The 69,628-nt window shown below is 35.9% G+C and overlaps 3 protein-coding genes and 1 non-coding gene across 4 annotated transcripts; 3 read left to right on the top strand and 1 right to left on the bottom strand.

Annotated features, from left to right (window-relative positions):
* Window positions 1–28,200: 28,200 nt before the first annotated feature.
* On the top strand, window positions 28,201–40,582 carry LOC145597457 (developmentally-regulated G-protein 3). The gene is made up of 10 exons (XM_081653633.1): window positions 28,201–28,358; window positions 28,733–28,786; window positions 31,867–32,040; window positions 32,397–32,468; window positions 33,719–33,778; window positions 37,976–38,085; window positions 38,517–38,816; window positions 39,343–39,534; window positions 40,253–40,304; window positions 40,401–40,582. Exons 1-10 carry the CDS (start codon window positions 28,317–28,319, stop codon window positions 40,449–40,451), a joined length of 1,107 nt encoding a protein of 368 aa, XP_081509759.1. The 5' UTR covers window positions 28,201–28,316; the 3' UTR covers window positions 40,452–40,582.
* An 817-nt stretch (window positions 40,583–41,399) lies between these two features.
* On the top strand, window positions 41,400–46,390 carry LOC145598299 (uncharacterized). The gene is made up of 2 exons (XM_081654637.1): window positions 41,400–41,688; window positions 45,903–46,390. Exons 1-2 carry the CDS (start codon window positions 41,451–41,453, stop codon window positions 46,160–46,162), a joined length of 498 nt encoding a protein of 165 aa, XP_081510763.1. The 5' UTR covers window positions 41,400–41,450; the 3' UTR covers window positions 46,163–46,390.
* LOC145599984 (small nucleolar RNA snoR137) lies at window positions 42,224–42,384 on the top strand. The gene has a single exon (XR_014104224.1). It is a non-coding gene; the product is annotated as a small nucleolar RNA snoR137 (small nucleolar RNA).
* Window positions 46,391–51,386: 4,996 nt separating the features above from the next.
* LOC145596924 (uncharacterized) lies at window positions 51,387–57,419 on the bottom strand. Its single transcript, XM_081653117.1, has 4 exons — window positions 54,865–57,419; window positions 54,501–54,783; window positions 52,726–54,453; window positions 51,387–52,634 (listed from the first exon to the last, which is right to left on the bottom strand). Exons 1-4 carry the CDS (start codon window positions 57,417–57,419, stop codon window positions 51,387–51,389), a joined length of 5,814 nt encoding a protein of 1,937 aa, XP_081509243.1.
* Between the last annotated feature and the right edge of the window lie 12,209 nt (window positions 57,420–69,628).

Here is a 69,628-nt window from a genome sequence, read left to right as displayed (position 1 = left end):
TCCTGTTGTTTTAAGCGACAGTCCAGTTCTTTTGCTCGAGTCATCACGACGAGTTTAATTAACAGTCTACTAATCGGATTAATCAGTTTGTTAATGGTTCAAACCATGTTTAAGTCTTTAATTGAGTTTAGACACTTAAAGTCCCATAGTCATACACTAGTAGTCAAAACATGTCACTTACATACACATAAAGCACACACATAACATGTTTGTCACATTATGACCATGTCTAGAGAGTCTTGAATGCGTGTTTTCCGTCATTTTTTTTAGGGGGGTAAGTCCGATATTAATCCTCCAATTTTTAAATTTAAAATATATACCCCATTTTTTTCACTTTTTCTTTTAAATCTTTTAAACATAAAGTCAAGTCAATTAGAGTCAAATATTAAAACAAATATGGTTTAAATTACAGCGCGTGGTCAAGAAAGGAAGGGCGTTTAATCAAAGACAACACTTTTGTTCAAGTTTTACTTTTCGACAAACCAGTCGGTAGGAAAAGGAAAGCTAAGAAGGCAATGGCTAGTCAAGAAGAACTTAATGAAGTCAAGGGACAGGTAGCCAACTTGGCTGAAATGTTGCAAAACCTATCGCTGCAAATAAGTAACCCTGAAAAACAAAAACAAATGGACCTAATCCAGGAAAGCTTGGGCAAATTGTCCAGCGACTTTAGATTTCAAGAGATTAGCTCCCAAGGGGTCTCGGTGGATAAGGACCTTCTTCCACAAAAGTTCAATCCCAATGACATCCCTAAGTTCAAGGCCATGGATAACCCCTATTTTCATTTAAGAGCTTTTGAAACTGTAATGAGTATTAAGGGGATAGATAGAAAGGCATTTCATTCTGTATTTTCACTATCCTTAGAAGCTGTATGTCAACAGTGGTACTTTTCACTTGATAAAGAAAAGACTTCTAGTTGGGAATCTATTGTGAGCGCTTTCATTGAAAGATATAAATGCAATATACAAGTTGAAACCGATCATAGAGAATTAGAAATGCTGAAACAAAAAGAAAACGAGGGTTTTACCTCCTTCTTTAATAAATGGAGGGAAACCACTGCAAAAATGGTTGAAGTGCCTAGTGAAAAGGAATCTGTCAGGATGTTCATTAAAAACCTCCAAGAAAAATATTCTAAGCATCTCAAATATCAAAGCAACTTAAATACTTTCAAAGCGGTATATGACATTGGAATTAACATTGAAGATGACCTTGCTAAACAGAAAATTGCTAATAACAACTCGAGTAGTGGCTGGAAAAATAAGAAGAACGACAGTCCTTCTTCATCCAAATCTACCCACTCAAATAATGTTAGCACTTTTCCTCTTAATGAAGTATTGGCAATGAATAATAATCAAGGACAAAAGAAACCATTTAGGAAGAATTATACTCCTATTGGCATGAGTTATGACACCGCATTTGATCGTTTACATGCAAAAGGTCTTATAACTCCTATTGGACCATTTGGGGACCCACCTGTCGAAAGGAGAACCGCTAGCTGGAACCCAAATGAACATTGCAAATATCACCAAGGTAGGGGTCATCCTACAGAGAATTGTTGGAGATTAAAGGAAGCCATTCAAGATTTGATTGATAGTAACAAGCTCCCATTACCTCCTGCAAGTAAGAAGCCAAATATCAATACTGCACCGCTATCGGATTCTTTGGCTATTTCCGACGAAGAAAACCAAGAGGATCCATCTAGCCTCATAGAGCCTATCGAGACCATTGAAGAAGAAATCTTCGAAGATGCTCTCGAATTCTCCGGTCAGGAACCCGCAACTAAGCAAGAAGTATTGGCATTGACATTAATACTTTCGGAGTTAAAAGAATTAATCTCACAAACCTTCGAGGCCATAAAAGAGAAAAATGAGTTGCTTAAAAATAAACCTCCTCTTAAGCAAAAGAAATCATTTTCTCTCCAAGTAATTGACACTCTAAAAAAGAACAATAGGAAATATACTCCAATTGGGACATCATACACAAACATGTTCAAAATGCTCTTCGAAAACGGAAAAGTTCAACCTCTCGAACCAAGACCATTTGAATCACTGAAAAGGACAGACAAATATTATTGTGCATATCATCAAGCAGGAGGACATACAATAGAGCAATGCTTCAAGTTTAAGGACTTGGTTCAACGTTTGATTGATGAGAAAAAGTTAGTTCGACTTCCACAAGATGCCATGATTAATGGAGTATGGGACAGTGACGATGAGGATGTGTACCTTAAAGACATTGAAGAAACTCCTTTATCAACAATATACCCAGTAAGTGACATTTGGGACGAGGAGGATTCACCCATAGATGTCCTCACTAGGTCCGGAAGAATACAACCTCCCATTTCAACACAACCCATACCTTCTATTCAGCAAATTCCCGTGCCTATTATAGAAGACAACGATGTTGTCAAACAGCTAAAAAAGACTAAAGTAGAAATGAATGTATGGAAACTTTTAGCCACATCTCGAGAACATAGAGTCGCAGTCATGGATGCACTGGCTAAGGTAGGCATAGATTCGGACACCACTCCTGAGGGACTTGCAAACTTCCTCACGAGCGATCTCCCAAGTCCAATTAATTTGGTCACTTTTTCGGATAAAGATCTACCACCGGAAGGTGACAAACACAATAAAGCTCTAAACCTCACAGTCATATGCAAAAGAATGAATGTCCCTATGACTCTTGTGGATAACGGTTCAGCAATTAATGTGTGCCCACTTAGAACCGCAAGAATGTTGGGAATAAGAGATGAGGATTTATCCCCGTCAACCCAAGGAATAAGAGCCTATGATAATTCACGTCGCCAAACGTTAGGGACGATCACTATGAATGTAACTGCAGGCGCAATTGAACATGCTACTACATTTCAAGTAGTAGATATCAAGGCATCTTTTAACTTGCTATTAGGACGCCCTTGGCTTCATGATTTAAAGGCCGTCCCCTCGTCTCTCCATCAACAAGTAAAGGCTATAGTTGGAGGCGTTCCAATAACCATTGATGCTTCATCTATGAGGATTAAAACAGTAGAAAATCCACTAATTAATGTGGAACACGGCGAAAACGATGAAGATTTGTGGGGCTTTAGCGAAGAGGTCTCCTTAATAGAGGAAGATGAAAGGACCCCTCTTCATTATGACCTCCACTCAAACATGATAACAAATGCTATCCTAAGAAAACAAGGACACTTTCCTGGAATGACTCTAGGAAAGAAGAAAGGAGTAGCTAAACACATGGGCTTACCTGGCCTCCCTAAATTGGATACTTTTGGACTTGGTTTTGAACCAACCCGCGAAGACCTTAAACGAGCCCAGGAAAAATCAAAAGCACGAAGAAATGCCCGTATACAAAAAAAGGAAATACCCATGGATCAATATCCTCTCACTTTAAACGGGCAATTTATAAGAGAAGGAGAGGATTACCCTTGTCACGAATTTCCTGAACCTTTTGTTGTAAATGGTATAAGGCAGCCTGGATTCGAAATCTTTTTGGATTGTTGTTTCCTAGACGAGATCCCAGCCCCAACATATAAGGAAAAAGCACCCCCTTGTTTCGACTTTAATGTCATGGGACTCCTCTTTGGAAGGGAAAAGAACGAATCAAGATATGCGGAAGATGATTCTTCACTCATCCAAGCAGTTCTCCAAAGCGAAATTTCGATCCCTCCGAACTTATCACTCCAATAGAAGATCAAGAGCGTGGATGGCGCAAGACAGTGAAGATAGTTACTATAAATGGAAAGAAAATTTCAATAACTACAGGGCAAGGACCAATATTCGAAGAGTCGTCTGAGTCAGAGTCTTCCCTCGTCGAGTCTTCTAAGTCTTTAGTTGTAGCACCCTCACCTTATTTTTCTAATCCTAGGATAGTTAGCAATCAAGTCCCCACGGACATCTCTTTATTTGATGTAATGATTTCTGAGTTCAATAATATGTCTTCTTCCCCTTATTTCTCTTGTTTTTCTTTATCTAAAGATGACGAGCATTGCTTAACTAATGATGAAAATGACAAAGAAATAATTAAAGCAATGGAAACACTTGAAAATAAGACACGAATAATTGAGGATACAGAAACGGTTGATATCTCAAAAGATTCAACCATTAAAAGAGAAGTTAAAATCGGACTGACACTAAACAAAGAAGAAAGAACCGATTTAATTAATCTACTTAAAGAATTTATCGATGTATTTGCTTGGTCATACGAAGATATGCCAGGCATTAATAGAGAAATAGCTCAACACACTATACCATTAATTCCAGGAATGAAACCTGTAAAACAAAAGTTACGTCGAATGAAACCCGACGTGGCCCTTAAAATAAAAGAAGAAGTACAAAAACAAATAACTGCAGGTTTCATCCGGGTATCCAAATACCCCGAATGGGTCGCCAATGTTGTCCCGGTTCCGAAAAAAGATGGTAGAGTTCGAATGTGTGTCGACTATCGAGATTTAAATAAGGCAAGTCCAAAGGACGACTTCCCTTTGCCACACATCGATATTTTGGTAGATAACACGGCAAATCATGCACTTCTCTCATTTATGGATAGATACGCAGGATACAATCAAATCCTCATGGCCGAAGAAGATATGGAGAAAACAACATTTATAACGCCTTGGGGTACTTATTGCTATACGGTAATGCCATTTGGGTTAAAAAACGCGGGTGCTACTTACCAACGAGCAGCAACTGCCTTACTTCATGATATGATGCATAAAGAAGTGGAGGTCTATGTGGATGACATGATTGTAAAATCAAAAGACCGCCAAGGACATCCAACAGCCTTAAAGAAATTCTTTGAAAGATTAAGAAAATACAACATGAGGTTAAACCCCTCTAAATGTGCTTTTGGAGTTACCTCAGGGAAACTCTTGGGTTATGTCATAAGCTCTAGAGGAATAGAGATAGATCCCACCAAAATTAAAGCAATCATGTCCATGCCACCGCCCAAAACCGAAAAGCAAATTTGAGGATTTATTGGCCGGTTGCAATACATAAGTAGGTTCATATCCAAGTTAACCACGATATGCGAACCAATATTCAAAAAGCTTAAGAAAAATGTACCAATCATATGGGATGATGAGTGTCAAAAAGCCTTTGAGAAGATCAAAGCCTATCTTGCGAATCCTCCCGTACTAGCCCCAGCACTCCCCGGAATACCCTTAAGACTATACTTAACCGTCACAAAAGAAACAATGGGAGCTATGCTCGCACAAGAGGTAGAAAGCAAAGAAAAGGCTATTTACTACTTAAGTAAAAAAATGCTCGAATATGAAACACGCTACACACCATTGGAAAAGCTGTGCCTCGCATTGGTATGGGCCACAACTAAATTGAGACATTACATGCTCGTGCATACCGTTTACGTAGTCTCACGGATGGATCCCCTAAAATATCTATTCGAAAGATCTACACTTAATGGACGAATCTCAAGATGGATAGTGAATTTGGCCCAATTTGACATAAGGTTTATGCCTCAAAAAGAAATTAACGGATCAGTGGTCTCGGATTTTCTAGCAGATTTCCCAATAGAAGATTCAACACCCTTAGAAGAGAATGAATCCCCGGACGAAAATTTAATGATGACAGAGGATGATACATGGACTCTATATTTTGATGGAGCCTCAAACCAAAAGGGGTGCGGCGTAGGAGTCTTATTAGTGTCACCTAAGGAAGAACATGTCCCTATATCCATCAAATTAGATTTCGACGTCACCAACAACGCAGCTGAATATGAAGCATGCGTGGTAGGCCTCGAAACCGCTTTAGCCCTAGGTGTAAAGAAACTCCGGATATTCGGAGATTCATCCCTAATTATTAATCAAATCTCCAAAAGATGGAAGGTTAGGAGTGAAAGTTTAGCTCCTTATCAAACATATCTGGAAACTCTCACCGATCAATTGGAAAAAGTAGAATACACTTACCTACCTAGAGAGGAAAACCAATTCGCCGACGCCTTGGCAAGGCTAGCCTCAATGGTTAGAATACCTAAGGAAATTGAGCAAATGCCTTTAACCATAGAAAAAAGGCATAACCAGCATACATTCAGGCCATAGAAGACGACGAAGTAATTCAAGAAGAAGAACCAGAGGAGGAACCATGGTTCGTAGATATATTGAATTATGTCACCAAAGGAGAATATCCTCCTCATGCTGACAAAAGAGCGAAAAGAGCATTAAGACTCTTAGCTTCCCAGTTTGTACTCATAGGAAATGAACTACACAAAAGGGTACCTAAGGGACGAGCTCTATTATGTGTAGGCAAAAAAGATGCTCAAAGGGCTATGAGAATAATCCATGAGGTTATATGCGGAACACATGTTAACGGCAAAATGCTAGTCCAAAAGATAATGCGAGAAGGATATTACTGGACTACCATGAATAAAGATTGTCATCAATATGTAAAAAGATGCTCAAAATGTCAAATTTATGCAAATTTGCAACATATCCCACCATCTCTTCTCTACACCTACACTTCATCATGGCCTTTCTCTACATGGGGAATAGACATAATTGGAAAGATTACACCTCCCGGAACAGGAGGCCATGAATACATCTTGGTTGCAATAGATTACTTCACAAAGTGGGTGGAAGCACAGTCATATGCTAAACTCACCGCCAAGCATGTAGCACTCTTTATCAAAAGAAACATAATTTGTCGATACGGAGTCCCACATGAAATGATAAGTGACAATGGAACTCATTTTCAAGCAGAATGTGAAGAATTGCTACAAAAGTATGGTATTCAACATCACCATTCTTCCCCGTATAGACCTCAAGCAAATGGAGCAGTTGAGGCCGCTAATAAGAATTTGAAAACGATCATTGAGAAAATGACGGAAAATTATAAAGATTGGCCTGACAAACTTCACTTCGCATTGTGGGGTTATCGCACGTCAATCCGAACATCAACAGGAAATACGCCATTCAACTTGGTATATGGAATGGATGCCGTACAACCTGTAGAGTTAGAAATACCTTCTTTACGCATTGCGTTAGAAAGTAAACTCGATGAAGTTGAGTGGACTAGAGCACGATATGAAGAGCTAATCCTACTCGATGAAAAACGACTAGAAACTCTACATCATACTCAATGTTATCAAACCCGCATGGCTAGACATTTCAACAAAAAGGTCAAGACTAGAAATATCAAGGTTGGGGACTTGGTATTAAAAGCATTAAGGAAAAATGTCTTAGATCCAAGAGGCAAATTTAGGCCTAATTGGTCTGGACCATATATTGTTAAAACAATCCTGTCAGGAGGCGCGGCTAAATTAACTGATATGGATGGCAATGAATTTTCAAACATGACAAACCTTGACCAACTTAAAAAATATTACCCATAAGTACTTGAGTAAAATACTCAAGAGAGCTACGTTTGGCCTGATTCCTTAAGCAAAGGATACGTAGGCAACCCAGACAGGGTGCGACCGCTTTAATTTCTTCAGATTCGGTATCTCCGAAGTAAAAAACTCATGCCTGCAAAATTTCAAAACTGGCGCCAGACGATAGTCTCTGTCGCCAGACGACAATTTTGTCGCCAGGCGACAGAGCCCAATCGTCAGCGACAGTGCATCAGATAGCAGCGCCAGTCTTCTGCGAGTGTCTAGACCAGTTTCGCATGTTCTGGAAATTTATTCGACTTTCGTACTCGAATTAATTCTCCGAAAAATAAATGTTGTAATTGTTTTCATTGCTCTAATTAAAAGTTAATTAAAATAAAAGCTGAAATTTTATTGATTAATAAAGAAAGGACATTATTGATAAAATAAAAGCTGAAAAATTAACTAAAACAAATTAATTTTGTCTAATAAATCAAAAGAAAAGCAATGTTCTAATCTTTTTTCTCCTTCTTCATTCTTTTCCAATTTGTGTCTTCATTCTCTTCCTCTTGATCCATAACCTTCGCTAGAAGACAACTGTTAGAAGATCTACACGCTATTTTAGTATAGATAGTTTCTCCTTCCGCTAGGACTCCATGTTTCTTCTCTACCCAAGCTTCCTTCTTAGTAGAGTCGACTTTTCTTTTTCCTTGATTCTTCTTGGCACTCTTCTTTCTAGGCATAATAGGAGTCTTGAACTCAATTCTTTCCCCTAGGCGTTCCTTAGCAGGGATCTTCTTGTCACCTAGACGATACTTCACATTGGTCTTTTCAATTGTAACTTGAGGTTTTTGGAATCTTCCATCAAGCCATTGCTTCACTTTATTTGACAAGCAAGGTGGCTCCTTATGGGTAATCACCTCCCATAAGGGCCTACCACTCCAGTATCCATCAAAGCGCTCAATCTCTTGTGACACAGGAAATTCATAAGGACGGCGAAGATCTCCTGTAGGGATGGTTTGTGCGAGACCATATTGTCTCATGACTCTACACGGAAAGTAAAAGGTTAGTCTCGACAAGCTCGGGAGACGACAATATGCTTGGTTACTACAACCAATCATCGCCTCAATCCTCCACCAAGGAACAATCCAGTTTATGGTAAAGTCACCGGCAGCGAACATCTTGCTCCACTCATGGCGACCGATTTTCAAAAATCGTTTCTTTCGGCGGACTATGCAATTTGGAACATATGTGTGAATATCATCGGAAGGATTAATAAGCTTCAGCCTCTCCATGAGCCATATCTGCAAATATGTATTTAAATTAACATTACAGTGTAAAAATAATATTCTTTAGTTCTTGATAAATTAATAATAATATTATTTTATACCTGTAATAAAACTGGAGAACCTCTTAAAGGTGCCCTTGAGTCCTTTCTTAGTGCATCTAACCACAGCATAGTCTCTCCAATAATTAATGGCATTGGATTTCTCCCAGATTTAACTTGTTCTATAACAGATATAATTATCGATTGCCCCTCATTATCTTTGCCACTCACTAAGAGCAATTGGTTAAATAAACAATAAAGGAAAGCCCTTCTTTTATAGACACGGAAATCAGGATTGGGATTATCATAAAAATAATGTGCAAATTCTGTCAAATTAACTATGTTACCATGCACTATGTGTTTCAAAGCCGTCCCCCTCAAATCAAAAAAGTGTTCGAAATCTTTGTAGTAATATTCATTGATTCTAGGCATTACCGCAAGGTCTGTGGAATAATAACCTATGATGGCCCCAAATTCTTCCGGTAAAGGACATATTTCATCATGAAAAAATCTAAAACAATGAGTATCAATATTCCAATAGTCTATGGCAGAATATATAAAGTCAATATCAAGACTCATCCCCTTGACTCCAAACATACCCCCCATATGAGACAGATCTAATGCTTTTTTATCTTTAGCAGTCAAGTGACGACACCATTCATCCATGTACCCACAAAAGGTTCTTTTAGCTAAAGGCATGATTACTAGTTAATTAACTATTTAATAAGCTGGTTAAATTATGCAGTAAACGGATGATTCGGGGGCTATTTATAACTTTTTCTGCACGACAGACTTCAATTCCTGTAGGAAACAGGAAAGCGCGTCTGTCGCCAGGCGACAAAATTGTCGCGTGGCGACAGAGCCTGTCGCGTGGCGACAGGATGGATTACGCGGCACCAGTTGTTTCCTTAGTAGCGTCACCTATTGCGCGTAGGAAACCGTGTTTTTACGTATTTGATTTCGACTTTGACTTGGCTTATTGTTCTATTCCTCTTCTCATACCCTCAATATTATGATTTTTATTATTTTTATTTTTATTATTATTATTATTATTACTCTTATTATTATTATTCTTATTATTATTATTATTATATTAAAGCCTAATTTATTTTTACACTTTCCTTCATTTTCTTTTTTCTTTTTTTTTGGGGAGAGAGTCGGTACCCTCCATTAATATTAAAAATGACGGAAAAATTTTGCGCAAAAATTACACTTTCTCACACACTTACATGCACGACACATTGGTTATACAATAATAAATCAGGCAAATAGAATGTTAATAAATAATAAAATGCATATATATATACAAGTGTCTGGCACACGAGTCATATAAATACAATAGACAAAGTCCTACAAAAGTCAAACATAAAACAAACACAGGTACAACTATGGCGCTGGAGGTCGCAAGTCGCGAGGGATGCCGAATGTATCGAAAAATGTCCTACTCCGTGGAGTATGTCCATCATCGCCCCCTGAACCACTAGGCGGCGCGAACTGCAGCTCAGGACCAGGCCATCTAACCTCACCCTGAAACCCGACGGAAAGAGGCTGGGGCTGCAAAGGCTGCTGCGACGACGAGCCAAACTCGTATGTCCCACCACCCATCCCACCTCGAACGGTCGGTCCGGTCGGAATCTCCTCGGGTGATGACGCCGAATCCTCTACAGCGGCGGCCTCAGAACGACCACCTCGACCACCAGAAGTAGTCCGGCGACGCCTCGAGTCAGACCTAGTAGTCTCCCTCCTAGGCTCGGGCCTCGATCGAGTGCGTGGAGAAGGAATAGGCTGCCCCTGCAAAAGTAAATCAAAGTTAGCAAATGCAACGAAAATAAAGCCAAAAGCAGTAAAAGTAAAAGTAATACCTCCTCAGCGTCGCTGCTACGACAGGTAGCACGGTTCCGCAACCTCACAAGCTGGCTGCGAAAGGCGTCAATGCACCTGGCCATAGCCTTCACCACCTCACGAGAGAACTGCCAAAATAGCCAAAGTCAATAACAATTATAAAGCCCAACATAAGGATGGTATATAACAAGAAAAACTACTTACTCGAGACTGGTGACGAGGAATAGACCGCTCCACAAACTGCTCTCCCGTTGGAGCTGGCGGAATAAGCTCCTCGATCGGTCCATACGTACCCTGGTAGCGTATAGACATCCTCGGAGGGATGAACTCCCTAGGACCAGCCTGCTAAAAGTAAAAGTTAGAAAGATACTTGGGGGCTACCTAAGAAAGATAAACTAAACGAATAAAAGCATACCGCTGCCTCCTCTGAAGGGACAGGAGCCGGCGCTAGCAACGGTAGCAGGTCCTCCTCATAGTTCTGCTCAAGGAGAATGTGTGATCTCCAGGGAGTACCTCGCGAAGGCCCACCAGCACGATCCCGCTGCAAGGCATCATGGAACATATGCCGAGGTGGAGGAGCGGGAACAACGAAAGTATCCGAGGAGTGTTGGATGGCCACCCTCTCCCCTAGGTAGACCACCGCGCCATATGTCCCCAGAAAGTAACGACGCTCAGCCGTATACTGCGCCGCCAGCGCAGGGATAGGAAAAGCAGCCCAAGGTTGATATACCGGGCTAGGCTCCTGAAACATCACTAAGTAAGATACTAACGCTAAAAGGTGATAAAAGAGAAAGTAAGAATTTAAAGAAAAACCTACCGTGAGGATCATCTCTCGAAGGCGTAACACCTCCGGCGGACCTCTGCGGCCTCCCCAACTAGCAGCAATGGGGAGCACGCGAGGAGAAGGCCTCGCAGGCGCAAGAGAAGGGAAGTACTCGTAGAACCAAACCTATACAGAAAGTGAGAATCAGTAAAAATGGTGCTTCTAAAGCTAGAGTTAAAACCTCAAAAGGAAAGGAGATATACCTCTACGACCCTCCAGAAACTGGAAAGGGCTATCTCTCCAGACAAGGCCTTGTGACGACAAGAACGCCGCAAGCCCAGTAAAAAATCAGCATAGGCCATGCTGGCCCAGTCATATGTCCCGACCAACTGGAGGTCGCGAACGGCGGACAGGTAGTATAGAAGTACCCTACTACCTCGATCGGGGGAAAATGTCCCTGATAGCAGAATCAGCACAAAGATGCGCACCCGCTGCTCTCGGGTAGTCGCATCATCCTCGAAAGCCGCAGCCAACGTGCCGCGACGGATACATCGGGAACTCAGCTGTCCCGACTGAGCCTCAGCCTGGGCCCAAATAACGATCGGCCCCAATAACTCCAAAACCTCCGGCGAGTAAACGGTAACGCCAGCATCGAAAGGTAGAGGAGTAGACTGGAACTCTAGCCCCGTAATGAGACTAAAGTCAGCTGGAGTGACTGTCATCTCACCCCAGGGAAAGTGAAAAGTGTTAGTGGTGTCCCAAAAGAACTCCACCAAAGCTCGGACGACGAGGTTACCCCCATCGTATGAAAACATGGCCCGAGTGGCCTGCAGTAGAGGAGTCAACCCACATGACTCCCAAAGACGACGAAGCCCCTCATCGCGGCAGATAAAGTTGTCGTACAGGGAGATGATGGTGGAGTTACCCGAGCCATGGCTACGGGTCCTCCCACTCGCTAGACCTCGTCGGATTCTCTCCGACAGATGATGAACTGGCGCGTGAAATAGAGTGCGCTCGTCCCAATCAAGCATGACACCCAGCCCGGAAGTAGAAGGTACGTCCTCGCCCTCGCTGGTGGGCTCGTCCTCTCGATGCGTGTCCCTCGACTGAGAACCGGAACCACGTCGTCTAGCCATGCTAAATTATGTAAAAGTAATTAAGTTGAAGGTTCTACAGTATCTAAAGTTCGCCTAAGCCGCGTGATACTATGTTAAAAAAAAACAGAGTACGTAGTACTAAAACAGAGCAAAATCTCAAACAAGCATGGAAGCGTGTTTCTTTGAGCAAATAAATAATTTCTTGCAAACATATGATGAATATTGTGACAAATTGTACAAATAAAAGCAGTCAAAATGCAAAGAACGACTCCCATTGTTCTTCACGACCTCAAGAGGTCCTACAATGGTGAATTGTTCGTTTCTTCACCAAATTGAGTCAAACAAGTCTCAAAATACTCCCAAAGTAATATACAAGCATAATTAAACAAATTCAAGGCATAAAATTCAACGAGCAAAGCAAATTAAGCAAAATGAGTTTCGAATTTTTCGGAAAATTCGCGAATTATAACGCGTAATTCATCAAAAACCGAGTAGAGTTTGAGCAAAACTTACATAGATCGAGAAAATAGATGAGAAAAGCTTCGATTTGCAACAAGTTTGAGCGAATTTGGTTGAGAAATGAGCAAGAACGAGTAATTTGAAGTTTTTCGCGAAGTTTGTGAAGCAGAGCAGCGAAATGAGAAAGAAGAAGAAGACGGGTTTAAAACCCCGATTCTGTCACCAAACGACAGAATTGTCGCGAGGCGACAGACTCTGTCGCACGGCGACAGATGCAAAAGCTCGCGACAGGCACTTCTGGTCAGCGCAGGAGCGGCGACAGAGTGCTGGGCTCTTCCTTATGATTTTGTGGGTCCATTTTGGTAATTTGGGTTCCTTGGTACGCCAGTTAGCCCCTTTGAGCAATTGACATGGTTTAGTCAGCTTGATCAAAATGCACTGAGTGATCGATTTGATGAAGATCGTCTCACTTAACTTAAAGCGCCTAAGTACTGGCTCATAATAAGGCACCGAAATAATGGTTCAAAGCACCGAAATATAGGTTCAACAAATAAGGCACCGAAATATTGGTTCAACAGGCACCGAAATAATGGTTCAATAGATGCACCAAAGTAATGGTTTACAAAGGCAAAAGCACCAAAGTACTGGCACAAATATATAAAAACAATGATAAATAATGATATTAAGGGTCAATAGGTAAAGTGATTCTTTGGCAATGTCTCAACATAGAGAGGTATTGTTTAGCGGCGAAGTACGGTCGTGACGAGGTAGTGTCACAAATGGTGGAGATGGCGAAGCAAGGCCACCTTCGGCGGTCCCTCAAGGTAAAGAAGAGATTGTCTATAGCGGCGACATACTGCTGTGGCGACATACTGCTGTGGCGACATATTGCCACACCCAGGAGATGACGACATACAGTTGTTTTCGACGATGTTCCCGAAGTACTGTGGAGGATTGTTACCAAGAATATTGAAGGCGACGACATATGGTTATCTTCAAGGATGGCGTTCACGAAATATTGTGGAGGTTGTCACAAACAACATAAGAAGCAACAACAAGACGGTTACTTTCAGAGACGTGTGCTTGACGGTGCAAGATACGCGTTTCTTAACTCTTTTATCTGTTTAACTAATGATTAGTTTTGCAGCTATCGGCGTTATAAGAATGATTTGGAATCGCAGAACATTTTGAATCATTCTCCGTCCCTATCGATACTTTGACTCTCGTTTTTCGAAACATAAGTTTCTCCAAACTCAGTCAAAGTGGGGGCTTTTGTAGACACCCATTTGTGTCTCCCCAAAACCAAACCCAGTGATGAATGCCTTGCGCGTTGTGTTATTATCGAATTAGGTGCAAGTGGTTCGAAAGTCGAGTGTTGCGGTTTAGTTTTAATTAAATTCTTTTCTCTCTGTTTTTGAAAATGACCTTATTTATTTGAAAACGTCCATTTCAGTTTATTTTGGTCCATGATAAGGGTCCAATAATGGTGTAGATGGATGGGGCTCGAAAAGACCTTTCCAACGATATATTATAAGCCCAATTCCGATGAATATTGAGGAAGTTATGGCCAAAATACTAAACTGGGCCCAATATTAATTGTTATTCCTAAAATTGTTAGGATTAATTATAGTTTTCTAGAAGTTTCTAGAAAGTTCCTTTTAATTCTAATATTGTTAGATTTAATAATTAATTATTTTTAAAAGATTTTTATTTGGAATAAAATATGGTTTTATTATCTTAAAAATATATTTTATCTTCTGTACGGATTCCGTAGATCAAGTTGATTAAAGATCGGATTCCGCGTGAAGAAAAATGCGCTAATACAGGCTGTCGCCGCGCGACAGACCCTGTCGCGTCGCGACAGAGTCAATTCCTGGCGACAGCGTGGAGTTTTATTCCTTATCAAATTCTATGTTTTTCCGGATTATTTTCATTATAAATAGCGTCCGAATCCCTGTTTTAAAAATCATCTACCAACATCATTCATCCACTTTTCATTCACAATCATCAACTCTTTCTTAATTCTCTATTCCCTCTCAAGAATTACTTAATTCTTTTCTCTTCCTCTCTCTTTCTAAACAACCTTTTTTCAAATACAATATTCCGCATTCACAAGATCTTGAATGCTTTTAATGTTTTTAATGCTTTCTAATATCATGTTTAGGGTGCCTTTGTCCTTCCTAATATCATGTTAGTACCATGTTAGGTTTAAAGCTTTGATCTTTATTGTTTAGTGACATGCTAGGATTGGTTATTAATTTTGTTAGTATCATGCCTAGAATCTTGCTATTATTATTGAGCTTTATTATGCCTTATCATGCTATTATTGTTATCATGTTTATTGTTTATTATTATGTTGCTTGATTATATTTTGTTATTGCTTGATCACACCTTTTATGATTGTTAAAGGGAATTTGTACTTGAAATCACGCTTAATAAGATAATTAATAATTTGGTTTAGGCTAAAGTGATTTTAATTCAAGTGATCGCCAATAATAGTTTATTTGTGCATTAATATTCAACCAACATAGATTAAACAGGGTAGGATCAATATAATGTTTGTATGTTATTCGAAAAGCGCACATGAATACGAACAGAACAAAGTAGAGGCCTATTTTATAGGGCGGGTCCTTTCTTTTGTAGATTGGATTCGTACCCTCATCCCCGGACCCTGTTTGGTTCAAGACCTTATGGAGTAGTTGACGGTCCTTTGGATTGTCTTTTGGGTTTACAAGTTCCTAAAACTTGTTGGCGACTCTTTTTTCTCTTTGTCTTTCCCTTTGGAACGCCACCGTACTTTAGTGTATGATCACAGTGGGGTTCAAGTTTGGGGTTATCGTAATGCTTGAAATATTCCCTACAACAACGTAACTGAACCTTTTCTTTTACATTTTGCCACTATTTTGGTGAGTTAATATAGTTCATATCATATGGTGAAAGGAATGCATTTGACTGAGTACTTATATAGTCGTATGTTTAGTTGTTCTTTGGGAAAAAAAAGGGAAAATACTCTTACAAAATAAAGAAAAAAAATGACAACCATAATTGTGGTTTAGTGCCTTGATTAGGTAAGAGCCCATCATGAATGACCAAGGTGTGAGTTGACATTGGTAACCAAGCATAATTAATTCATATTTTTGGGATGGTTCTGATTATATTCCATTAGTTCATAATAGAAAAATCTTTTTTTTATCCAATTTGTTCTTTTTTTTTGTTCATTGGAGTTTTATCATTATATGCACGTTTGTTGACCTTGTTTGTTCTTATTTGATTTTGCTTCACATGATTTTTTTTTTGCAAAAATCTTTTGCTTTTGCAATTAGGGATTCATTCATAAAATATTGGTCCCCTGAAGTCTTTCTCATATGGTTTAAGGATCAATGCAAACCAAATGCCACATGAATGGCTAAGAGTAACTATGAAATGGTCAACTCTGATGTCCTTGGTTGATTTTGAAATAAGGGCTATCGGATAAATCTCACTTTTTTTTAAGGGGGGGGGGGGGTGGTGGTGGAGGGGGTGGAGGTAATAAGATCAGAAGCTTTGGTGAATAGTCCTTTCAGTTTTGATGGAAAAGTTGGATTTATGTCTAATGTTATTCTTTGAGAAGATTTCCCTTGCCAATTGTTATTTACTACTTATTATAATAATGTTTTTTGTGCAGGTTTGTTGTTCTGGACATGGAAAGAAAGGTGCACTTTGCGTTATTTAGCACTCAATTTGGCCTAAAACAATTAATGAGGTGTGTTCTGATAGATTTATATGGTATTTACTATTTGTGCTTTCCTATCTATGCTGGCCCTTTTTTAGAAGCAGGAAACTAATAATTTATTAACCATGTCATCATGATTACTAAATTATAGGGTTATTAGATGGTCATACAATTAAATGAGTTGGGTTAATCATAGTAATATCTTTTCTAGGAACACTGCCTTAGTATCCCAAACTAATATTATTAGACTTTAGTTTTTAGAACAACAACATGATCCATAGCTGAGGTGTGAGGTAAGTATTAATTAAAATTTTAAATAAAAAATATTTGATTTTGAAGGCTTTGCTCGTATTGTGTTACTATTCTAATTTCTTTGTATCATGGTGCAATTTTTATTTTTTTGTGTTTATTGGCAGTTTGTTGGGAGCCATTAGGCAAAGAAGAGTGCAAGAGGCAATGACAAAGCGCGACGGAGATAGTTCGACATAAATACTTGATTGTGTCGACTTTTTTATCAGATCTTTAAACCCTTAAATGTAATATTGGTTTTATTAATAAGTATATAGTCTTATGTTAGAGAAATGAGATATTGTTGTAAAACTTTGTTCACCTAGATTTTTCAATTTTGACTCAAATGTTAGAAATAGTGACATTTGTTTATTCACCATTAGTAGTATTCTAAGTTTGTTTAAGCTCTTTTTGCTTATTAAACATTCAATATATGTTATTCGTTAACAAATGTGGTTTTGTGACAATAATGGAAATGTTAGCTAATTTGTAGCATTTTTAGAATAAAACGTTTACCCTTATAGTAAAATCGTGTTGCATTCACAAGTAAATGTTTTTTTTTAGGTAAATGTTGATATAACCATAGTTATGATAGATGAAGTGGAAGGAGGAGAGAGAGAGGAAAAAAGGGAAGGAGTAGGAGGAGAGAGAGGGGGGAAAGAGGGAGGGAGTGGGAGGAGAAAGAGAGTGAGATGGATCGAGAGAGAGAGAGAGAGAGAGAGAGAGAGAGAGAGAGAGAGAGAGAGAGAGAAGGGTCCAGATAGAGAGAGATAAGGGTCAGAAGAGAAAGAAATAAAGCAATTAAGAGAAAGAGGGGCATAGAGAGAGGGATAGAAAGTGAGATGAGTCGGGAAAGAAAGAGAGAGAGGGAGGCTTACCAAACCGTTCAAATTATACAACAGTGGATAGGAAGGAGAAAAAAGGAACATTAAAAAAAAAAGTTAGTGACTATCATACAAATAATATCCCCTAATCATTACGTTAATACCACTCCAAACTACGAAATACGATTAAAGCATGAATCTTACATATCTTACCGTCGAGGGGGGGGGGGGGAAGGCACGTAGCGCGTGCTAAAAAGTAAAGTTATTCCCTCCAATCGTATCATCTAAAAATCGTACATAATTTAATTTAACCAGCAAATAAACTTTAGTACATACACATATGATATTTCTCATTCATTTTATACACTCCGTATCAGTTACAAACTCTAACAATTATAATTTTCAATAGAAGAACCACTCGAAAATTTTCTACTTTTAATAGTCTAACAAATAGATATACAATTCTTTTATATATTTTACATTTAATCCATTTTACATAACTTAGCCTCTAATATTGCATTTCCTTATTACTAATCCTTATTATCACAATCATTTAAAATAAATCTCTTCGAAAATTATTTAGGTACTCAATAAGAAACCATATTATGTTGTGAAATAATATCTAAAACAATAGTATACTTTTTGAAAAATCATTAAATTCTAACAAATTCTAGATAACTTCACTTATAACAATTGTTTTTCCATACATATATCTCCATAGAAACTTTATCACTATTCCTTGTTAGTACTTACAAATTCTTGTATCCTTTCTATTACAAAACCCGAATACAACCACGAATATTACAATAACCGAACACAACTACGAATTTTACTTATCTTATAAGCTTTATCACTACCCCTTCTAACAACTTATAAATTAAAACGTCTCTATAACTACGCAACCTAAACCATATCACGAAAACCTCAAAAAAGAAACAATTTCACGAATCATACTTATCTTGCCGTCGAGTGAGCCAAAGTATATAATGTAGGAGATTATAGGTACTAAATGCGGAAATAACATGAATCATATTCACATAGCACCAAACCAAAGATCTCATGGATAACACATAAAGAAGTAAGAATTATACCTTTGAAGCGTGATTCCACGGTGATCGAGCAAGAACAATAGGGAAGATAAAGAACCTCAAACGTGATTCCTCTACTTGGTCCACGGGCACAGATTAAGACCTCCACTAATGCTAGTTAGTCGCGAAAGAACCCTTCTATCGACCTTCTACGGAGATGAACGAACGATCAACTAGCCAAGAACCACCGCGCAACACCACGTGGGCCACTAGGGGTGGCCGGCCGTGGGTGAGAGGGGAGAGAGAGAGGCGTGCGTGTGAGAGAGAGGGGTGAGGGCTTTTGGATGTTGGTTGCTTAGATTCACAATTTACTGTATGTTAATTGTGACTTAATTAATCAACCCTAGGCATGACTATTATTTATAGATCATATCTCTAAATAATAGTCCAAGTCCAAAGCCAAGCCCAATTCCTAATCCCACTCAAACTACACTTAGCCCAATCATATTTATGACTAATTAATTGCTCATGAGGCCCATTAATAGGCCTCTAACTTGCTTAACCCATTACCCTTGTGTGTGACCAATATAAGATCCATTCTAAAGGGCTTTGGGCTATTTGACTAGCCCAAAGATCATCTCTCATAGTCTAGCAACAAAGGATGATGCCCCAATAGAATGAACTTATTATCTCCATAATAGTGATCCTTGATATATCTAGTAATTGCACTTATCGAAGACACAATTCCTTCAATCTCCCACTTGTCTGAGACAAGTGCGCAATATTCAAATTCCTTAAGTCATTTTGTGTCGATTTGATAATATGATTGCATCTTATGTAATCATTATTAATCTACAAATCATTTCTTGAAATCTGAGTTAGAATTACAAAACAAATGGTTACTATGTAACACATTTGAGCACGGCCATGCATTTTCTAAATTCTCCCTCTTCAAGAGGCCAAAACAAGACACACTCCTAAATAAATAGGAAGACTCTATCCAATCTTGTGGCAACCAAAGCTCCCACTCAACTTCTGAAATAACCAGGAAACACCCTTTATAATCTCCAGTTACGGGAAGACGTTTGAATGTACCACAGTTATGACATCCATTGAATGAGGTCAATGTTCCACTCATGTCAAAGGAATCCACTAATATATCCGGAAGCTCTATACTTGAACTTCAAAGTAGGTCTATAGTTCGATCATGCATCATTCATGCATATCCATGTGATTGACCGAGCATCACTACGCTCCTATAGCCCATGAAACTGCGCTATCCAATCAATCTTAACATGCTAGTCCAGTTTAAGAAATCATTTATGTCCACTTTAATGATTCCGAACTAGGATTTTAAATAATGTATGAATTTTGTTCACCTGTGGGGTTTCATTTAGTGAGCCCAACAATTCATAATTATTTTGGACATTTTATTTAATATTGAAACCACAATTAAATAAGAGAAATGATAATTTCTGATTAAACATAATTCTGCAAATGAATGTATTACACATGTAATTTATTTTCTCAAAAACAAATAACAACTTCTAATTACATCATTCGCTTCAATCCAGTTGCACTAGTATGCTTCTCATGCTTAGGCATTGGAAGGGGTTTAGTAAGCGGATTAGTGATGTTCTCATCCGTGTGAATTTTGCTCATCTTGACATCTCCTCTGTCAACGATCTCTCGAATGAGGTGAAACTTCCTCTCTATATGTTTGGATTTGAAGTGTGACCTAGCTTCCTTCGATTGAGCAATGGCTCCATTATTGTCACAGTATACCTCGATTCCCTTTTGAGCACTTGGTACGATATCCAGCTCAGTTAGGAACTTCTTTATCCAAACTGCTTCCTTAGCTGCTTCAACAGCAGCCAAATACTCTGATTCTGTCGTAGAGTCTGCGACAGTGCTTTGCTTCGAACTTTTCCAGCTCACTGCTCCTCCATTCAGACAGAAAATGTATCCAGATTGAGATATGAAGTCATCCCTGTCTGTTTGGAAACTCGCATCCGTATAACCTTTGACAACCAACTCATCTTCGCCACCATACACTAGAAACATTCCTTTCGTCCTTCTCAAGTACTTAAGGATGTTCTTGGCAGCTGTCCAGTGTGCTTCACCTGGATTTGCTTGAAACCTGCTGCACATGCTTAGAGCATATGCAACATCCGGCCTTGTACAAATCATGGCATACATAATCGATCCTATTGTAGAAGCATAAGGAATGATAGCCATACGTCTCATCTCATCTGGCATAACCGGGCATTGAGATTTACTGAGCGTAATGCCATGGGACATGGGGAGAAAACCTCTCTTGGAGTTTATCATCTCAAACCTGTCAAGAACCTTATCAATATAAGTCTCTTGACTTAGTCCAATCATCCTTCGAGACCTGTCTCTATGGATCTTGATTCCCAAAATGTACTCGGCTTCACCTAAGTCTTTCATGGAAAAACAACTCTTCAACCATTCCTTGACTGACTCAAGCATTAATATGTCATTTCCCATGAGAAGTATGTCATCCACATACAAGACTAAGAAAACTACGCTGCTCCCACTAGACTTCTTGTATACACAAGGTTCCTCTTCGCTTTTGACAAAATCAAACCTTTTGATCGCTTCATCAAAACGAAGATTCCAACTCCTGGATGCCTGCTTCAATCCATAAATGGATTTCTCAAGCTTGCATACCTTTCTAGGATTTTCTGGATCTTCAAAACCCTTAGGTTGTGTCATGTACACTTCCTCCATCAAAAACCCATTCAAGAAGGCGGTTTTGACATCCATCTGCCAAATTTCGTAATCGAAAAATGCGGCAATCGCTAGAAGAATCCGAATGGACTTAAGCATTGCTACTGGGAAAAAGGTTTCATCATAGTCAATACCATGAATCTGTCTGTACCCTTTTGCAACCAGTCTTGCTTTATGGATGTAGGAATTTCCATCCTTGTCTGTTTTAATCTTGTAGACCCATTTGCAACCAATGGGTTTTACCCCATTAGGCAAGTCTACTAGGGTCCACACTTTGTTTTCAGACATCGATTCCATTTCGGATTTCATGGCCTCAAGCCATTTATTTGAGTTGGGGCTCACCAAAGCTTGCTTGTAGGTTGTGGGTTCCTCATTCTCCAATAGGAAGATTTCAGAATCCTCAGTTATCAGAACCTCAACAAACTGTTAGTTTCTGATTCCTGGCAGACCTACGTGGGGTAGGAGCAACAGTAGAAATTTTCTCTCCAACTCCTTGAAGATTTTCGCATGAATTAGATTCAAGTGGGACGATAGGAGTCTCGCTAGTGGAATTAGCTTGCTCCGACGCATGATTAATTGTCTCATGCGCATTCGCCTCTGACGTGGTGTTATCCACATCCATTTGTTGCTCGTCTCGAATTTCTTCGAGAACCACTTTACTCCCACTTGGCTTTCTAGATAGAAATTCCTTTTCTAGAAAGACACCATCGCGAGCAACAAACACTTTGTTATCTTCGCGATTGTAGAAGTAATACCCTTTTGTTTCTTTGGGATAGCCCACAAAGAAACACTTGTCTGATTTAGGGTGTAGTTTATCGCCTTGTAAACGTTTTACATAGGCTTCATATCCCCAAATCTTAAGAAAAGACAACTTTGGAGCTCTTCCATTCCACATCTCATATGGAGTCTTTTCTACTGCTTTGGATGGGCTTCTGTTTAGTATTCTGGCAGCTGCTCCTAATGCATATCCCCAAAAATATATGTGAAGATCAGTAAAGCTCATCATGGACCTAACCATATCTAGTAGAGTCCTATTTCTCCTTTCTGACACTCCATTTAATTGAGGTGTCCCTGGAGGGGTTAATTGTGAAAGTATTCCACAATTAATCAGATGTTCATCAAATTTTTGGGTTAAATATTCGCCACCACGATCAAATCGTAATGCCTTAATTGTTTCCCAAGCTGGTTTTGTACTTCATTCTGGAATTCTTTGAACTTTTCAAAGGCTTCCGACTTGTTCTTCATTAAGTAAATGTAACCAAATCTACTTAAATCATCAGTAAAAGTAATGAAGTAACTAAACCCACCCCTAGCTTTTGAACTCATTGGTCCACACACATCTGTATGTATGAGTCCCAAAAGGTTACTAGCTCTTTCACCTATACCCGTAAAGGGTGACTTAGTCATTTTCCCAAGCAAGCATGACTCACAGTTTTCAAATGATTCATAATCAAAAGAAGAAAGGAGTCCATCCTTATGTAATTTCTGGACGCGCTTTTGGTTAATATGTTCAAGCCTACAATGCCATAGGTAAGTTGGGTTTGAACCATCTGTTTTCTGCTTTTTATGATCTATGTTGTAGACATGAGTTGCATATTCTAAGACATACAAGCCATTGATTAACTTAGCATTAGCATATAACATGTTTTCTTTCGAAATAAAACAACGCTTGTCTCTTATTTCAAATGAAAATCCTTCAGTATCTAAAACTGGAACTGAAATAATGTTTTTAGTAATGCTGGGTACGAAATAACAGTTATTAAGTACTAAAATAAGTCCAGAAGGAAGTCTCAAATGATAACTCCCAATAGCAAGCGCAACAACTTTTGCTCCATTTCCTACTCGAAGTGTTACTTCCCCTGGATCTAGCTTCCTACTTCCTTTCAAGCCCTGCACGTCATTAACAATATGAGCACCACAACCGGTATCGAATACCCAAGTGGAAGATGAAGTAAGATTAATCTCTACAACAAAAACATCAAGTAACTCCTTACCTTCTGTTTTCACTGGTGTGTAATGGGGACACCCTGGTGTATGGACTTGCCATCCACCACAAAAGAAGCACTGGCAATCTCTCCTTATCAGGTACTCTTCTGCATGGTTAAGTAAGATGTTGATCAAATTTGCTGATGATCCCTCATCATTATGAGAAAGTCTTACTATATCAAAACCATCATGGAGCGAGAACAAGATAATTTCACGCGTGGAGTCATCATCGATCGGTTTCCCAAGGATATCCATTTGATTGATCATATCAATCAATTCATTGACATGGTTCCTCACTGACTGACCAGGTAAGAGTTTCTTTGCCATTATCTTACCATGAATCTTGTAAGTCTCATACCTTAAACTGTCAGCCTAGGAATAGTAAATCTGAGAGATCAAGTTAACGACCTCTCTTACATTTGGATCGTTGCTTCCTCCACTACCCAATGCCCCCATGCCACCTCTACAGATAACACGAAGACATTGATACAAGTTGGTCACCTCATACCGTCTGAACCTATTATACCAACAGTTTGGAATAGATTCCAGTATTAGGTACTTGACCCTTTGTGCATCCGAAACTAATTTCGCATGCCTTTCAGGATCCTGACCAAGAGCACACTTGTTCCAATGGGTACATACAGAGGAGCTTCAAGCTTGTGGCTTGTGAGAACATTTCTCAATTCGTCCTCCCATTGCCTGTAGTTTCTGAGATTTAGCCTTAAATTGAGTTTCATTGGTAAATCTGTGTTGTCATATAAGTTATTCATCTACAAACAAAAACAAAACGAGGCAAAATTCAATAATTATGTTTAACAAATTTAAAGTACCACAAGCAATATTAGTATTTATTGGTAACTTTAAAGCATTTTATTCAATTTTAAATTGATCCCTATTGAATAAAATGATTCCAAGATCCTTTATTTGTGCAATAATTAACCGGACTGAGGCCCTGCCATCAACCATTACATTTTCAAGGTGAGTAAACTCTTTACTGATTACAACTCTTGTAATTCTTGGTTGAATAATTAACCATCACATGTTTAATTATTACCCTTAGCTTCAAGGTTCTAAACTGATCTTTAGGTAACCTTGTTGAATATAACCAATTAAAAGTGTAGAACGTGATCTACCCCCACTTCCCCAAGATATATTATGACGCTCTGCTGAGGCCGACCCATCATAAACGATCGAAGGTTTCGTCGGGTTTTTAATTGGAAAAGCTGCATCAATATTACTGGGATCTAGATTTATTATGTTGTGATTATTTAGTGAACTCTAGCGCATCATCAAGCAACATAAATAAACCTAAACATGCATAATCTACTAATGCAATAAAACATGACATAGTATGGCCCCTTAATCCTAAGAAAACTAATAAAGCAAAATGCTCCCACTTGAACCTTCATGGATCTCATCCATCTTGCTCCATTGGGCCTTCACTTCATTGGCTTTTGGATCAACTACAACCTGTAATTTTATTCTATTCTATCTACTACTTAAATAAAATAAAATAAATTACAAAAATACTTAACGGTACGCATACCGTATTTAGATTACAAAAATACATCACGATGCGCAGATCGTATTTAGAATCTATGGGCCATACTAGTTTATATATAGCAATAAACAATATCATATATTATAAAGTGCCATATAATAAATCACTCATCATGCTTTCCTAAACTATAACATCAAATGATCATAATAAAGGAAACATGGCTTTAAATATCTCATATTTTAATTAATTTCTGTAATTAGATAATATCACATATTATTCATGACCAATCATAAAATATCATATAATTTAGTTTAGGTATGAGATAGAATCAAATCATATTTGAATTATGGAAGATAAATCATATTTATTTTCCATGATTATCCTAACTAATTTAGGAAATTCTATCCTAATTACTAACCAATCACATATTTTAAATCAATTATTATCCATAAATAATTATGGGATAATCACATTATTTAATCAATCATTATCTAAATAGAATCTTTTGCTCCATAATTATCCAAACTTAACAAAAAATAACAACTTTAATTTTGTTAATTATCTTTTCAAAATTAAAACTTATCTTTTTAAAATTTGAAATCTGATTTTATCAAAAATAAAATAAAATAAAAACTTTTTTTTTTCGAAAACTGCGTCAGCCACCGTGGTGTGGCCAGCCGAAGCCAGCCACGGTGGTCGTACACCTTGCGGTGTACGCTGCCCCTGTAGCGACGCAAGGACAGCAGCAGCAGCACACGCAACGGGGTGGTGCACTGTTGCGCTGCCCCTTGCGATCCGATCCTAGCCCCGCCCCTCCCTCCTGGACCACCAGCAGCAGCACCGCCGTGGCAGCGCCACCCAGCCGCGGTGGCTGCTGCTGTAATTTTCTATTTATTTTTTTTTGATTTTTAATTAAATAAAACAAAAAACAGATTTTTGTAAAATTAAATTAAACTTTATATGGTCCAATTAATTCCAAAACTAAATCATATTCAATTTTGAAATTAGGGTTCTTAATGAAATTAATCCCCAATTTAATTTAACACTTAAATTAAATAATTTGATCATGAAAATTCATAATTTTTAACATGTAATCAAATAGATTAAATTCCTTAAACATATTATCATCGAAATAAATCAAAATTAAACACAAAATTTCACAAATTAGGGCTTAAAATTTGAAATTTTCGAAAATTAGGGTTTATGGGGTTCGAATTTTTCGAGTATTATAGGGCAAATTTCGGATCAAATCACATTACCCTAACTAATCACAAGCCCAATTCCTAATCACACTCAAACTACACTTAGCCCAATCATATTTATGACTAATTAATTGCTCATGAGGCCCATTAATAGGCCTCTAACTTGCTTAACCCATTACCCTTGTGTGTGACCAATATAGGATCCATTCTAAAGGGCTTTGGGCTATTTGACTAGCCCAAAGATCATCTCTCATAGTCTAGCAACAGAGGATGACGCCCCAATAGAATGAACTTATTATCTCCATAATAGTGATCCTTGATATATCTAGTAATTGCACTTATCGAAGACACAATTCCTTCATATAAAACACGTGTTTGCGCAAAGTTTGTCCCAATAAAAGCCTTATCGTTTGACCTTGGTAAGGTATAAGACATTTTTCATGAGTCATTGTTGAAAGAACATTGACTAAAGGCATGAGTTGCAAAGGAAACTATTGAGTGTAACCAATTTGATCAAGAGAAAGCTAGACAAAATCAAGGTTTTGAATAGTAAAGTGCTTCATACTTTTAATAAAGGATTGGTAAAGCATGGTTTAGATGGAAAGTAATTATTTTTATTATGATAAGTAAAGGATTGATAATATTATTTGTACTCGCAACAAGGAATGAGTATAAAAGTAATATGATTTTACCAAGGATGGAATGAGAAAGAGAACAACATAACTCTAACGTTGAATTAAAAGGAACCTAAACCGGTTGTCCAAATTATCTTATTAGGCGTGATTTTCAATTAAATATTCCCTTTTAACATGCAATATGGTGATCATAAATAATAATAGAATAAACATTAATATTGGAAGCAATATAACAATAATAACGTTAGTCAAATCAAAACATAACCCTAATTATGATACTAGCAATATAAAATAAAATAAGAGTAATTAAATTAATTAACTACTCACATTCCGCGCGTTCCTTTAAATTGCTACATCATGAATTAATTGTTAGTAACTTCAATAAAAAATTATAAATCAAATGGAAATTAAATAAAATAAAAGGTAGAGTTGATTTGGTACAAACCCTCAGTTAATTATACCTTTCACGCCTTGGTTTAAGTATAGAACTTCAGGTCAAGTATGGACTCCTTAGAGTTTCTTAAGGGATATAAAATGAGAGAATAGGATGGCCAGGGTTTAGGCTAGAGCAAGAGAGAGAGGAGAGAATGATTTTTGGTGTAGGGAGAGAGAATGATTTTTGGTGTAGAAGAGAGGAAGAGAGGATGATTTGATGATTAAACTTGTTGATGATTGAAAAAGGGGTGATATGACCTCTGTTTATACGGAAAAAAGAGGGTCGAAGAATCAAGAAAAGATCGAATTCGAATCGGAATAAAACTCTTGCGATAGACAGCAATTTTTGCGGTTTTTGTTTTTATCATATCTTTTGATCCAAAAATCGGAATAAAATAAATAAGATATCGCTGGAAAGCTCTTGAAGTCTACTTTCTAACCCAATTGGAATCAGAATAAAATATTCTGTAGAACAAAAGTTATGGCCGAAATAGTGGGACGGTGTCAGTTTTGGATAGAGTTTCGTATTTCGCTCATATTTTTTCGTTATAGCTCGGAATTAATATTATAATGTATCATTGGAAAGATAATTTCAAGGGCTATCCAACCATATAAGATTTAGCCACCCACCCACGAACCACCACCACCCAGTCCCCACCTCGACGACGCTGAGACTCCTGTCCCCCACTAAGGTTGTGTAAAAATCGGGCAGAATCAAAATTTTGGACTAGACCGGGCTGATTCGGACCGACCCGTTGGTAATCGGTCCGATGCTCTGGTTTTAAAAGTAGGACTTTCGGGTTTTGGTCCGGTCTGAACCTGAAAAAAACCCAGACCGGACCGAACCAAACCCTTTTTTCCTTACCTTTTTTTTTAGAAAAAAAAACAATGCCAAGCCTAAATGACCAAAGTGTCCTCAATATTGGACTAACTCATTACCTGATTGTGCACGGCTACAGAATCCAGCCCACAAAAGCTCTGGACTAGGTTGCTAAACATTGAAACAACTCCACTCCGTTTTTTTTTATTTTCTCGGGGTTTTACATTTCTTTTCGTTTTCGCACTCTTCCAGAACTCTCTTTCATACAATCGCCCTTGAACTAGGAATATCAAAAACACTGTTCGAAGAAAAACTCCCTTAATTCAGCAAAAATGGCGACTGTTATGCAGAAAATCAAAGATATCGAAGATGAGGTAATCCAATCTATATCTGTTTTTCTGTGACTCTTACTTTTTTTTTTTATTTAATTTTTTTTTAAAAGTTTTTTTAGTATTTAATTTGTTATAATTTTATTGCTATTTGATATTTATTTGGTGGTTGATTTTGCTTAAATTTTAGTTGTGCAGTTAATTGAGATGGTTTCTATGCAATTTAATTTAGTTTTGTGGTATTGAATCTATTATAATTTTTAATTCAATTTTAAGGTTATATGTGGTTGATTTTGCTCAAATAAAAGTTGTGGAGAAAAGTTAATTGATATGAGTTCTGTTTGTTATAATTAGTTTTATGTATTATATTTTAAGCAATGGTGAATTCGTTGGAGTTACAATTTATTTATTTTATGCAGATGGCAAGGACCCAGAAGAATAAAGCTACTGCCAATCATCTTGGACTGTTGAAGGTAATTATTGCTTAGTAATTAAGCTTTTCATCGAATTACGAAAGTTAATTTTTTTCTTGTGGCATTGACATTATAGGGATGGGTGTGCATAGTTGTATTAATTTTGATTAGAGAGGTGAACAAATAAACTTCTCATAACTATAAGTATGTACTTGAAATGAGCAATGATATTGAGAATAGGTGAGCTAAAGAGTAAGTAGGAAAAATATTTTGTTTTGGCTAATGCATCAAAGATTGCTTTAAGAATATCTTAATTTAAAAATCTTTATTAAAACGTAATTAGAGATATTATGGTTAAAATTGTGATAAACGTGCACAATCATAATGATTTTTAATAAACAAAGGGAGTTGTTCTTAATGTGTATTTGCCGAGTTTTATTTTTCTTCTGTTTTTTAAAATAAATTTTCATTGATACAAAATTTTAAATATTTGGCAATAACCAAATAGAATTCAAGGTTGTGGTTTGTTCTTAATTGTTAATGATATGATCTTATGTGACATGATTATTACAAGAATTAAGTGTTTAGTACCTAAAATAAGGGGAAGGGAATAAAGTCTAAGGCTTAGTTTGATTGTGATCAACACGGAATATTATCTATAGCTAATTGTAATCATTATTATTTGTTTAGTACCTAAAATAAGGGGAAGGGAACAAAGTTTAAGGCTTAGTTTGATTATGATCAATGGGGAATATTATCTATAGCTAAATGCAATCATTATTATTAAATGTTTGTGAAGCTTATGTATATGAGGTCATTTTGATTCCTAAAAACTAGTTATGGGAAGCAAAATCATTTATTCTAATCAATAAAATTTAGTATGAATTGGTGGTAATCAGATACAACAATATAAATTTCTTTCATTTCTAAAAGCTCTTAACATTTACTCTTTGTATACAAATTATGATAATCGAAGAGAGAATGTTGATGTGGTGATTGGGTTTACGAAAATGGTAAATACAATAAAATGAATTGTAAAAAGGTAGTTAGGTGTAAAAACAAGTGGAAAAAGTAAGAGGGAGTGAGTGAAAATGTGTAAATATTGTGGGGAAGAAAGGTATATAAAAGATTTTGCCAAAAATGAAATAAGTAAAAGTGTTTATAAGAAAAATAGAAAAAGGAATGAACTTTAACGAAGAAGGTAGTATTTGTTAATCACTGAACACCAATTTTAATCACTAATATATCTAACTCATTTTGACTTAAGTCAGTAAAGACTATTACTCCCTCCATTTTTAAGTACTTGTTCCATTTCCCCATGCGCGGAGTTTTAGGAGAAATTAGAGAAGTAATAAAATATGGAGGTAGTTGGGTTGGTGTAAGAATAAAAGATTGTAAAAAACAAAAGTAGTTAAGAGAATTAAAGGAGAGAGAATATGAAATTAATAAAATATGATTTATATTGGGTCCACTAGTTGAGAGAAATAAATTAAATATTGTAAAAGCTTTCCAAATAAGGAAATAGAGCAAGTAATTAAAAATAGTCAGAAATGAAAAGTGGAGCAAGTAATTAAAAACGGAGGGAGTTTTAAATAATAACTCTACTAAAACTAACTTTTGTGATTTAACTATGATGAAAATAGTCATTTAAGATCTTGTTAAATTTGTGTAAATGTATGTTTTCATAATTCCAACTTTTTATAATTTATATATAAATAACTAGAGACATTCACATTAATTAATAGTTTAAGTCAGTAAAATCTTTCATTTTAGTTGAATTCAGGTGAAGAGAACAAAACCTTAGAGGTAGATTGTTAAATGTCTTTGTTTTTTTGTCAAGATGAGGTGCACTAGCTCGATTTGTGGAACCCACATGTTCCTCCCCTCCTGTTTTCTTCATTCAAAATGGCAAATATTACTATACTTCCATTTCTTGTTTACCTTCACACTCTCTTCTTCTTCTTCTTTTTTTTTTTTTTTTTTTTTTTTTTTTTTTTTTTTTAATATGTATATATATATATATATATAACTGCTCAAGCTTTCCAACTCTTATATCATTAACTCCTCTCACGTAACTTTTAGAAATTTGCATTTAATTGGGTTGAATGGATTTTATAAGCCATTTGATACCTTTGCAAAATTTTAACAAACCCTAAAGTAAAATGCTACCTGAAAGTACTATATTTTTCCTTGCTTATATTAAGGTACTCCCTTTGTCCTAAAATAAAAGTCCTAAACTCCTAATCAACCACAAAAACTTTTGTCCCTAAATAAGAGTCTCATTTTACATATATATATATATATATATATATATATATATATATATATATATATATATATATCAATTAATAATTATCTTTAATCAACCTGATTTTCAAAATTTCTTTTATTATTCACCTTCCTTTAAACATGTGCAAAATGAAACAGAAGGAGTAACATTATTGAAACCAATTATTACTTCAAAACTTTGATCTTAAAGAAGTAAAACCCCCGATTAAAGAAGGCCTTTTTATTGGCTAATTGATATATCATTCAATCAAAGCCTTAATCCTATAAGTGCGGCTGGCTACATGAACCAAAATTGATCGTATAGTCATACACAAAAAATGATGGTTTAGTTATGATCTAATTATGATGGGAGCCATTTAGCATGAAATGATGAGTTTAGTTATGATTAAATTTTAAATATTCCGTAAGTTTGTATTATATAGAAAATGCCTTGTGAATTTACAAGAATATAGCTTTGATTATGATGGCTTATGGAATTCAGAAAATTTGTGAATAGCCATGTTACTGGGGGGATGAAGCTGAAATACACTCACATTAATCACACTACCAAAGTTTGTGTATGGTTTGTTTACCATATTCTCCATTGCTTGTATGAAATCGTATTCCCTGCATTCAGTTCCCATTATTCTATTTCTGAAGCATTCAAATCAATGTTTTAATGGGATTTTTGCATAATGAAGTTGAATTTCTTATTTTGAACTTGTATAGTACTCAGTTAAGTTATATAGTTATCAAAGTTTCTTTTGTGTTACTGTGTGAATGTTGTTTCTTGTTCAGTATCCTTTCAAATATGAGAATTTATATTCTGGTTATCTCTTACTTTTTTTGCTTTGATTGTTTTGAATTGTCAGGCTAAACTTGCTAAGCTACGGAGGGATCTTTTGACACCCACCTCGAAAGGAGGTGGTGGTGCTGGTGAAGGTTTTGATGTAACAAAAAGTGGAGATGCACGAGTTGGGTTGGTTGGCTTTCCATCGGTTGGGAAATCAACATTACTTAATAAGTTGACTGGGACTTTCTCTGAGGTATTGCATCTTTTTCTCTGGTCTCATGCTCACAAGTTGTTGACAATAAAAGGGCTGGACTTGTTTCCTTTTCTCCTCTCTCTTATATTCACTATTATCTTCTCTTGCATTTGCATGTACCCATCCCTATTCCTGACTACCATCACACATGCTTTCTAATACTGATCTTCACACTCACATAGCGACAAGTACAGAATTCAGAAGGGGGTGGGGGCCTGGAGGGGATGAGCTAGCAAATTAAAACAGATTAATCTTATTGAGAAGTAGACAACAGTTAAGAGACTAAAGACAGAGGAAGACATTCTTGCTACTGGAAGTTCTCCTAAAGTCCTAATCCTTTTGTATATGTTGAACAGGTTGCTTCTTATGAGTTTACTACATTGACTTGCATTCCTGGAGTAATAATGTACAGAGGAGCTAAGATTCAGGTATACTTCAGCTATCAGTTTATTGCGATATTTTTGATATTATTCTAGGCTCAGTAGCTTTTACTTTGTAGTATCATTATGTCATTATGGTCAGAAGTTTAATGGAACATCATTTATATTGGACAATGTATGTGTACCTATTGTAGTTTTTAAAGACTATACCCTTGTCTTCATTGGAATATGAGGGTAAAAATGTTATTTTTGTGGGATTTTGCTGGTTTCCTTGAATATATATATTGAGGTCTGACTTATAAATAAATTTTTTAAGCTTCTAACGATGCTATATATGAGGCTACAAAGATCAGTAATAATAGTATGCCCAAGGCTCATGGAATTAAAGAATTGAGAGACTAAGGGAAGCCACCTTTTTGGAAGGGATCCAACGTGAACATGTTTTGATTGCTTTAGCGGTTTAGCCCTACATCCGGAGATAATTATTGCATCTAAAACTTCCACTCCGAGTCTCCGACTCAGTTAGAAGGATGTCTCAAGTGTTAACTCGATGATCTTACTATATTTTATATGATTTTCTCCCAAATTTATCTTAGTGTCTTATCAATGTCCGATCGAGTACCCAACATGAGTATTTGAGCTAATTTGAAGACTCATAGTAGCACAGCTTCCACTCTTATTGTCCAATTTGTCGTAGGTATTGATGTAAGAAAACTGTAATAGCATGTCATTGTGAATCTTTCTATTTTCTGACATAAACTTGTGTACAGTTTTTTTATTTTTTTTGGGGGGGTGGGTTTAACAGTCTAATAATTGTTTGAATAAATTTAAGTCTGAGTAACTTGCCTAGCGTATTTTGAATTTTTGACCCAAGTTGAGCATTCTTCAATGCATGTAATGACCCTCCGCTTGCCTTTATTTGTTCTATATGTTGGGGTTTTTTTTAATTCAAGCTATGTTAACCAAGGATGTTTTTGTGACTTGAACCTAGAATTCAAGATGAGAATAGGCGGCTCATATATGAGGATGTGGTCTGATTTTATTAGATTTGTCCTTGTTGATATTTAGCTTCATAGCTTGTTTTATCCTAAATTTTTCCTTGATAGTGGAATTGGCTGGTGCATGGTCCTTTTGTTATTATCAATTAAGTGTTTGGAATATCGTCTGTAGTACCATTAAATTTAGGCCATTTACAATGCTTGTAACCTTAACAACTTGTCCATTTTAGAGCTGTGCTGTGATGCTATTACACTTGCTAGTAGTGATGGGACATCTCACTTTGTTAATTTGTTTGGCAGCTGTTGGACCTACCAGGTATCATTGAGGGTGCCAAGGATGGAAAAGGTAGAGGAAGGCAGGTAATAATTTCTGGCTTGCTATTCATGTCTTTATTTTGTTGCTTTTGTTATATTTATGAGTTCGCTGTAAATTATTCACTGTTCATAGAACAATTTATTTTTCTTCCTAGCAAGCAAGGTAGATCAAGGAGGGAATTAGGATCAAATGAATACTACCGGATCATAGGATCGTAAGACCTTACTATATAATACTCCCTTCGTATTTTATAAGTGTTACACTTTGACCAAAGATGCATGCTGCACGACTTTGACCATTAATTTATCTATTTTTATGTTTGAAAAATTAAAGGAAATTTGATATTCTGAAAGTATACATTATAACAAATCCAACAATGTATTATACAATAACATTTGTTTTTTTATATATTAGTAAAATAATCATGTCAAAACCATTATGTGAATAGTGAAAAAAGTCAAAGTGTAACACTTAGGGCCTGTTCATATTTACTTAATTTCAGTTCAGTTCAGCTCCAATCAGTTCAGTTCAGCTCCAATCAGTTCAGTTCAGCTCCAATCAGTTCTGTTCAGTTTAGCTCTTAATTTCCCTCTCACATAAAATATTCATTTCAGCTCAATTCAGTTCAGTTCAATTCCAATTAGTTCAGTTCAGTTCAGCTCCAATCAGTTCAGCTCAGCTCAGTTCAGTAAATGTGAACAGGCCCTTATTCAAACACGAAGGGAGTAGCAGATAATATGGCTAATATTACATGTATGCCATACAAAACCACCTGTTTATGTAATCTTAATACTTTGTATTAAATAGCCAAAAATATAAATATTGCTGCCATGCAATACAAAACCCAATATGTTAAATAATCTTAATATATAAAGGCATTGTTTTGCTCATATAAGGCCGATATTCAAGTATCTACAATGGTACAAGTTATTAAAAACTATCACAATGATTAGATATTTATGTTGTGTCGCTTCATTTAAGGTGACATTCCACACATAACTTGTATTTAGTTAATTAGTTAAAACTAAAATCATTTAAAAGTGTGTATAAAATTATATGAATTTCTTTAATGATTTCAAGTTTCAGCAACAATAGTTGAAATAATTTTACTGATTGTCGAATTAAATAGTAATAAATAAATATGTATAATATTGTTTATTCTTATTTATCATTGTATGTTGGATATGATTGGTGGATATAAGGTTGTGGAATTGTATTGAGATCCTACCACTCTTAAGTCTTAACCTTTTACCCAAATATTTAAACGTTCAGAGATTTAAATCAGTTACATTGTGATTATAATGATTGGGTAGCAAGTCATTTGTAGAGAACTAGAGATGAACCATAAATCCGTCATTCCAAATTGTTGATCACAATGAATGCTGTTTCTAATACTGTGAATCAGCTTATTTCATGCTGGACAGTTTCTGGTTAAATGTTCCGTGAACTTAGCTAGAATTGTCTGAATGGAACTTTCAAATCCTAGGAGATTTGGAAAATATACATGCCTTCATCTTCATACTGTGTTTCCCAAGGTTCCCAACCCATTTTGTATAATTTATCTTAAAAACAGTATGAAGAATCTGTGTAAGATAACCTAGATAATGGAAGAATCATTTATTTGTAGAAACTCTGCTCATTTGAACTGATGTTGTGAGTTTAAATTTTAAATACCGCTGTTGCTGTTCAACTGTTTAGTACTTTAGTGTCTACTTATTTTCAGATTGTTGTTCATATATTTGATATATCTTGTTTTGATGTGGCAAGCCATTTTTGAGTAAATGAGTCCACTGAGTTGATGATTTTCCTGGTACAGTTAATGTGCTGTCTTGTAGCATATTAAAGCTTTAGAACTTAATGACATTTGAACTCTGTTTCATGACTCAAACCCAGTCCTGATTTTGCATTCTATGACCTCTCATATTCCACTTCTTAGCTAGGTCTAAGCAAACCAAACAAGTCACTAGGAGCCACAGTTATTTTTGTATCAGAGGACTGTTGGAGGCTGTTTTCTGAAATTCTAATCTTTGATGAAATACTTACAACCAGAAGTGCATAATCACTTCGTCTCTATTCAAGCTTTCCGTTTTTCCCTAATGGTTTGTTTAGATAGCAAAGTGGAAGGGAAAGGAAAGGGAGGGAAGAAGGAAGGGGGAGGAAATGAAGGGTACGGATAAGATAACGTTACATTTTGCCTGCAAATCTTTCCAACATTGGAAGGATTTGATTCATTGAAGAGGGAGAAAAAATGAATCCTTACATTTCCCTTCCCTTCCCTTTCCTTCTTTCCTAACAAATGGCATTCAAACAAGGAAACATGGATCCCTCCTATTATCTTCTTTTCCTTTCCCTCCAATTTTCTTAATCCAAACTAAGTGTAAATGTTTGTCACAAATAAACTATCTGAATTTCTGTGCTTCCCTTGGGGCTACTAGTTATAGAAGTTCTTTCTTCCACTTAAAAATTATGGTTTCCATTTCTCTCTTGTAATAATTTAACAATGCCATTTATCTATGTTTTCCACTCTTATATTCTCATTAATACTAATGAATCCTTCCATTTCCCTCCTAACAAACAATATCCAAACAAGGAAGGATGGATCCCTTCTTTTCTCTTCTCTTCCTTTCCCTTTAGTTTTCATAATCCAAAAAAGTGTAAATATTGTCCCAAATAAACTTTCTGATTTTCTCTACTTCCCTCCTAACAAAAGTGGGGAAAGTTGGAATTCATGGGAATTGCAATTTTGGGTAGTTGTTTGGTTAGCACTATAAATTAGAGAAGCCGGAAGAGCTTCCTAGAAATTTTTTACTTCGAATAAAACATGGAAATATAAGCACAGTATCCCCCTTGTTCATGAGACATTCATTGGAATTGGAACTTTTTTTGATGCTAGCAAAATTGCACAAGGGAAGTAACTTCCCATGAAATATGAATTCCCAAAGGAATTTAATTCGCTTGTGAACCTAAAAAACATTTTGTATTTTGGTTAGTTGCGTTGGGAATTAAATTGCTATGTTAATTTACATTTCATCGGAAGTAAGTTCCTTCATATATCTCCCATGAATTTGCTAAACTTGTTTCGTTGACATAAGGGAATTTTCATTTTGTGTGAATTGTCAATGACGAGAGGGGGGGGGGGGGGTTAGTTGTAAACTTCGCGTAATATGTAGGAGCTTAAAATTCCTAGGAAGTTGAAATTCCTCTATTGCCTATGTCACCGAACAAGTGACCTAAGCATTTCCTAGGAATTTCCATTGCTTATGTTAAAGAAGTGTACCAAAAAAGACATAATTGATAGAACTACATGAAAGTACTTCTTTCTATGTTTTTACCAGTGTCATTGTGATACATCTCTACTCTCTGGTAACATTGTAAGTATCTAATTTAATACTTTAGTAGTGGTGGTAAGATGATAAAAATAATTGTGTTAATTGATTCATTTGTATTTGCGCTATAACTTAGCTACGGGAAAAAAAAAAAAGAAAGATATATTAGAATGAGGCTATGTTTAGTTCAACTTATTTCAGAATTAATCAGATTAGATCTTATCTTTTCAATTGTGTCTTTTTACCGTTGAATATCTTAATTTCGTATCTGGAAAGTTCGTATTAATATGAATCTAATTTGATAAATTTTTTAACTTACGGATTAGTGTATAAATTGGGTCAAAATTGGGTCAAATCAGATTAGACTAGATCAAATCAAATCATTCATGTGAACTGAACATAGCTTGAGTAATGGTAGTTTGGTGCAAATTATGGGTATGTCCTCTATCTCTATAAATAGGGTGTCTGACACTCTGACCACCCAATAGCTATTCTATCTCCATTATACATTCATGCATTTAACTTTCTCTTATTATCTTTTCTTCAGGCTCTTTTCTGGCCTTGCCAATGTGATCATAAAAAGTATGAATATTAAACATGTATGCCTCGTGGCAATATGCCTTTTTGTTTCCCGATGCAAAATGTAGGATTTTGTTAGTGCCCTGCGTCTGTAAGGGTTACCTAATGCGCTCTTGCTTATTGTTACCCAAGGTACTAAGGCTTTTGAACAGGGGCTCAGTCCTATTAATAAAAGAAGTAGACCAAGTGCCAACCAAGCTGTGTCCTTTACCTCATTTTGTAGTGATAGTTGCAACTTATCCCCCTTAAGACTAGCTGCTTGATTTAACTTCTGCTTCCTTAGTTTTTTGTCTTTTTGCACCTTCACTGAGTGTAACAAATTTATGTGCTTTTCAGGTCATCAGCACTGCAAGGACGTGCAATTGCATATTAATTGTTCTTGATGCAATAAAGCCAATAACTCACAAGCGTCTTATAGAAAAGGAGCTCGAAGGCTTTGGCATTAGGTAATGTAAAATCTTCCATACTCTATTTTTCTCGTACTTTGTTGCGAATGCATTGTAATTTGCTCTTAATTTTACATGGCATATGAAGGTTAAGAACTCTATTTTTGCCTGCTCGTAGACCTTGTCATAGTGTCATGGTCCCGTGGTTTTCTACTTGGCATTTTGTGAAAAGACGTGTGTGATGTAGTGCCTCCTATCTTCATTTCACACCTCAGTAATGATAAAACCCGAAGCATTTTAGGGCGCCTCATGCTCTTTAAAGCTAATTTTATTGTCTATTGAGTTGACTATGTCCGTAATTTTTTTAATCATGGTAATTGACCATATGGTTTTCTGTATTGGCTGTACTATGTGTTGTTAGATGTGCATAATTTTGTACTCTTTCCTTTTGTATGTCCCTGCCTTACTCTTGTGTGCCTTTCTGGGAGCAGGTTGAACAAGGAACCCCCCAATTTAAGTTTCCGAAAGAAAGAAAAGGGTGGTATTAATTTGACCTCAACAGTTGCCAACACACATTTGGATCTAGATACAGTGAAGGCAATATGCAGTGAATACAGAATTCACAATGCTGATATCACTCTTAGATTTGATGCAACTGCAGACGATCTCATTGATGTTATTGAGGGAAGTAGAGTTTATATGCCGTGCATATATGTCATAAACAAAATTGATCAGATCACTCTTGAAGAGTTGGAAATTCTGGATAAACTTCCTCATTACTGCCCAATCAGGTAGGTTACTCTTGATATCAATCAGATTTGGTTGTCTTCTGTTATGTGTGATTTAATTTCGTTTTCTTTCATGGCTTCAGGATTAATATCACCTCTGTTATTCTCGATTTTAATTTATATGTTTAATTTATTATTGATTGTATTTATGATATTTTTGTTAAGAATCTAGTGTTTGGCAATCCCTTTATTATAAAAATTCGTTTTCTTTCGTGGCTTCGTAACTAAGAATTGCTGAACGAGTTATTTTTCTGAATTGTAGAAAGTCTGAGATGTTTTATGCCGTGGTCATACTAAGAGGTCATTCATTTTTTTTGGTACATTGTTTTTAAATTACTTGTATTGCATAAAAAATCCTTATCAATGCTCTCTCTCCCCCCCCCCCCCCCCACCCCCCCTACCCAAAGTCCAAAAAATTCTTTTGCATACATATATTGTCCTTTTATGTTTTTACAATGCCAGCACAACTTCAGTTGAAGAAGATTTAAAGCCACTTCTTCTTACTTGTTTAGTTGAAATCACTTTGCAGTGCTCATCTAGAATGGAACCTTGATGGTTTGCTGGAGAAGGTCTGGGAGTACCTGAACCTTACTCGTATTTACACAAAACCAAAGGGTTTGAATCCAGATTATAATGACCCTGTCATCCTTTCATCTCGGAAGAGAACCGTGGAAGATTTTTGTGAACGAATTCACAAGGATATGGTCAAACAATTCAAGAAGTAAGTTATGTTGTGGATGCCTAAATTTACACTGCATTGTGGATGTTTCTATTGTCCATGGAGTAATAAAACCATTGTGCTTTATCACTCGTGAGTTTATCTTAAACCAAATAAAGCGACATATTCCCTAGGAGCAAGGAAAGAGATATAGCACGCCTTGCTAAGGCTGCTCAGATTTTGTTTGTTGAAGCTTGTCTTTTTACTCTAGCTTGCATGACCCCTTCTGTGAGTATGAGTGTGGATGTTTCATACTTTCATGCACTTGTTCATTTTGAATACTTAATTTCGGCTACACAATTTTAAATGGCGAATATGCTGTTTTTCCACTAACACGGATCACTTCTGCCAACTAATAATTTCAACGATAATCAGTAAAGTAAAAAAGGCTTCCAACAAGTTTCCTGTTAGTAGATAGGTCATCCAATAGCTCTCCCTAATTTTAAGGCTTAGCTCTTGTTCTAAACTGCATGCAAAATTACAAGCTTTTGACTAGAATTCTATTTCATACTCACATTGGGTTTCAAACCTCTATGTGACCTCATCACTTCAATATCCAGAAAAGACTTGAGTTTTCTAAATTTCTTTGGGTTCTTAATGTTTTCTTAAGCTCATTTATCAAACCTTAGTCATTCAATACTTGCGAAAACTCTTTTTGAGTCTTTGCTTGATCTACAATAAGAAAATACTATGTAATTAATTTTCCTTTTCTCTGGCACAGTGCTCTTGTCTGGGGATCTAGTGTGAAGCACAAGCCACAAAGAGTTGGCAAGGTCAGTCCTGGGATTCTATGCTCGTATTCTTTCCACTCTTGATGAAAATGATTATTTATTCTTCTGATCATGCATTTTTTGATGCTCTCTTGTCAGGAACATGAACTCGAGGATGAAGACGTGGTTCAAATCATCAAAAAGATCTAACTGAGCCTGGCATGCATAATTTTAAACAATTGACGACCAGCATAATTCCGAAGAAGTTTTTGTTAGACAAATATTGTGGCAAAAGGTACAGAGGTCATGTTATTGATGGGTACTTCAGTTCTTTTCTGTGATGGAGGATTTGGCTAGCTTGTATGTTGTGTTTTCTGCATACAAAGCAGAGTGTTTCAGAATGAGCATGTTGATAGGAGCGTCGTTAAACCTGATGTTGGTGGCAGAATAATGTCATAGGGGTACGGCATATGCTACTAGAGTTCATAGAAAATATAATTTTACGATCATTACCTAGCGTTCCTGGATTTTGTATGGGGTGAAATGTTTTATTGTATTTTCAGAGACTGCAGAGTTTCTTGTATTGTCAAAGTGAATGGTATCCGTGTCCCAGGCATAGATTGAGAATTTGAGACCCGTGAATAAATTCCGAACTTAAGTCCATACAAGTTAGATTATGACCTACTTAACGTGAATAAACTAATACAATTTAGATTATGATCTACTGGCATTAGCCTAATATAATATAATCGTCTCTTTGTGTTAAAAAAAAAGTTTACGATGTCAGTTTACCAACATTATAGCTGGAGCCCATTAAAAGAAGAAACTCTAATCTTTAGACACAATTTTCAACCCTACTTATTTTAAATGCGGAAAATAAATTTTCATTAATAATAATAGATTATCATGATAAATTATTCAAAGCACTTAGACCTCGTTTATTTCACCTTATCTTTGCTGAAATGAAATTATTTTTACGGAACTGAAATTATTTTTGCTCAATCTCTATTATATTTCTTCTTTACATTTACTAAACTGAAATTATATTTGCTGAATGAAATTATTTTTACAGAATTGAATATTATTATTTTAAGAAGAGATAAATAAGGGCATGGTGTAGGCTAATTTCTATTCCAAACTCACTCAAATTTGCACTTGTTTCCGGCAAAACTATCGGAGCCCACCAAAATTTTTTTAAAGAAAGCCGCCATGAATAGACTGCTCCTCCTCCGTAGACTCAGAACCATCCAACTAAACTCCATTCCCAAATCAATTTGTAAACCTCAAACTTCAACTTTATTTTCTTTCTCCTCTTTTTCTGCATTCTTGCGTCAATATTCCTCATCTCAGTCCTCTTCTCACTCTAAACCTTCTGAGGTTCAAAGCAGTAATGAAAATCCTGAATCTTCTTTTCTTGACGATTTACCCACTGATGTCACTACTCAAGGTGATTCTCTACTTTTCATTATATTATCTTGTATTTTATTTTTATGTTATATTATTGAAAATCAATTGAAGTTGAATTTGTTCGTTTTATGAGAAGAATATGGAACAATATTATACTATAACTTAATGTTTACGAAGTATTATACAGTGACATTATTCATGTAAATTACCAACTGGTTGTTGGTGTAGTAGTGATTGGGACTACACTAGGGAGAACCCGTGTTCGATCCCGCAACAACAATTAGGAGGAGACTGTATTCATGTAAATTGAGTTTTTATTTATGTGATTGTGTTAGATTTTATTGTTTGTTTAACATTAATTCTATGCAAATTTGCTTTCCGAGGCGTTGCGTTAGTCGGCTTTTTTTCGATACCGATTAACGTGTCAAGAGGAGCATATATAATAATCCTGCAAATTCAACTTCGATTTGATTTTTTCGAATCATTTGCAAATGCGATTAAAGTCTTCATTCGTAGTTTGCATTTTGAGGTTCGAATTTGTGACATTTAATTTTCTGATTTGTAGTGTATTTGCTGTTGCTTCATATGGTGAACTCTCTCTGCCCCTGTAAATGAGAAGTGTTCTAGCTTCCAATACATAAATTGAATAAAAATTACCGGTCTTAAACAGCTCGATGAATGAATTAATCTATTAATCTCTTTTCTTTCATCGCATTACCTGTCTGCTGGTACAGATGCTTTCAATTTTAATTTGTTGAATACTTTTGATTTTGATTGAATTGAAGTTCGTGTTTTTGGATGCATTGCAAATAGTATAATTTTAATACTAATGTGTAAAATAAGTTTCATTGATGTAAAATATGTTTTGTTGAATGTATAATCTTGTGGATATTCTTGAAAGTTTTGAGCTTGTGGATGTATTGTGGTTTGTTACATTGAAACTTCTTAATAATGTTTTAAGATGTTGGAAGTGATGCTATTGAAGTTGAATTGAACTTCGGAAATTAATGTAAGGCTATTACTAGTTTACTACATAGTACATATATCAGTGGTGATTCCCTTTTTCTGCATTTGTTTTGTTATATATCTGAAACTAGAAATGTTGTTGGGTGTCTAGAAAGTAGTAACACTAGTAAGTCTGTTTTTGAAAGATGGTCTATGGTAAAATATTTTAAGTAGTGTGGAGGTACTGCCCTCGAATGTGGGTTTCCTTTTGCTTTCAGTAATTTGAATAGCGAATGGAGGTCTATTAGTATGTATACATGTATACAACAAACTGCATTGCCTATAGTGTTATGTAAAACAATTATTAGGAAATGGTTACGGTTGAAATGTGGTAATCTAGTAAAATCTAGTGTCGATAATTGTCTAGAACAATAAAGAATAATCTGGAATTTTTGTGTATGGAAAAATCTTATAGAAAAATGTAGAGAACAGAAATCTATTTGTAAGTGGAAAAATCTCGAACTAAGTACAATTGCAAGAATAGTGGAGCAAAGAACCAATATATTCAAGTATAAATATATGCTATGTATATGTATGATGTAGGGTGGACAACAATAGTATTCCACCTAAGAGTAAAGGTAAGAGCTACTCCAAAATTGTTATGGTGATGGAAATACTCAGGTTAGAGTGAGAGACATGAGGTGTCACAAATTAGAAATACAAGTCTTCCGCCAAAATGTTGTACAATTTGGAATTTAATAAATTATTTGTGATATATGATAATGTAAATCTAATGCATCATATTTGAATCATTAAACTTTTGTATATTTAATTTGAGTGATAGATTCATAAGAAATTGGAAATGAGTGGCTTTTGGTAACAAATTAGTAGAATCACAACTCAAACAAGTTGAAAATTAACAATCTCAAATCAAGTGGTCATGTTATCAAGATCATCAATGCAATTAAGTTATGAATTTTAGATTAATCAATCCTATTATGCTAAACACATGCACGAATTCATCAATCAATTTAATTACAACAATCTATTGATCAAGATTCCAAATTACCAACAAAATACCAATCAAACTTGCTTTCTCAACACTCTAAAATCTACTCACTAATCCTCATGAATTGAAGAAACAAAATAAAGTTAATCATGATCATTATCATATTCACAACCAATCAAAGAGAAAATCAAGTGATTAAGCAACTAATCAAGAAATAAAAACAAATGATGTTGATGTTGTTTTTTGATTATATTTATCTTTACACAAATGATTACTTGATTATGCTATAAATTATGGTTATTTTATTATTGTGCAATATTTTGTGCTTGAGCTAAATATTATTACCTCCGTTTTTTTTAGTTGACACGTTTTGACTTTAGCACTATTCATCCACCTCCCTTTGACCGTTTTGTGCTCTATACACAATGAAAAATATAGTCATGTGGATCTTGTTAGATTCGTCACATTATATTCTTTCAAAATATCAACTTTTCATTATTTTTGCTTATTGATAAATAAAGATATTAATGATTGAATAAGTGCATTGGCAAACGTGACTAAAGAAACGTGTCAACTAAAAAGACACGGAAGTATTATTTTTTTAACTAAATTTTGAATTAACAAACAAATCATAAATTTGAGAGAATTTTGTTAACAACTTCTAAATCATAAGATGATTTGCATAATTTACTGAATTAAATTTATAAACAAATAGAAAAATCTTGAATATAATAAATATTTCATAGAGTATTTGATAGCGAGTCGGTAATTGAATACAAGTTATATTTATATATATATCAAGTAGAAATGCAATATATTAAGAACCCATGTTAGGGAAATATGAAATGAAATTTCATATTCGCCTTTATGATAAAAGGTATGAAATAAGCTTGATGGGAAATTGAGAATTAGATCCAATCTTTTGGATTTATTGTATTTTCTAAATTTTTAATTTACTTGAGTGTTTGAGTTAATAAACTGTATTTAGTACAAAAGAATATGACTTTATAGTCAAATTTAATCTTTAAAAACCCCATCAAATCATCATAGAATATATCTCAATTTATAAATGCTACCAAATAACTTTTGTAATTGCAACATGTTAGTCTTTGAGAAGGGTAAGTAATAGTTTAACCTTTTGCATAATATTTTTATACTCCCGGTCTTTGATCACTGCATCAAAAATTTTTAGATGGCTATATATCTATAGTTTTAGATATTTGGGTGTTATTATGTGTATTACTTCCTCCGTTTTTATTTAGTTGCAACAAAAGGAATGGACCACAAACCACGTACATGCAAAGGGAAAGTAGAAAGGCTTATCAATTGCCCACATACCCTCTCCCCTTCCCTGACTCCATACCCCTTTCCTGAACCAATCTCTCCCTCCTACCACAGGCATCGAGCGGCACCACCCTAACCTTCCAGGACACCACAATCCTCCCCAGAGTTCCAATCTGAATCCCTCCTCTGGCTAGCAAGTGACAAATAAATATGCCCATCTTTAATCTGCCAAAATGTGCGCACGGATTGATGGAGTTGGTTATCTTAAACTGCTATCTGCCAGAACTTGACCAATAACTGCCCACATTTGTTCGTCACTAAATTTTGGGTAGGGGATATGTGATTCTTCCTCTCCCTATTATCTATATGTACTGTGGTGAGGACACCGACTGTTGGTATTTGGCCGTTTAGCTTGGTCCTAACTGATGGTCAATGGATGAAAGGATTCCATTGGAGGGAGAAGTAATTGGCTGCTTGGGGTAGTTGTGGGGGGGGGGGGGGGGGGTGGGGGAGGGGGGTGTTGTTGATGCTGTTGACAGGACTAGTGGTGGTTGGTGTAAGCCTGTAAAGCATTATTTGATTAATGATGAGGCGAGAAAGACAGTCTGATATATTAGGATACTATTGGTATTTTAAAGTAAAGAAATTACCGAGTACAGTAATTTTGCAGCTAATGTGTTGTTTCTTTAAGAGGTGAGTGTTGTAACTAAAATTTATTGAATATGTGTCATTCAGGTCCTTCGATAGGTATAAATGAAGCAATTTTCTTTACTATGTTCAATACCTTATCTTTTACCAATGCTTAAGTTTTGACTACTGTAGAATAGTATGAGGCTATGATGGACCATGAAGCTTCATATTGCTGTTGATATTCTTATCATTCAATAATTTGGAATCTGCTACCCCGTCTCAAGTATATGTCTCTCTAGCTCTCACTAACTCCCGTGCAGCAAACTGGATTGTGAAACTATGTTTACCTATCTTACATCATCCTCTTGACATATATCTATGTGCAGAGCTGAAGCACAGAATTGACAGGTACTTGAAAGGTGACATGGAGGTTCTTCCTTCCATTTTTGAAGGCATACTAGCTAGGAAGTTAAGCGGTAAACATGATGACACAGATGATGAATTAATGGAGGAATTTCGATCAAAGACCCAACAAGATGAGGGTCATCAGTTTCAATCTGATGAAGATCTCACAGAGTCAGATTCAGATTCAGATGAGGATTCAGATGAGGATCTCACAGAGTCTGATGAAGAACCTAGTGATTGAAGAAATTGTTTGTAGTTACAAGGAGAAAACTTGTTAGGAAAATTTTGACTAGTGTATAAAAATTATTTGTTAGCGCTTTCTATTGAGAATTACAATGAAGGGGAAGAATAACATTACAGGATTGCAGCCTAATTAGCCTGTATACATTCAAGAAGTCGCTTCACACAAATACAAGCTCTTGTAGAACTGGTATGTTTCATGTTGATATCTATAATATCCAGAGACCGCCTGACTTTTGATATATGGTGTTCATTTCTGCTCCTAGCAATAATATGTTGCGGTCCAGTTTATATTTAAATGTATGCTGTAAGTCATCATATCTTCCTTCCCTTTCCACACCACGGCACCATGCTTCTATTACTAAATGTCTTAGCTTCTGAGTTGATTGTTGTTATCTAGCTCCTTAATTGAACCATCATCCATAAACTCGCTAAGAAGAAGTTAATTGGGATATGTCAGTTACTGTTCTTCAGTTCTGAAATCTTTTGTACGTCTTTGTTAGAGTAGCCTGTTTGTGTTCGAAACATTCTAGTCTCATTTGTCTTCTGCATCTTGTGAGGACACCTCAATTATGACTGTTGGCTTCTTGCCAACATTGATTATATAAAGACCAAGCTACTCTTCTTTTTTATCCTCCCGTGATCAAAAGTAGCTCCAAAGTCCAAACTGCCTAAAGCTCATGCAATTTTTTTTTTTTAAAGAGAAATAATGTACATCTAAAACAAAGGCCTAAAATGATTTCTACTTGTTCCCATCTCCATGCTTCTACTGTCATCATAAGTTTATCCAATTCTGTAAAAGACATGAACTAGAAAACCTTGTTCTAGGAATAGCCGAATAGGGGTTTAATTAAATGAGTCAATAAAATAACAATTCACAAAAAACTCTGAACAATTTTAAGGTAAGGTTTGGCAAAAAAAAAAGAAAAAAAAAAGGTAAGTTTATCTTGAGTAAGGCCCCGTTCTTTAGAGCTACTCTGTTGAGCCCTGCTTTGCTGAGCTCTACTCTGCTCTGCTCAAATCAAATCTGCTCTGCTCAAAAGAAATATGCTCTGCTCTATTTTCAAATAATAATTAATAATACTCCCTCCGTGTTTTTTTAAGTGACACACTTTTCATTTCCGGCCGTGTTTTTTTAAGTGACACACTTCCTCTTTTAGAAATTCCTTACATTTTAATAATATATCTTTACCTCACTATCTCTTACTTTACCATTTCTCACTCCTTTCATGGTCCCCACTTCCTCTCACATTCTTTTACTTTATCATTTCTCACTCTTCCAACCTACCCCATCAACATCTTATTTTATTAAAGTCAATAAAATCTCCTAAAACTCTGTGTCGGTCAAATTGTGTCACTTAAAAAAACACAGAGGGAGTAACAACAATAATAATTAATATTGTATTGATGATAATAATTTATTATTTTGAATAATTATAATAATTATTAGTATTAAAAATTATTTTAATAATTATTAATATTAATAATGAGAGATACCCAGTCAATTCCCTTGATAAACAAAATTTTGTTTATCTGGGGTATAATTGTCTTTTCAAGTACCAGTGGAGGGGTATATGCGTCTTTTCATGTACTAGTTGAGGGGTACATATGTAATTTCCTAACCAAACAGTAAAAGCAAAAGCAAACAATAATTGGACAACTCACCAAAAGTACTAAATAAATGACCCTGTTTTTTCAATATATTTACAAAAATGCCATCAGATTAACAAAAATTTGTATATTTCAATTAATAATAATTAATATTTATTAATCATGATAATAATTAATAATAATTATCAATAATAATATTTAATAATTCAAACTATTAAGAATTAATATTTAATAATATTATTAATTAATAGTTTCTAATAATTATAACAATTCTTCCAAAATAATAAATAATAATAATAACAATTAATAATAATTTCTTTTATAAACATTTGATATTAGAATCACAATGTGTCGAAACATTTTATGTGGGTATTGATTGTTAGTTCATTGAGTTGAATTATTTTTCAAATCTTCCCATACAATTTAAGAATTAAAAAAAAAAAAAAAAAAAAGAGGTTGTTTTCAAGTAGTACTTTGTATATTATTATTATTAGGGTTAAAAATGTATGATTAAGACAAATTTATAGGTAAAATTATCATTACTCATTAAATCATTTTATTTTAAAATTTTTGTGAAATAAATATAAGTATACCGTTGTCTTTATCTTTCTACTATTAACATATGTTAAATATGGTACACATATATTTATGTTTTCACTCACCTAAATCGTATATGCACTTAATAATAATAATAATAATAATAATAATAATAATAATAATAATAATAATAAATTAAAAATAACAACAACAACATTAATAATAATAACATTGATAATAGTATCAATAATAATGTTGAAATCTACTCTGCTCGGCTCGGCTCTGCTCTACTCTACTTTGTTATCCAAAAGTCTGCTCTGCTCTGCTCTGCTGAAATTTAATCTACTCTGCTCTGCCCAGAAGCTCAAAAGAACAGGGCCTAAGACCCTCCATACAAGATTGGGTTTTGTGCAGTAAAGTGGTGCAAGAATACATATACTTTTGAGAGGTATTCTTGAGAAGACTGGATCTACAAAATGACAATATCAAATTGATTTTTTTTTTGGCCAATGATGAGGTGCCATATCATCAACTTAAAAAGTGGTAAAATTTTATATAGTAATAGAAATAGATATATAATAATGTTACTCGAGGAAGTAGGAGGAAGTAGAAATGCAGGGTTGTGAGACGTTTGTGAAGTGTCTCTCAATGGCATTTTTGCAATAAAGTGGAAAAAAAAGTAAAACGGCGCTGGGTTTTGGAGGGAAAAGTAAACTGGAAGCTAACAAATAGAACGGAGTGGTCCCAATAGAAGAAAGTGACATCTGAATAAAATAGTCTTTCAAGAATTTTCGCAAAAGGAGAAAGAGACAGGTGATTAAAAAACTTAACTTGTTCAAGAATTTTGGGAAAGCCAAAAACTTAGCAGCCTCTTCTCCCTTATTTCCCTAAATCCAGAAATTTGAACACCATGGGAGAGGTTGGTAAAAACTCGAGAGCTCCACACAAGCATCTTTAAATTGTGTGGAATTTAGGCAAATGCAATGGATGGTGTTACTAACGACGAGGAAGCTGTCGTTAGTAACACCAGGGATGATGATTTACTGGTGCTGGATCTGGTGAAGGATGGAGGAGGAGGTGAGGTCGAAGAGGCGTGCGATGGTGCTGCTATAAGGGAGTTGTTGAAAGGGGTAAGTATTTAAAAATCAACACTTTAGTCGAATAATTACTCAAATTTTAGGGTTTAATCAATGTTGTTGAAAATAGAAGTTGAGAAAAGCAATTATTTGTAACAATGTAATTTATTGTTGAATTGAGTAAAATAGGGTTCAATTGGAGTCGAAAATTTAAGTTGAAATTAAATTTAGGGTTCATTAGGTGGAGTCGAAAATTTAAATTGACAATTGACAATTGAAATGGTAAATTGAATATTGTAGTGGTAGCATTCATTTTGTATTAGCAATATGTATGTAGTTAATGTGAGTATGTTGTGAAGAAGATTGGTATGTTGTGTTCAAAACACAAAACCAAATGGTAGATAAGAACTAAGAGCCCTTTAATGTTACAATGATACCACTACATATTGAAAGCATTCCATTATAATATCGTACGGTACAATTGAAAAATGAATATCATTGAGTAAAACAAGGGTGCATTTGTTCTCCACGAGGGTACCATTGGCACCTACTAGGGTACTACTATATTCCTAAATTCCTATGAGAAAATATTTTAGGGTATAGTATTAAATGCCTAATCCAAATAATAACAACATATACACACTCTAATGCGCAATAAGTATTATGTATACTATAGTAGAATTTAATATTTTTATATCATGTTATAGTAAAAAATTAAAGTAATAATTAAGTCAAAAAGTAGAAGTTGTTTAATCAGAAAATTGAGAACCCCAAGGGCAGGTGATAAGAATCGATATGAATCAGAAGACAAATTCTAACTACTTGAACTATCTTTCACTCTCTATAGGTAGAAGTTATGAAGTGTAAGTGTTTAAACTTGATGATATTAGAGTCTATTTTGTTCACCTTAATTTCTCTTATTTCAAGTTTAATAAGTTCAGATAAATTTAGTTCAGGAAAAATAAGTTATGATAAGGGTTGTCCAAGTTCAAATTACAACTAAAATAAGTTCAGATAAGTTTAGATAAGTGAAAATCAGGTATGCAGTTTCAAAAAGGCTATGTATATTATCTATGTATAATAAACTTGATCATGACCATAACTCTGTGTAATGAACTTTGTTTAAATTTATGTTATTATTTTTATTGTGTTTCTATTACTCATTCTTTGGTAACGTGATGTCATTGTGTTTTTATTTATTTGATTTGAGTTATACAGTAAAATATTTATTTGGTTTGAGTTGTACCCTTACAATATTGAAGCCTTTCCAAGTCAATATGAAGAGTTGCACCCTTCATTGTTCCAATGGAACCCAGAGTACCCTTCATTGCTTCAATGGAACCCAAGAGTTGTACCCTTGAATGTTTCAATGGAACCCTATAGTGTTTCAGTAGAATCTTACAATAATTTATTGAAACCCTTCGCATTCAATTTATTGAGTTGTACCCTTCATTGCTTCAATGGAACCTTAGAACCCTACAATAATTTAGTGGATCCCTTCCAATTCAGTCTAAACAATAGTACTCTTCTTGTTCCAATGGAACCCTTCTATATTTCACTAGAACCCCTATAATAATTTAATGGATCCCTTCCAATTTAGTGTAATGAGTTATACCCTTGATTGTTTTAAAGGAACCCTATTATACTTTTGTGGAACCCTTCCAATTTAGTTTTTTTTTTTTTTTTTTTTTTTTTTTTTTTTTTGGGTGAAAAGGAGGGGCAAGCCCCAAGAAGAAATACAAAGCCAGAACTAGAAACAAAAAGCAAAACAGAAAAAGCAAATAAAAAAAAAACAAGACAGCAACTAAAAGCTTATTACTCCCTATCCCTCGGAACTAGCCTTGGAATAGATACTCCACTAAGGTCCTCCAATAAAACGGCATGAAGATCCTTCGGGATCGCCTCGAAAATAACCAATTTTTGCTCCATAGACACCGCATAGTTAGCTAGCCAGTCTGCTGCTCTATTGGCTTCTCTGTAGCAATGTCCGATTGTAACATCCTAACCGTTCCTCACGATTAAGGCCTTGCACTTTCGGATAATGTGAATAAATGGAGAGTTAGATGGAGTAGGATCCACTAATATACGTACAACTACCTCTGAATCAACTCGAACTTGAACTTTTCGATGACCACCATTCCACGCTATAGCCAAGCCCCTAAGGACTCCAAGCAATTCAGCTCGGGTACAAGTACAAGTTCCACACTTAAGCGCAAACGCTTCATGAATCTCACCACTAGATCCTCGGATTACACCTCCTGCACCAGCCAGACCCGGGTTCCCTTTTGCAGCTCCATCTGTATTTAACCGCACCCATCCAACAGGAGGTAAATCCCATCTCACATAAATTTCTTCTCTCTTTCTTTTTCTGTTATCAGTCCCCTGATTTAGTGCATAAGCTCTGCGGATTTCCCCCACTCTTGCTATAATGAAAGCAGCCTGGTCCAGAGGAATGTCTACCTCTCTGTCAAAACTTCTAGAGTTTTTCCACCTCCAAAGCCACCAACAACAAACAGCAAAAACCAAAGCCCAGCCCTCTTTATCAGCAGACTTAGTCAGATTATGGATCAACCACTCTTTGAAAGACAATTGGAACCAAGGATCACTCAAGTTGATCCCCAATTTTCGCCAGACAACTATTGCTGCTGGGCAATGGCGAAGGATATGATCAGCATCCTCTTCCACATTCCCACACATGAGACACCTTGGATCAGTAGTGATGTGTCTTAAGAACCTAGCTGCATTCGTCATCAATCGATCCCTATAAGTCAACCAGAAAAAGAACCTGATGTGTTGAGGAGCATAAAGATTCCAAATAATCTTCCAATGCGGGTTCTTATTTGCTTCAAGTTCATCTTCATTCCTTATAATAGTCATAGCAGATTTCATACTAAAACCACCTGATGGCGTACCTTTCCAGTAGATGCTATCTACAGCCTCATCATCTTCCTGCAGTTCATACGCTTGAATGGCATTAAGGATTTCACTTGGTAAAAAATCAGAGAATAGCTCCAGCTTCCAACCTCGATTAATGTCCCATATGTCCTGAACTTTGTAATCTAGGATATCAGCAGAGGGTTGGATAATAGCCACATCAGTTAACGGCTTATCAATAGCCCAGGGATGATGCCAGAACTTAGTACCTTTCCCATTACCAACAGCTACTTGTACCCCTTTTTCGCAATGTATCAATGTTTTCCATGATGCCTTTCCAAGCATTCGAAGCATCGTTCCTTTGCTTGAACATATCTATATCACACCTTCCCTCGCAATATTTGTGGCGCAAAACTCTTGACCATAGAGAATCCGCATCAGTCAAGACTCTCCAGCCCAACTTTACCATGAATGCTGCATTAGCTTGGCGCATCGAACGAATGCCTAACCCTCCATTGCATTTTGGTTGAGTCACAGCATCCCACGAGACTAGGTGCATTTTGCGCTTTTCTTCAGTGCTACCCCAAATAAAGCCTCTTGCTTTCTTATCAATAACATCACACACTCCTTTTGGGATTTTCGCTGATTGCATTGTGTATGTGGGAATAGAAGTTAATGAAGCTTGAGTTAGAGTAGTGCGTCCAGCCATAGATAGAGTTTTAGCCTTCCAGCCCCCCAATTTAGCATCTACCTTATCAATAAGATATTGGTACGTTGCCTTTGTTACTCGGCCGTTCAAAGTAGGCACCCCTAGGTACTTCCCAAAATCATCCGTACTCTCCATATCAAGCACCCTACACACTTTATCTCTAACATTAAGATTAGTATTTGGAGAGAAATAAATCCTTGATTTATCCACGCTCACTTTACTGCCAGAAGCTTTACAAAAATTGTCAAGGCACTTTTTCATAATCAAAGCTTGTTGCTCACTTGCCTCACAAAACAAGATTAAGGCATCGGCAAAAGCAAGGTTAGTAATTGGGGGTCCGCCTCTACTAGCCCTCACTGGTCTCCAATCTCCTAGAGCTACTTCTCTATCAATAAGATGAGCTAAACGCTCCATGCATATCACATACAAGTAAGGAGATAATGGATCACCTTGACGAATTCCTCGGGAGGGAGAAAATTGAACAGTAGGTTCACCGTTCCATAGGATGCTCAACTTAGCCGAAGTGATACATAGCATTACAATGTCGACCGTGATTTGTGGCAGCCTTAATTCCAAAAGAGATTCTTTAATGAATGTCCATCGAAGCCGATCATAAGCCTTCTCGAAATCAATTTTAACTGCCATGTACCCCACCTTGCCTTGCTTTCTCCTCATCGTATGTAACATCTCTTGAACAATAATTATATTGTCCGTAATTTGTCTTTTAGGAACAAAACTACACTGAGTCGGAGAAATAAGGGTAGGCAAAATTGGCTTAAGCCTATTAACAATTACCTTCGTCACAATTTTATATGAAATATTGCACAATCCAATTGGACGAAAGTGATTAGCTTTTTCTGGAACCTCCAACTTCGGTATGAGAACAAGAAACGCGTCATTAAAACCCTCTGGAAACATTTTACCACTTAGCACATCTAACACCAAGTTAATCACATTCGGTTTCACAATTTTCCAGAATTTTTGGAAGAAAAGCGGCTGAAACCCATCTGGCCCCGAGGCTTTATAAGGGTCCATATCTTGTAATGCTGCCAAGACCTCACACTCAACAAAGGGTCTGTTTATTGTTTCCCAATCAGACGCATCAATAGGAGGAAAGTAGTCACGCAATAACTCAGGCCTATTACCTTGACATGGTTCTTCGGTGAACAATTTTTTCCAGTAGTTCAGCACTACTTCTTTCACTTGATCAGGTTCATTCAGCCATACACCACTGTCATCCATTAGAGTCTCTATTCGATTCCTTTTCCTTCTAATGATAGTGGTTAAGTGAAAGTACCTAGTATTCTTGTCTCCATCACAGATTGCAGCCGCTCGAGATTTCTGAAACCACAACCATTCTTCTTGTTCAAGCACTAAGTTCATCTCTTTTCTTAATTTCTCCTCTAATTTCATGAGATACAGAGGACCTCCACTAGCAAGAGCTTTCTGAATTCCCTCTAAACGTGCCCAAAGTTCAGCTTTTTTCTGAAAATATTGTGAAAAACTGATTTATTCCAATCATTTAACTTCACTGCAAATTCTTTTAGCAAAGGGACCAGCTGCTTATCTTTATCCCAATTACCCTCAACAAATTTTTCAAATTTTTCATGACAAAGCCAGGCAGCCTGAAATTGAAAGGGCTTTAAGGCAGTTGGAATAGGGGCAAAACCATTAGTGCTTACTAAAATTGGGCAGTGATCCGAAGTTGATCTAGGGAGGTTCCTAACAGCACCTTCGGCAAAGCGTAAACGCCACTCTTCATTGACTAGTCCTCTATCAAGACAGGCAGATTTATAAGTACTCGGACTAAGACCTCTAAATCATGTGTGAGCAGGCCCTGAGCATCCCAAGTCAATTAGTCCATTTTCATCGATCCAATTAGAGAAATTTTGACACCTTCTTTGCATCTCTGATCCTCCATTACCATGTCTCTCTGATAAATTCACAGTGTCATTGAAATCACCTGCGAGAAGCCATGGTCCATTGTATGCTTTTCCTATTCTTTCCAACTCATTCCAAAGATCTTTCCTTAAAGTAGCATCGGGACTAGCATAGATTGCAGAAAACATCCAGGGATCTTCACCTCTTTTTTCAATCTCGACAGTGATATGTTGGGAATGATTGTCCAACACAGTAACTGAAACAATTTCTTCCCTCCAGAACAACCATATCCCCCCACTAAAACCTTGAGCATCCACTCGGGTTTGTCCTGAAAAACCAATTCTATCACATACCTTCTGTGCTTGCTCACCACTAAGATGAGTCTCCACCAAAGCTAATACCGTAGGGTTATTAATTCTAATTAACTCCCGAATCGAAGCTAATTTATTTCCCGCTCCTTGTACATTCCATACCATAATTTTCATAGACATATTAAAATTCAGGAATATAGGGAAACGGTCAAAAATATTCAATGGAATATTAGGCCGAAGACTTATGTATGCATCCCTCAATGCATACATCGGTCCTCTCGTTCTCATGGGAATTTCCACCATAGCCAGCATCTCCGGGGGGTCGTGTCGGGGAGGCAGGAACGAATTCACTTCCAGATTCACTCTGTTCGCTAGCGGATGAACTGAAACCATGGTTGGTCCCTCCATCTGGTAGTCCACGAACGCCGTGTACGAAGGGGGTACACGCATCTCCAAAGTAATTGGATCCGGGGGATCCCCTGGCTCAGAATGTGGTTCATTGTCAATAGCACACTCTTTTGATTGATTGTGTTCACGCAAGGCAGAAGGAGTAACACTTGCAATTGGGATTGAAGTCACTATCACTCCTCTCTTAGGTGAAATAAAATATTTTCCATATAAATCTTTTTTGGGAAAAGGATTAATATTTTCCTTATCTAGAATAGGATTGATATGAATCTCCCCTGTTTCTAGATTGAAAGACTTTCCTGATTTATTTTTATCTTTTCCTTTATTCTGATTCAAAGATAAATCTTTTCCTTCCATATTTTTCAACGTGGCACCCAAGTCAACAATATCTTGACCATCCATATCAACTTCCATCTCTTTCTGAGTTGCCTCGAATAAAGCTTTATCCTCCCTAACAGAATCTCTGTCATCCCCTAAATTCACGGCTTCCTTCTCTACTAGAGAGTTATCCGAGGAAACAACCTCCATCTGTTTAGTGTGATTGGCTTGACCATTGAGTAAATTAGTCATTTCCATATCTTGGTCCTGGTCCAATATGCTGAAACTTGATCCCGAATTATTTCCTTTTTTCGCACTATCAACTTGTTTCCAGACCTGATGGGTCTTTTGCTTCGGATTCGGAACTTCCACCATAGGTTTAGGTGCGTTATGATTACCTTTACCTTCACCTGTGACTTTCAAGTTATCACCTTGCTGAGCCTGAGGATTGGTCTTAGCCTTGGTAGTATACTTTCTTGTGTTTCTTTGCACAAGCATCCATGACCCAAACTGGTCATGTTCCTCTAGCCTAGTTCTACTAACTGGCTGTTGAACCTGCACCTCCTTCTTGCGCAATATTTTCTCACCATCATCACCAAGGACAATTTCCAGATCGCAATCAGGTTCTTTGTGTCCCAACTTACCACATCGAAAGCAAATTTGCTTTAATAATCCTTCATACTGAACTCGCCATACCCTTCCATTCAGACAGAATCTTGATAACAGAGGTTTTGAAAGATCAACTTCTATATTGAATCGAATGTACTGTCCTCGACTCATAGCTTCTGTATTTCTATCAATGCTAATGACTTTTCCAATCTTTGAACCTATCTCATGCAAGAAATGTTTGTCAAAATATTCAATTGACAAATTAGGAATCCTTACCCATGCTGTAAGAAACTTGATCGGAGCTTCATCCGCAACAAAATTTGGCACCCATTTCCGGATTGTTAAATAGCTATCTCCAATTAGCCACGGACCTTGAGTCATAACAAAATGATAGTCTTCCATATTGGTAAATCTTGCAATATAATATGCAAAATCTAAATCAGTTAAGGACAGATCTCCCTTTAGACTCCACTTGATTTTCAATCTCTTCATAAGCACTTCATAACTTAATTTCTTATCAAATAGTTTGATAATCAGTGTGTCTTTCCACGGCCTTCTTAATCTTCGTTTTTCCTCCTTTGTAAGCAATATGGTAGGGCACGATTCATCATCTGAATCACAATCCAGGGGAAAATCATCATCTGATTCATAGTCCTCATCATTAGCATCAGAAGATGCGAAAGCCATTCCCCCTCCCTTATTACCTTTAGCCATGTTGCTGTATGAAACTTTGGGGTGGAAGTGGGGAGATTCCACCCTTGTTTCCTCAACCATCGTACCCATTTCGACATCATGAACTGTGTGCGCAGGGTTGGATTGGAATTCAGGTGAATTCTCTGGTGTTCTTTTGAACTTTTTATTTGAACGCCTCATTTGGTCTTCCTCCTCAGACGAGAGAGTTTTTTCTCGCCTTTCGCTCTCCATTTTTATATCTTTTTCATTATTTCCAATTTAGGGTATAGATTTGCATCCTTCATTCTTTTTTAAGTTGATCTAAAACCAAAAAAAAATTAACAATAGCTTCAATGAATTAGCAATAGCTTCAAATTTAACATTTTTTACATGAACTTCATAATTGATATAAACCTTTAATATTCCAAACAACAAGTTAGATCAATAGATGATTACTTGTAATATCAAATCTAACAGATTTTCACGTCAAGTTTAATGATCCAAACACAAACATGTTTGTTATGTCAATAATGTTCTTAAGATATTTTTATTCTATATATTTAACACGAACTATATCAATATTCTTAAGGCATTTACTGGTATTAACTTATTACCCACAAAAACATAATCATACTTGTTAAGTGGTACGATAATTAAATGTACCCTAAACATCATTGAATAGTGTTCACCAAAAAAAAAGCAAAAAAATCCTAATCAAACCCCAATTTGTGACCGAATTAGTTTACAATCGTTTCATACTCTCGATTTTCTTTACCCATTCCGTATGGATACGATCCTCTACTTACCCTAGACTTGTCTTAGGTTGGTTTAGTTAGAAATATTGTTTTGGTTTAGGGTGATTATCCAACGACTGATTATTCCTCTACCACACATAACTATATTTATTTTTATGTATAATCACAAACATTAGTCAAAAAAAATTATATGAATAGTGTAAAAAGTCAAACATTTCATTTAATTAAACACAAATTGAGGGAGTAAAAAAAAATGTCATGATCGCTTCCTTGGAAAATCACTTTGACTAATTATGCACTATTCAATCACTATATTTGACTTATTTTTTTGCCTAGAACAAATTAAATATATGTCATTTGATTACTCATAAATGTCATGATTTATTTATTTAATTTATCTTTGATTACCCATGAATGGCACGATTTATTTATGTAATATATCATTTGATTACTCATCATTATAGCTTTTTCCATATAAAAGGTATCATTAAATTACAGAAGGATACCAGTAACTTACAGAAGGGTATCACTGATATTATGTTTCATTCAACTATTATTCAAAATACAAGAGCAACAGTAAATAAGAACTAAGTACCTTTTAATGTCACAATGGTACCACTACATGTTGAAATGGTTCCATTATAATATCGTAGAGTACAACTGAAACATGGATATCATTGAGTAAAACAAAAGTACAATTGACATCCACGAGGGTACCATTGGCACCTACTAGGGTACCACCACAACCGTAAAGTTTTTTTATAAAAAAAATATTTCAGGGTTTTTATTAAATGCCTATTATTCCAACCTAGTTTAGTCCCATGTGTTGCATGGATTTAGTAGTTATTATTTATTTAAATAGTTGTCAATTTATTTTCGAAAAAAAGGGTGATCATAATCTCATTAATTAATTTTTAAAGTACTGTATTTAATTAGTTTTGGATATAGGAGGAAAAAAAAAAGGATGATGTCAAAAATAGTTTCGGAGGCAAAGTTTTTAATAAGATTTTGACATGTGTCCCATAATGATGTTAGCGCGTTTAATTAAGTATTGTGTATGCTATGATTTTTTTTTCTTTTTTTTTTTATTATTGTTTCATGTTAAACTAAAGAAGTAGAATTTAATTTGTTAAAACACAAAATTGAAAAGTGAAATGGGGCAATAAAAAAGGGGGGGGGGGATATAGGGAATATAATACCTTCTTTTTTTTTATATGCAACTTTGGAATATTATTTGTGAAACATAAAAAATTCAAAAATTGCATCACATATATTGCAGCAGAAATCGATCTTGCAATTAGTGACCCATAACAAAATCCATTAAGTAGTCAATCAAACCTAAAACATCACACTATAATTAATAGCTCATCAATCCACCAATAATTTTCTTCTGGTCAGAGCCGATTAAAAAGAAATTGGTTAAGCACCAAGACGTCAAGGTAAAATAGTGCCATTGAAAAATATAAGGAGGCCATTGCAATCAATAATACGAAGAAAGAGAATATTGATTGGAAGAGAGATGTTGAGACTTTGAGAGACTGAGAGAAAAAACTAACTGGAAGAGAGAGAGTGAGGTGAAACTAATTTGTTAAGAAATTGTGTTTAATTTGTTCTCTGTAAATTCCCATTTACCATAATACGACCGCATACAATATATAGCTAGGTATACTTGGAGGGCAAGGCCAAGTATTCTAAGATAAGTCACAAAATATCCTAGGAAATATTTACACAATATTCACAATTATCTTATTTCCTAAATATATCTCAATATCCCCCCCCCCCCTCAAGTTGGAGCACCCAAATCTCCAATGCCCAACTTGCGAAGAAGAAACTAAAATTTTACCTTTCCCAAGGCCTTGGTGAAAATATCTTCCAATTGTAGTGTTGTAGGAACATAAGAGGGAGATATAGTACCATCCATTATCGCATCTCGTATAAAATGACAATCTGCCTCAATATGCTTTGTGCGCTCATGGAACACCGGATTCTGAGCAATGTACTAAGTAGATTGACTATCACAAAATAAGTGCATCCCACTCTCATGACGCACACCTAAGTGATGAAGTAGTTGTTTCAACCACTTTAAATCACAATAAACACCGTTCATCGAATAATATTTAGCTTTAAATGATCTTTTAGCCACCGTGGGTTGCTTCTTGGTCTTCCATGACACAGGGGAGAAACCAAGTAGCATTAGCCAACCAGTTAAGGATTGTCGGGATAATGGACAACTCGCCCAATCCGAATCACACCAACCTTCCAACCGTGAAGCACTGTCAGACCTCAAAAGAATGCCTTGACCTGGATTTTTCTTCAAATATCTCACAACTCGCAGAGCTGCATACCAATGCTCTACTCTAGGATTCTGCATAAATTGAGCTAAAATATGAACAGAGTATGTCAAATCAGGTCTTGTCACAGACAAATATATCAAGCAGCCTACAAGTCTGCGATCCTCCTCTGTATGCCGCGGGCTGGCCGCGGAGGGGACTGCCTCCCCACCTACGAGAGTATTCTCATGCTCAAGCCACTCATCATTGCCATGACAATCGTCCACCACACAATTATGAGGTACGCTACCCGAATTCTCACATGAGAAAGGGAATGTATGCTCATGAAAAAGAACATCATGAGAGACAAAAAGCTCTTTAGTCTCCAAATTAAATCAAACACCTTCCAACCTTTCTTCCCTTAAGGGTACCCCACAAAAAAACATCTCCGACTCCAACTAGAAAATTTATCACCTTTTCTACGTTGATTATAAGCATAGCACAAACACCCAAAGACACGCAAATAATTATAGGAAGGAAGGAGTTTTGTAATTGAGCAACCTAAAAGGTGTTCTATTAATCAAATGACAAGCCACTTGCACACATTCACCCCAAAATTTCAAAGATTAGCTTGAAACCGTAAAGCCCTTGCCACATTCAAAATATGTTGGTGTTTTCGCTCTACCCTCCCGTTTTGTTGAGGAGTATCAACACATGAGGTCTCAAATAATATCCCATTGTCAAAAAAATAATTTTTCAAGGAGAAGAATTCCGTTCCATTATCACTTCTTACAATTTTGATTTCTTGATTAAATTGACGTCTAACCATAGAAATAAAATTAAAAACATATATTCAACTTCCGTTTTATTGCTAATCAAATAAGTCCAAACACCCCTAAAAAAATTATCTACGGTAGTGAGGAAACAGCGAGCTCCACAAGATGATGGAATCTTGTAAGGCTCCCATAAATCCACATGAACAAGTTCAAAACTACGAGTAGCTTTACTATAGCTAATGGGAAAACTACTTCTATGTTGTTTTGTCCGAGGGCATACATCACATGCTTTATTTTTAAAAGTACTACTAGGAAAACTAACAACCGGAAAAGATTGCATAACTTTTGCTAACGGATGTCCTATACGTTGATGCCATAATCAAAACGAAGATTTCTCGTCCACAACCAAAGCCTTCACCATTGGAACACCACAGAATAATAAAGTCCATCTTGTCTTTCACCCGCTCCAATCACCTTCCTCGTCGTTAGGTCCTGAATAACACAAATTTTGTTAGTAAATTGCATAGTGCAATTAGATTCATCACACAATTGAGTTGAGGAAATTAAATTGCAATTTAATTGTGGTACAAAAAGAACATTCTCAAGCTTCAAGCCCCCTTCTTGAATAACTGAGCCAATTCTTGATGCATTGGCATTTTTCCCATCCGGCAATCCCACCGGACAACTTTCACATTTTTCACATTAGTCAAGAGAGATAAAGCACAAGTGACATGGTTAGAAGCACCGGTGTCTATTATCCATCCCAAATCGGCCTTACCATGAAGTTTGGGCCTCATCGAGTTCAAGTGATCTAGGAGCTGTTGAATTTGAGCCGATGTGACATCCGTGAGAGCATTACCATCAGCAGCAGTAGAAGACCCACCACTCGTGGGCTGTGAGGCAGCCTACCCCCTGTCTTGTTGGCGCGTACAGGGGCAGCAGATCCTCCCTTGGAACGGCTCCCTGCTCGACCTCCGCCATGACCACTAGGTGAAGCACCATGCCCTTGACCACGGCCTCCACGAGGTCTATCACCCCACCACTCCGAAAAGCCATGTAATTGAAAACAACCAGATTCAAGATGACCTTCCCTATTGTAATGAGTACAAAATTTTGTACTATTATCATTACTGTTCGACCTTAAAGTTGAGTCATATTGAAGCTTAAAGGCAACTGCAGTATCACGGGTCTTAGAGATCTCATCCCCACGCAATTGTTCGGCTTGAACCACTTGTTGATATGCCTTGTCCACCCCTGGTAAAGGCTCTTGAGCCAAAAGTTGCTTCCTGATAGAAGCATACTTGTCATCTAGGCCTATCAAAAAATGATGCACATAATCTTCTTCACGTAATTTCTCAACTTGAGAAATTATATTGCACGTACACTTGCCACATGAACAAGATGGGGCTGAAACATAAGTGTTCAATTCATCCCATATTTTTGACAAACGATCAAAATACACAGCTACAGTCTCGGTCGAATCTTGTTGGCACGCACCCAAGGAAAATTTCAGTTGACAGATCCTTGTGCCACTCACAACACAAACTTGTTTTTGAGATTAGTCTAAAGCAAATAAGCATCATCATATTCACTAATCGTAGATCGAACAGTGGAGTCCAATGTGTTTGTAATCCAAGAGACCAACATCGATTAGACATCAACCCAATCTTCCATCTTCTCATCATCAAAGGTTGTTTTCGAATCGATCCATCAATAAATCCAAACTTTCTTTGGCCTTCAACGAGGTCTTGATAGCCCTCGCCCACTCATCGTAGTTCTCACCACGAAGTTGAATTGGAGTGATAACGTTGCCGGGAGCATCACTCGAACCCAAGTAATAAGTCAAGTCCACCTTTGGTTTATCATTGCCGCCATCCTTATCATTACCTCCAGCCATAATAATTTCTCAAAGGGAGAAAAAAAAAACGCACAGAATTTGTGAAGGATGTGAACTTTCACACTCACAATCAATTTGCCGTGTATAATGTATATCACGTACAAGGGGAAAAAAACAAATCAAAACCTAAGCTCTTGATACCATGTTAAGAAATTGTGTTTAATTTGTTCTCTGTAAATTCCCATTCACCATAATACGGCCGCATACAATATATAGCTAGGTATACTTGGAGGGCAAGGCCAAGTATCCTAAGGTAAGTCACAAAACATCCTAGGAAATATTTACACAATATTCACAAATATCTTATTTCCTAAAATATATCTCAATATAATCTAATTACATGTGACCCAAATACGAAATACAACGTTAGACTACTCCATACTGTACAATTCAACCCAAATACACTCAAGAAATACGAAAAGTTATGAAAACGGCCTGACAAAAGGTAAAACGGGAAGTGAGGTGGATTTCCACTCATCTACTCAAAAAGCATGCGAATTTAAAATCTTACCCCTTGATATGCATTTGTTCATGCATATCAAGACTCTATTAGGACAGCCTCCATTAGGTAGATGACTAGTAGCAAAATTTTGCATATTCAATTTTATACAAATTTAACATAAAACTATTGTTTTTAATTACAGTGAGTTGATTCAACATTGCGAAAAAAAATAATAGGTAGACTCATAATATTGACTCAAGTTAGTGGAATATGATGTGGAACAGTTAAAAGAGGAGAGAGAAAGTTACATGTAATTAAGTTGATCAACCAAGTTTTAACGACTTGTATAAATTTATGGGTAATGAATTAATGATATACGAGCTCTTAGGGCTATGTATAAGCATTAAATATACTTTCTAAAATGGAATTAAGTTGGGAATTCATGACAAAATCACACTCATATCGGTGTAATTAATGTTAATTTATCCTCAGTATTTCCTTTTTTAGCTTCTTATTTACAGAGTACATGTATTTTGCTCAATTAAAACTTGTTCAAACTAGAACCAATCTTTAACATTTTAAAAACCTATTGTAACATTTGTGTATGTTTTTGAATAATTAAAGGAAAAATGTTGTATATACCCCGCCTTATGGTTACACATAAGAAGTTAAAAATAGAAAAAATAAATGAAAATAATGCATTGATTTATGCGTGATTTTGTCGTGCATTCCTATATTAATACAAATTAGGAAATTAAATGGTTATTTTTTAGCTTTAAGGATACATAGGGCATATTCTCTTCAGCTTAATTTCAGTTCAGTTTAGTTCCAATCAGCTCAGTTCCAATCAGTTTTCCTGATTTCCTTCTCTCATAAACAATTCATTTCAGCTCTATTTAGTACAGTTTAGTTCAGTTCAATTCAGTTCAGCTCCAATTAGTTCAGTTCACTTCTATTCAATTCAACCCAGTTAACAGGCCCATAATACACATAACATTATATATAATTAAATTCAATTAATCAATACTTCCTCCGTTCTTTTTTACTTGACCTGTTTCCTTTATCACGCTTGTCGATGCACAACTTTAATCATTAATAACTTTATTTCTCTCTAAGTAAAAATTATAAGTATTATATACTGTGATAGCATTTATTTATACGATTATAACAAGATCCCACGTGAACATGTCTTTCCTTGCATATCATTCACAAAGGACGGTCAAAAGTAAGTGAATAGTGTAAAAGTCAAAGCGGGTCAAGTAAAAAAGAACGGAGGAAGTATAAGCGTTAAATTTTCGCCACAACTTCTATTTTAAGGTAAAAAGAAAAAAAAATGAATTAGATTAAGAAAAGTCATTGGTTGCCCAAGCTAATGGCTAATGGTGGTCAATAAATTTTTTTTTTATTTATTTTTTAGTATCTCTTTTTTCACCTCATTTATGAACAATTACCAAATGTCCAATTGTTCATATACTTCTACTAATTTCCCTTCAACTTTATGTTCATAGATAATAACTAATGGTCCAATGTAGGCGTCATTTGAAGTGCGCCTACGTTAAGCATGTGTGAATATGCTTGACACTTATAGGAAGTGGGAATTGACATAATACGATTAAGGACAAGGAAAGTAGGGAGCCGCCAACAAGTTTATAAGGAACTTGTAAATCGTTCACGGATCATTAAAGGCAACCACACACGATTAAGGGACAACACAGGCAACAACAATTGACCTGTGAAGGTTACACCCCATTCATAATCCATGAAATTACTAACTCCATATGGTTCGGAACCACGAAAAGGAGGATCGGGGATGATGGTACGAAGTGAGTCATGGAGTCACGTTTGCCCGTACTGGCCTCTACTCGATTCTTATAGTGAAAAGCACTAAGGCATACAAACAAAATATTCAATTCGCTCCGAACTATTATTATGCTAAATTGGTTGAATATTAATGCAACATATATTCTAAATATTGTGATCATTTGATTAAACAACAAGATTAAAAAGGAACCTAAATCAGTCGTCTAAATTATCTTATTAGGCGTTATATCAATTACATATTCCATTTAAACATGTAATATGGTGGTCATAAATAATAATAGAATAAACATCAATATTTGAAGCTATTTAACAATAATCCAACAATATAAAAATCGTTAGAAAAATAATACTCCCTCCGTTTCATAATGTTAGTCTCATATACTATTTTGGGCGTTTCAAAAAGATATACCCATATTGAATATATTTCATTTATAACTTGATTTTTTTTTTTTTTTGAATTAATAAGTTGTGGATTGATAACATGACTCTAATTAAGGAAATCTTTACCTTAAATTATGCAATTATGACTTGTGATTTCCTAATAAATAATTTTAAAAGTTAAATAAGGTAAACTAATTATGAATTATGTTGTACTTTAATGTTAGATTCCAAATATATTTCTTTTTTTATTTTATGTGATTGATTCCATATGGGAAACAGAGGGAGTAGAAATAAAAGGAACATGATTCCTTACTTTGATTTTGTTTGCTTGCAACTTTGAAAACAATAAACACGTTAGTAACTTCAAGGAAAATTAATAAAAAAAAAAAGCAATAACATAATTAAATTAAATAGAGTTGATTTGGGGCCAAACCCTCAAACAGCTCTACCTTTCACGCCGTGGTTTAAGGACATAACCTCGAGTAAAGTAGGAACCCCTAGGAGTGCTTAAGGGAGGTATTTAGAAAAAATAGGGTAGGTTAGTGTTTCGGCTAGACATAGAAGAGAGAATGAGAGAATTAATTGATGCCCCGAACTGCAGAAATGAGGGTCCTATTTATAGGGAAAATAAGTAGAGGGGACACACGGAACCCTAAAAAGATAAAACCCTAAAAAAGGTTGTCGCGACACGTTAGCATATTGGCGTGATACGCCAAAATCTGGAGTGACACGGGATAGACCAGTGTGACGCGGGATAATTTCTGACCTACGGAGGATAAAGCCGAGGAGAAAACATGAGATTTTGGCGTGTCATGGCATATGCACCGTGGCACGGGAAAATATGTTGTGGCGCGGCACAGGTTGGCGTGACACGGTGGACTTTGTTTCCATTTATACGTCCAAATTCTAACCCTAATTACGTTCAGCATTTTAAGTGTCATTTCATAATTTCGGACTATTTAAGTTTATTATTTATTAATTGGGCTAAAATAATAAATAATACGAAATGAATAAAGAAGGGTTCGGGCCAAAATACAAATCGGACTATGCTTTGACTAAACATTAGGACTGATCCATAGACTATTTTATGAACTGAGTTTGATCGAATGAACATGGGTTTTAAGCACTCCCAGGATTAAATACTCAACCCGACCAATAATGGCAGTGAAAGGTTGTTCATCATCGGGCTTGGTTTTGGGGAAACATTTTTAGGTGTTTACACCCAATCACACCATGACTAGTGTCACTTTCATAATGTTTACTCATCCCTAGCCAAGTGGCCAAAGGTCATGGCTGGTGTTCGAGGCGAGACCGAGCCTTGGTAGGCTCGACTCGATCCGAGCTCATCCTTTAGCTTAAAATTTTGGGGATCAAATTGAGCTCGAGACTTTTTAAGGCTCGGCTCGAGCTCAATACTCCTTAAGCTAGGCCTCGAGACTCCTAAAAGCTCAACTCGACTTGACTCAATTCAACTTTAGTTTTCATTTAAGCTCATACTAACTTTTTTTTTTTAATGAAAAAGCTCATACTAAATTGGACCTAGTGAATGTTAGATATTTATATTTACTCAGTCTTTAAATGTAGTTTTTACTTTGATAGTGTATTGTCTCACAAAGTCTAAGGGCTTGTTCACATTTACTGAACTGAATTGATTGGAGCTTAACTGAATTAAAATGAACTGAACTGATCTGACTGGAGCTGAACTAAACTGAACTGAACTAAATAGAGTTGAAATGAATATTTTATGAGAGAAGGAAATTAGAATCTAAAATGAACTAAACTGATTGGAGCTGAACTGAACTAAAAATTAAGCTGAAGTGAACATGCTCTAAGCCACAAGCTAAGAACTACATTCAGAGAAAGGGAGTGTGTAAATTATCATGATGTGGCACATATGGGTATAAAGGTATATAAACTCGCCCCTCCAATTATACATGTTACTGTCCATAATCATATATCACCTGCATATTACCCACATATCACTTAAATAAATCAGCGTCAATTTGGGTAATATACATGTATAGGAAGTGATCATATAAGTATCGACAAAAAAGTTAAATAATTTATAATTAGATAAAAATCTCTCACAAATCAACTAAGGGCCTGTTCTCATACGATTATTTTTAGTTCAGTTCAGTTCTAATAAGTTCAGCTCAGTTATGTTCAGTCAATGAGAACATGTCCTAAATCGGAGTTTATCCTACTAAAGATATGACTCGAGCTCGGTTAGTAAAGACAAAAACAGAAAAAAAAAATGAAGCGGATGAAGCAAAATAGGCAAATAGCAAATGCACCACATATTCACATGTGACACGAGGTAGTAGTGTAAAACACGGTCATACTACGGAGTAATCGAGTAATTAATCGGTTGAAGGGGACCGCTTTAAAATTGAATATGTTCCTTTCTTCAGAAGACATTAGACATGTCAGATGAGCTTAAGGTCAAACGCTAAGCTAACGTATCTATTCTATATTTCTATTCCCTGCCCTACTTGCTGCTCTCCCTAAGTCCCTAGTCCCTACACGGTAAACAAGATCATTTCCCTTTTATCTCTTGACTTGATCCCCATTGCATCTTTTCGTAAATCACGTTTATTTATTTATCCTTTTAATCCCTGCTTTGACCTTTCCCTTTCATTTTATTTGCTTCTCTTTCTACATAATCTCTGTGTTCTTTGTAAAAAAAAAAAAAAAAAAAAAAAATGTGTTCGGTATAATACATGGCTTGATTAGGCATGTAAAATGTAATCTCTTTGCCCCTATTTATTTACCTCAAATTCTATAAAAGGGTGTACTTTAAAAATTGTCTTAAATCATACTTCCTCCATTTTTTAATAGTTGCAACACACACTTTTTCAAGGTATTTAAGAAATGTGGGTTTCACATAATATAATACACTTTAAAATAGGATGAGTGGTTGTTAGTAGTGTAATTTAGTGGGTCATGTGCAATAAATAAGGGAAATAGTATAGTTTTTTTTTTCCTGAAAAACTTTCCATTTATGATGTGTTGCAAGTATTGTGACATTTTCATTTTAGAGAAGTGTTGCAAGTATTAAAAAAACGGAGGAAGTATATGTCAATGGGGAATGGGGACCATAATTTTGTTCAAGTCTCACCACTTACTTATCAATTCCACTCAACCAAAGTTTTAAAAAAACAAAATACTACCTTTACTTCATATTACTCGCAACAATTTCCTAAAATGACCGCTTCACATTACTCACAACAAATATTTTTCTTTTCTTATTTAGTAAGTTTTTGCCTACAAAATGACTATTTTACCCATACTTTTTTTTAAACATCCTAATTAAACTATAAATCTGTTCTTGTTACATTAATCCCTAAGGTTAATTAATTTCACTCCACCAAGTTCATTCTCCTCCTCCGAGAGAATTCAAGTTTATCCCCTCGATTAACAAACTTTGTTTATCCAGGGGCTTTTTGGTCAATTTACGAGCTTTTAATTGGGGTATTTATGTAAAAGTATAAAAGTCATGTAACATCCGTTTGATGAAAGACCAAACCCAATTTCTGTTTTTCCCCATGTGTGAACGGAGTACTACCGAAGTCGACCACAACCACCATCTCCTTCCTCCTTGAACCCACAACCAGAAATAAACTGACCACCATCATTATCATCTTCTTGTCAATCAACTAGGAGCTTCAATGGTAGAAATCTTAGAGTTTTAATGGTAGAAGTCTCTGAGTTTTAATAATGGTAGAATACTCAGAGCTTTAATGGTCGAAAACGATGGAGGAGGGAAAGCTCACTTACTCTTTGGGTTCACCATGACCTGAATTACTATATTTCTATTAGGGTTTTCATTTTATTTGGCGGCGAAGCCGCCATCAATGGTGATAATGTCAGTATTGGTGGTGGTTGGCTTGCAAGAAGAAGGTGAAGATGGTGATTGAATTTCAGTTGTGGTTTGAAGGAGGAAGGAGATGAAGAGGAAGATGGTGATGGTTGTTTTATTTTGTCCTGATTTGGTGATGGTGCTGAACCATACTAACGCCATCAAGGAAAGATAAACATCCGTTATTGACAGTTGGACCCATATCTTTTTACTTTTTAAAAATTTATTATATTTTATTCTCTTCTCTCTTGGGATATATT

Source organism: Chenopodium album, chromosome 20, assembly GCF_948465745.1.
Source record: "Chenopodium album chromosome 20, dcCheAlbu1.1, whole genome shotgun sequence".
Lineage (NCBI taxonomy): Eukaryota > Viridiplantae > Streptophyta > Magnoliopsida > Caryophyllales > Amaranthaceae > Chenopodium > Chenopodium album.
This window is presented reverse-complemented; position numbering and strand designations above follow the sequence as displayed.

Coding starts and splice junctions, on each gene's coding strand:
- LOC145596924 (XM_081653117.1), bottom strand. CDS start 57,419: ATGGAGAGCGAAAGGCGAGAAAAAACTCTCTCGTCTGAGGAGGAAGAC. Junction 54,784..54,864: donor GGATCAGAGATGCAAAGAAG/GTGTCAAAATTT, acceptor CACATGATTTAG/AGGTCTTAGTCCGAGTACTT. Junction 52,635..52,725: donor AAGCTAATGCAGCATTCATG/GTAAAGTTGGGC, acceptor GGTGTGATATAG/ATATGTTCAAGCAAAGGAAC.
- LOC145598299 (XM_081654637.1), top strand. CDS start 41,451: ATGAATAGACTGCTCCTCCTCCGTAGACTCAGAACCATCCAACTAAAC. Junction 41,689..45,902: donor CACTGATGTCACTACTCAAG/GTGATTCTCTAC, acceptor ATCTATGTGCAG/AGCTGAAGCACAGAATTGAC.
- LOC145597457 (XM_081653633.1), top strand. CDS start 28,317: ATGGCGACTGTTATGCAGAAAATCAAAGATATCGAAGATGAG. Junction 28,787..31,866: donor ATCATCTTGGACTGTTGAAG/GTAATTATTGCT, acceptor TTGAATTGTCAG/GCTAAACTTGCTAAGCTACG. Junction 32,469..33,718: donor ACAGAGGAGCTAAGATTCAG/GTATACTTCAGC, acceptor TTTGTTTGGCAG/CTGTTGGACCTACCAGGTAT.